Genomic DNA, 72089 nt, shown 5'->3' on the forward strand with positions numbered 1-72089 from the left:
AAAAAAAAAAAATAAAGACTTTGTTTCCATACAGCATTAAGTAGCAAATTCCTTTGCTGCCGAACCCTGCCCTTGGTTACTTTGGGGAAGGAAGGAGAGAAAGAAAAGGAACTGACCCATCTCGGTTTATACCTCAGTTTATTCCTCATCAAGACCTGAGTTCAAATCTTGCCGCTAGTATTTACTAGTTGAGTGAACTTGGACAAACAAGGAAATAAGTCTATTATGTGACAAGCCCTATGTGAAGCATTTATATTTATCTCATTTGATCCTAGGAAGTAGGTGCTATTATTATCTTCCTCATTTTACAGTTGAGAAAATTGAAGTTGACAGTTACTTGCTCAGAATCATCTTGTTGGTAGTCCTCAGTCAATAAACATTTATTAAGCACCTATTATTTACCAAATACTGTGCTTAAAGGACAGGGATACAAAAAGTGGCAAAAAGATACCAAAAAAAGGCTCTATCATTCAGAAGCTCATTTTCAGGGGGGAGATACCAAGCAAACCGATTGGTACAAGAAAGCAATTTTCAAGATAAAAAGGAAATAATTGAAAGAGAGAAGGCACTAGAATTAGGGATGGGGTGGTGAAGGACTTCCTGTACAGTCTTCCTTCTACTATATTAGAAGAGAGATTTCAGTTGAGACTTAAGGAAACTAGAGATGAGGAGGGAGAGAATTCCCAGACAAATATCTGGAACTAATTAGAATTCAGGTTTTCCTGACTCCAGGAAAAGGCTCTATCCACTATACCACATACCTGTCTTTGTCACTTAGACTTTTTAAATCTCAGATTTTTTTTTTTTTAAATGGGGATAATAATAGCACCTATGTCTTAGAGTAGAGAGTTGTGAGGATTAGAGGATAAAAGGTAAATCATCATGAGCTATAATTATTACTCCCTACCTGGGAGTTGTGAGACAAATCCCTTAGTTTCACTGGGTCTCAGTTTCCTTATATGTAAAATGACAGGTCAGATTAAATGATCTTTGAGTTTTCTTTCATATCTAAATTCTGTGACCTAAATTTGTTTCCTTCTACATTTTAAGGCAATAGACTCATAGATAAGATCTTTATATATGAAGGCACTTCCTTATAAGCCCAATTAGTGCCTGGAACACAGCAGACACCCTGGTGACTCTAGTTGACTATAAGTGGCAAATAAATGGATATCATTTACTCCCATCCTTTCACACCAGCCAGAGACACTAAGGCTAAGCTGCTATTAGCAGCTTCTCACCCGTTCAGGTTATAAACGTCAGGATCCTAGAAGGGGGTGGGAACACTAAGCCCCAGGCATGTGCTGCTGGGATCTCCGTCCCACCAGGATGAGCTCAATAAATACTATGGCCTGATTATGAGTAAACAGCTGGAAGGAAACGCCTATGGTTCATGCCGGCCTCTCTCTAAGGATGACTGAGAGAGCAGGGACCCATATAATTTTATTAGTTTTACAAAACCTCATAAAAAAGAAAATAAGAGTTAATATACTCATTTCAGACACACATATAATCATAGAATCACAGATGGAAATGCTCCCATTTTAGCATTTGCAAAACAGATCCCTAATATCAGTAGTAGAGTTAAGAGGAATACAAACCAGAGGCTCTTGGCTGCATAACACTGGACAAGGAATAGCAGTGATGGAAAATCAATTTGAGCATCACAGTTCTTTCTATCAGATATATCTGGGTTCTTGAATAAATGCTTTTAAAATGAAATGACTGTCTCCTGAAGTGTACTTTAAAACATATCATTGTTTACTTGACTGAAGAGGACTGTGCTGAATAGGGGGCAATTATTATAAATTGTTCAGAACCACTTAATCTGTTCTCTTTCTAGGGAAAAAAAAAATCTGAGCCAGATGCAATTAGTGACAGTGTCTACTAAAAACTCAGATGTGGAGAATGCTGGCGCTTCCCCTTATTATCATCACCTCAAGTTCTTACCCAAACCACTGAGGCTGAACTTCCCCAGGATCGAGATGCTGTGATAGATTTACTCAGCCCAGAAGTAGCAATAGCTAAACCATAATCTCTGCAGTATTTGATAATCTCATAAGCAAGCAAGGCCAAGAGATTAAAACCTCCAGGCTTCTCTAAACCTCCCTTGTCATTTCTGTAGGCCAGAAGTGGTCAGCTGCAACAATAAATCTCATTAAGCTGGAGATTTGCCCAGCTTTAAAAAGATGCTGGTAGGACAGCTTAGGGGGCACAATGAATAGAGCTCTGGGCCTGGAGTCAGGGAGACTCATCTTGCTGAGTTCAAATCTGGCCTCAGACACTTATTAGTAGGCAAGTCACTTAACCCTATTTGCCTCAGTTCCTCATCTGTAAAATGAGCTGGAGATGGAAATGGCAAACTATTCTAGTATCTCTGCCAAGAAAACTCCAAATGGGGTCAAGAAGAGTCAGAAGGGACTAAAAAGACTGAAAGAAATGCTGCTAGAGGAATTCTCTCACAGAGCAAGCACTGCATTTTAGCGAAGGTTAACTTCCCTGCACAGAAAAGAGATCTTAGGGGAGTTTCTGTGAAGTTCAGTGGGTGCTCAGTGGGTCCAAAATGAACTAGTGTTATTCCCCCCTCCTAAAATTTCTCCTAGAAAATATATTTTCTCATGAATTAGATTTTTTTCCCCTTCCTTTCCTATCCCTTCAAGAAGGAAATTGAAATCCATTTTGTAAATCAAGAGAGGCACAAATGATGGCTTACCCCATGGTGGCTTAGTTCATATCCTTCCATGTACATAATTATTTCCTGAAATTGAAAAATCTTTGTACTTCTTGGGAAAAGGCACCAACCACATAAATGCACAGCTCTATTAATATGAAAAAAATCTCTTAAGAAAATTCATTTACTTTTGACTGACTGATAAGGTGATGAGAACAGAGTCTTGGTGATTGTATACTCTTTTTAACTCAGGTTTCTTTATGAGACAGCATTTCCATGGAGCAATTAATTGCTTTTAGGTACTCTATCTTCAAGAAAGAAACAACAGCATCAAAAAAAAAAAAAGTTGCTGAAAAAAGAGCCATGTCTGTATTCCTATTTTCCTCTTTGTGGTGCATTAGCATTCAATAACCGTACTGCACTAAACTCTGGGGTTGTTGCTGAAATGCTGCCATTAAATCCTGATGTTCCACATCTGGCATACTGCCTAAATGTGGCTCAGTTGTATGAAAGTGCAGGCTATAGTCCTGGAAATCAATACTTCAAACTTGTATGTTTTTGTAACCATATAATTATACTCAATGGATAATCATTTTCTTTGCCCACTTGATGAAAATTAGAGAAGAGGGTTTTTTAAAAGTGGCTTTTCTTTTGTATCAGCAGTGAAAAAAGAGTAAAATCAATTTAAAATATTAGTGGTCTTGTGCAGTAAGTAACTCAAGCCTTCTGTATGGGATACAATTCTTATCTATGTAAAACAACATAGTGTGGCAATCACTATGTACTGGCAGTCAAAGAATCAGGATTGAAAACCTAGTTCTGTTACTAGCTGTGTGATGCTAGATAAGTCAATTCCATTTGAGCTTCAGGTTTGTTTTTTGTTTTTTTTTTTTTCATCTATAAAATGGAGATAATAATGTACTATCTAGCTCACAGCATTTGTATGAGGAACATATTTTGCAAAAATTAAAACTAGTTTTGGAAGTTCCATTATTAATGACTCATTAAAAAAAAAAAAAGCATTTGCTGCTGATCCATGACCATTTATCGGATTATTCCTTATTCTCATTAATAAGCTTGTGAACATTACTGCTTCCTTCTGATCTGGGGAGGCAAGCCTTTGCAAAAACACCCAGAAGCATTTGTGCCCCACAAATCCTTTACTTGACATGGTTTAGATAGTTTATACCAGTGGTCCTCAAACTTTTTACATAGGGGGCCAGTTCTCTGTCCCTCAGACTGTTGGAGGGCTGGACTATAGTAAAAACAAAAGCTCACACTCTGTCTCCACCCCTCAGCCCATTTGCTATAACCCAGCGGGTCACATCTGGCCCTCAGGCTGTAGTTTGAGAACCCCTGGTTTATATCTTACAATCTTATACCAAGGGGACTGGGCAGGAAAGGTTACACAGCTGTTTACATCACTGAATTAGGGAGGAGTCACCAAGTACAAGCCTTCCAGTGAGAGGGAAAGTCACCCGGCCTTAGCCTAGTTCTCTAGGTCTAGCCTACCAATCTGCCCTTCACCCCTGGACACTGTCGTCTGACTACATGATCCATCCTAAAGGATTCGGGGGCTTTTTTTGTCTGCCCTGCAGTTAAACTCTTTGACATTTATTGCCTTTCCCAAGTAGAATATGAACTCCTTGAGAATAGAGATTGGCTCATTTTTTGTATTTTCTCTTTTTATACATACCAGGGATTAGTGTGGAGCTTGGCACAGAGCTTTATTGCTTTTACATTCATTTTCATTCATTCACTTATTCTATAGCAGAGACAAAACTTCTGGTTGGAGATGAAAATAATATTTTGCATAGTTTTATGGTTTTGTATGAGGTTCTCCAAACGTACATTTGGAGAGCTTAAATGAAAGCAAAGTGGGTAAGAATTTTAAGGATTGTAGAATAGAAATAAATTGCTAGGGATCAAGATCTTAGGAAAGGCTGACCTGACATCCAGAAGTTAGAAATAGGGCCCACTTGGGAGCAGAGCCTGTGAGTAAGAAAGTAGAGCTGCAAAATCAACATGTCCTATAAATAGCAATAGAATTCAGGGTAGGAAAGCTTTCAGGTCACTCATTCAAGTCATTACAGGAGTAATGACGTCAAGAGTAACAGCTGACTTCAAACCCAAAAAGAAAATACACATAATCACAGGCACAAGTGAAGATACAATTAAAGGTACTATTTTTTTTTTTGTTGTTGTTGTTTAAAAGAGTAACTGTGACTGTCATCTTGTCATTGAATATCATTGTAACATAAAATCAGTCTGGTCTGGTTTTTATCTTTCTGATCAGAGCAAAGCAAGTAGAACACTGTCTTTCCAGAAAATTATTTTTCATCACAACAAAATAGTCTCTTTGCTTCCTCTTAGGCCAGCTTACCAAGACGGTGCTGTTTGTAGCATACATTCCTGCCCCTTCTTTCCCTAGTGATTAAAAAAGGTTGGAAATAATTCCCCATCCAGGCAGTGGAATTTTTTCAGATTTTACCAGATTTTTCTCCATTACCTGTTGTAAGAATCATATAACAGTGGATTGTAATTAACATTGCAGTCTAGCAACTCAGCTATTAAGTGGGCTTTGTTTCTGTGATTGGAAACAGAGGAGGTGTTGGCTTAATTGTGGGAACTCCAACTAGGGTATAAATAGAATTATTTCCTTTATTACCTTGCAGATAATTTAATTTGATTCAAAAGAGAATTGGTGAGAGGCTCAAAATAGAAAATATCCTAAAGTTAAGGCTTAATTTAATTTACATTTCAAAAATTTTAAATGTAGTTTCATGTTCCTTTTCTGGAATTAATTTTAGGGAGTTTATTATACGAAGGGCTTTGGTCTAGGGTTGGAATGCCAATGGCATTAAAACCTGTAGTTGAAGGTACCAGTTTATGAAAAACTGCAGATAACATGGAAAAAATTCTCCTTTATTTGCTCCACCTACCTAGATGTCAAGTCAATGGACTCTTATTCTAACATCAAGATATATGCCTTTAAAACATTTTGTCAAGTATAAGATATTGTATAAGTGTGAACTATTATTATTTTCACAGAAAACCCAGCAAGTTTTCTAGTACTTTTTCTGAGGACCCAGTATATGGGAATAGTTCTTTTCTAGTTTCTATCTCTGTGAAGTTTTAAAATTGAAAACAAATACTTCAAATACCAATGATAGAGGAGACTGCTTGACTTGAGACTTACTTTCTCATAGATTGTAGCCTTTAGAGCTGGTCCAATTCTATCATTCTGTAAATTGGAAATTGAGTCCCTGGAAAGTTAAATAACTTTTCCAAGGTCCTACAAGTAGGCACTTACCATTTATTGTCTGAGGCATATCTGAACTTAGCTGTGCAAGAGCTTTGAGCAACTGGTAGTGCTGCTCTCCAGGGCAAGAACTTTCAGAGGTACATTTTACCACATGGGATGCACATCCCATTGAGTGACTCACAAAGCTATAGACAAAAGCCCTCTAGAATAGTACTTAGTTAATAGAATTAGACTCACTCATCCATTGTGGTTGGACATAGATGACTCTTCAGAGACACTATCTTAGCTGGGATCTAATGAAAGTTCAGATTTTTTTTTTTCAGAAATAAAGGTTTCAAAGAAAATTTACCAGACAATAAGCAACTAGAGGAAATATTTCATTCAAATAGGGCCTGCTGTCTTTCAAGTTTTGTGGTCAATGATCTAAATAAGTGCAGAGTGAGGTTGGGGCATTTCAAAATAAAGCATTCTCCTTTATCCTAAATAAAGAAGATATAGCTGCCCTATAACTGTGATTTTATTTGTAAAAACATGCCCAGTGAGAGCCCTCTGATACCTTTTCCTCCTTCCTTCTTCGTTGTCTGATCTGTATCCTTTTAATAGAGGCAAGTCTCCTCAGGGAAAGTTCTTGCTTTTTTTTTTTTTTTTTTTTTTTTTTTGCAACTCCATCCATTTTTTTCAGCTTCATTCAACAGCTCTCACTACAGGCTTGTGCAAACTGATCTGTGGCTATTAGACTCAGCAACCTTGCTTTTAAATCTCTATAGCCTGGAGTATGACAGTACTGAATAGCTTTGACATCCCACTGTGTAATACACATAATTTTGGCTTCAGTGATTAGATCCCAGTAGACTGGATGCTGTGGAGACAATTGTGCCTGCTTGTTGTAAAATGGACCTAGTTCCTTTATATTTTACATAATTTTTTTTTTTGCACTTGAGACAATTAAAGAGAGATGTTACATGCAGAAATGTCATTAGTGAGCATCAAAGGAACTGAGTTTTTAACATAATTCTAATTATAACCTAGCATTATTTTGGAGGTTAGTGACTATTCAGTGTCTCTTCTGTGTAATCTTCTAACATTCTCTTAGAAGTCATCAAGAGGAAGATCTCCTACTCACTCCGTCACTTGGGTTTCTACATATGAGGAAATAACCTATTATCATCTCTGACACCCAGAGAGCCCCTCTGCAACAAGATTATAAAATGCTTGAGTACAATCTGTGTCTTTGTTTGACTTTTGTATTTTCTTAGTTACTCTGTTCACAGTAACTAGCTACTTAACATTTTTTGAAGTGTATTTGTCTCACTTGGTGACCTCACCATCTTCCAAAAGTTCATTTACCACTTCTACACACACACACAGCTCTCTTCTTCTAGTCATGCATCCTAAATTGCCTATTAGATATTTCTAACTGCATGTCCTATAGGCATTTCTAACTTAATATGTCCCAAACAGAACTCATTATCTTTCTTTCTTCTCAAGCTTTTTCCTATCTAGGATACTACCCATGAAACCAGAAAGTTCACAGTTTTGTTATTATTCTTGACTTCTCATACTTACTCCATATGTCCAATCAGTTTTCACATTTCATTGCTATTTCTACAACCCAGACACACATATGTACATACATATGTTTAACACATGCACGGTATATATAATATGCCCAACATATACATACACACTTTTGTGTGTGTGTATATATATATATATATATATATATATATATATATATATATATGTGTGTGTGTGTGTGTGCCTTCTATTTATTCTTTATTCTGATTGTGTCTTGTTGATACATATATGTCCCCATTAGATGGTAAGCTCTCAGTGGAAATTGTTTTGCTTTTCTTTGTATCTTCAGTTTAGCACAATGCTTGTTGACTTGACTTGACATACTCCCCCTTCTCTGCACTGTACTTACAAAGCTACCCTGTAATTCAGGGCATCATTTAGACTGTCCTGAACTATTTCAATAATTTCTTTTTAAAGCTCTTCTCAAGCTGCTCTCTTCCTACCTTTCTTGTTCCATACGTATCATTCATCTCTATGCTCTATATGGTCAAACCATCCTGATCTACTTGGTCACACACATTTGCCCCATTTTTAATCTCTAGTCCTTTGCACTGGCTCTCCTCCATGCCTGAAATGTTCTTCTTTCTCACTTTTGCTTCCTAGAATTCTTGATTTCCTTTGAGATTCAGCCCAAGCATCATGTTCTGTGGGAAGCTTTTCCAGATCACTCCAATTGCTAATATCTTTCTTTCCAAGATTACTTTGTGCTTGATCTGTATGTCGTGTGAGTGTATGTACATGTAGTCTACTTAAATGATTATTTCTCTCATAGTAATAACCAATTATTAGTAATTTTTCCAGTTTCCTCATTCAGAAATAAACCCATTAGTCTTTGAAGGATATTACTGACCTTGCCTCAGATTTTGCTCCATCTAGACCGTCTATCTTATCTAGGTGAAATTGTTACCTCACTCCACTAGAAAATCTTACAAAGAGAATCTAATTTAGGTGAATTTTAGGCCATTGCGTTCTACTCAGAGAGGCTATAGATCCCTTTGTCTAGATTGCCCAAACTTAGGGGTGGTATGGGTAGAGAGGAGTAAGAGTAACATAATTAAAGTCAGTTCCTCAGCCTTTAGGTCTACCTTTCTTTATACTATTCATTTTTTCTCATTGTTAATCAAGCAGTTGATTGCTGCTTCAATGATTCAGGCTAGGTAAAAAATGCCCAATGGCATATAAGTGTAAGGGCCCTTTAAATGGGTGGACACAGCGCATCGGGAGATTGAGGCCTGGAAGTAATTTCTGTGGATATTGGGACTGCCTTGTAGGTGAGATCTTGGCCACATGAGATAGCTTCGTAATGGGTGACTCTCTTGCTGATTGGCTGTGTGTGTGACCTCACAGGCCCTTTATAAGCCCACTGCAGAAAGCAGTCGCTCTCTTTAACCTGGCTCCCTAGCCTGGGTGGCCAAGTCAAGATGGGTAGCCAAAAGAGGTAAAGAGTTTGGTAGTGAACACGTGGGTCTTCTGACCAGGTATTCACTCGGGAACCAACAAGTCTGGGCATTATGTGAGTAGATATAATAAAGGCTTTTAAGATTACACGTGGCTGTTCTTGAGTGTGCTACTGGTTATTAAACTATAGATTGAAGAGATTGTGGCCAGAGACCTTTGAAGGCCTCAGAGGAGGCGAGCCGGGTAGAGTTCACACTGCAAAGGTCAGTGGTCAAAGGTACTCTGTTGGGCCTAGGACAGACTAGTAATAGTAACTGCCAGGAGAGCACGTTACATATAAGCATTGAGAGGCCTCTAAGATTGGCCTTTGTTTTATGACAGAAAGTCAGATAACTGTCCTTTTGTTAATTATTGCTAGCCATAATTAATAAAATAATTAATCACCCAGAAATTATATCTCTTGAACTTTTCATTCATCACATACCTCATTAAAATGTAAGCTTCTTGAGGGCACAGATTATTTTTTAGTTTTGGCTTTGTACCCATAGCATTTAGTATAGTGCCTTGCACATAACAAATGCTTAATTTGTGAGAAAACCAAGAACTTTCTCTGAGGTATTTATATATTTCCATCTCCTAAAGATTTTATAAATCAGACAAACAAGGGGATTGTGTTGCTTCATGACAAACTTGCCAAAGGATCAAAAGTTAGTTTTCATTTATGCAGTGCCAGCATTAGACTAATCACTGTCACTTTGAAGGAACATTGAGGATTCTGCTATACCATCTGGATGAATCAGTCAGTTAAAATGTCTGTGTCAGGCACTGTGCTAGACCCTGGACATTCAGAGACAAAAAGGAAACTGTTCTCACTCTCTGTGAGCATCCCATTCAATTGGAGCAGACACATGCATTAATAAAATAAAAGTATTTTTGGATGGGAAAAAATGAATAGCTGAGATAGGAAAAAGGAAAATTACTAGGTAGCAGGTGTCCCTTGAGTTGAGCTTTAAAGGAAAGTAGGAGTTTTTAGTATCTGGGCTAAAGAAGACATAGGGATCATCCTGTTCAAAGACTGGGAGATGGGAGATCGAGTATCTTGTGAAGAACATCAAAGCCAGTCTGGCAGGATTGTACTGTGTGAAGGGCAACAGTATATAATAAGTCTGGAATGGTAGTCTGGAGCTGGTAGTGAAGAGCTTTAAATGTCACACAAGAGTTTGTATTTGGCATCCTGATTATTTAAAAAATATGCTAAAAAAAACCTATTCTAAGAGATACAGGGGAACAACATAATCTTGAACTTCTTAGTGGAATGGGCTTTAGTCTGGTCATCAGGATCATAGTGATTTAGGAGATTAAATTGTTTGAAGTGGCTGCAACCTAAATTAGGCTGAGCTGGATAAAGGAAAGCTTGGAATTCTGAAGGAGTTATTAATGGTGACATATAAAACAGATGGAAAAAATATTTCTCTAAGTGGATTCTTCCCCAATTTATAGAACAAGAATCTCAATAGCAACTTTTTACTTACAGTGCTATACAATTCAGATAGCATTGTGAAGTTAAGATAAAACACACTAGTATTAATTCTAAAGTAAGCTGTGCACTATTTATTTTCTGGAGCTTAAAATATATCACCAAAGCAAAAACTTTGCTTTTTCTTACCCATAAGAAATTCTTGTCTATTAAGAATTTATGACAGCTCTTTCATAAAATGAATTTAAGAGTACAAGATATTAAATCCACGAAGAGTTGAAAAGTACACGCATAAAAATTGTTAATGGCTGAATTACTTAAAAATCTCCAACTAATTTTAGCAAACCTTTGGATAGTATTTTTGTGGCTGTTGTTAGATTCCATTTTTCCCTCACAATGAAGGCACATTTTTTAGCACTTCAAGTAAACAGAGCAATATGACAGTGTTTTACAATGACAGCAGGATCTACTTTGATTTATATAATTTCTAGGATGGCATTTCTTCATTTTGTCTCAACAGATGACATGCTAGTAAAAAAAGGAAGCATCTTTCTCCTGAAACAATAGCAGAATCACAGAAAGGTTCAGACACAGACACTTACAAGAGTTTTTTTAATGCCTGACGATTATATGAAACATGACAAAGACACCCACAGAAGAGTTGTTAAACATTCAGTGTTAAAAGGGTTTTCATAATCTCCTGACATGCCGAATATAGAATCTCATCCAAGTTTTGGTAAACCTCTGAATTGATTTCCTCCCCCTACCCCACAAAAAGGAACATTATACATTTTTATATACATTAGAAGTTCTACTAAGTAAGACTTCTAGAATTTTGTAGGATCTGAGAACTGTGTTGATTTTGTTAATTGCATGAATGCAATGGTGGGGGATGGTGAAGACATTCAATAGCAAAATATAGCACTAAATGTTTTCCTGATAGTCTGATAAATTTGACCTCTGATTCTTTTGATATTTTAGTTTAAATGACTTCAGTTTCTGTAGGATATATTTAACCCTTGAGTGTATTTAAAGTGTAGGAAATGTAGGGTAGTGGGGTGGCAGAAATATTCTTTGTGGGTTGGATTAAATTAAACTGTGACTTCCACACCAGTACACCATCTTTATTTCCCTCTGATCTAAATTGCAAAAACATACTTCCATTTTCCATTTTAATTAAAGAGCAGAATATTGTTTATGGTGATCATGACATCATGAATAAAATGAGATTCTATACTTAGGCCAATTTAAGTCCATTTAAGACACCTGACATTTGAGATTGTCCTAATTGATGTGTTAATTATATCTAGATTGTTCAGATTCCATTCCTGGATTAAGTTTGACCATCAAAAAAAAATTACCTGGACTACATTATTTCAGTTCTTTGAAGAAATACCTTTAATCACTTACTGTGTCATGTTCTTTGACTTTAGCAGAGGGTCATAATGAATACAGTCTGGTTAGAAAATGTTTATATCTTTTATGAAATGTTTCATAAATATTTCTATACATTTTTTATAAAATCATGAAGAAACTGTCCTTTACATAAAGACCCATTCTTGATTCTAGCTTCATAAAAAAATCTCATATCTCTGCAAACAAATCTCTATGTTTTCTTTAATAAGGAAAAGAAAACTATGTAATCCAACCTCTTCCTGCCAGGAAACTCATAGCCAAGTGTCATTTTTTCACCCTAAGGACTTAAAAAGATCGAAGCCTTTTGCTTTCTTCAGAAGAACCTTGACTGGATGATTCTAAATGCTTTACTATACATTTATTTTAGCCTGTGAGCCTCAGTAGTCCTTTTCAAGGTGGGGGACAAATGTGAAACATATAAATATATGTAAATAAAGGGGGGTAAAATCAGCCTACATTTTTTGATTAAAGCCTAAAAAGTTTAATAATTCATTTAGTATTCTTAAAAATAACATTGAAATTCTCATACTTCTAAGATGCTAATTTTCTTTAAAGCGTCACTGAAGCATATTATTAGTTACTATTATTAGAATGAATACTCTATATGAAGCACTACATTGTTTGATTAGAATGTATGCTGTTTGAGAGCAGAGATAATTTTTATTTTCATGCCCAGTTCCCAGCTTGTTACATAAGGAGATATTTAATGAATGCATGTTCAATGACTGATTGATTCAAAGATCCATGGACCAGAATTCAGATATTGAATCCTAGCTCTACTGTTAATCATTGAACACTTAAGGTTAAGTACTTCTAAGTTTTATCTTTAAAAAAGGAATAATTTTATTGATTATTAACTTAGGTATCTGATTTGATTAGGAGTAATGGAACTTTGAGAAAAAGGATATATAATGAATAGCTTTGAGCATCTTCAACATTTGTACAGTTCTCATATTCAGCTTAAAAAATATAGTCTCTGGGAAAATGTCTATATAACATTTGATATAATGAACATGACTGAAATGTACTTTGAAGTTTTCTGGGATTTTTCACTTTCTCATTTCATCAAAAAATAAAAAAAATTAGAGAGCGAAATTTTTCTTCTTTTTAAAGGAAGTTACTGTTATGGCAAGCAATTATTTCCTGTATTACCTCAATTTAAGCTCTAAAACCTAATCAACAGCAAAATAACATGACTAGGGAATGATGTATTTTTAAATATAAAATATGTGTAGTGATTTAGAAAAGTAAATGTTACAAGAAGTTTTATCATAAACTAAGCAACAACAAAGGAACCCAAAACTAATAGATTCCCACATTCTTTACAATAAATTATAATAACACAGACTCAGAATGTCATATATTCAAGCTGCCAATGTGAGCACTGAAATAAAATGGCCACAAAAGTCTTTAATCTTGATTTAATAAAGTTTGTACAGTATCAAATTATATCAAAAGCCTAAAAAAACCACAATGAAAGTTTTTTAAATCATGTTTACAAATTATTTCATATACCATAAAAAACAACAAAATGCCAAAACTGAAGTTAAAAAGAAAATTGAAGCTTGTAATTCTTTATTAACTCTAGAAAAATGTGACTGTCTCAGATGAGAAGTCCTGTATTTATTAAATACTACAAGAGAAACCACAACATGAGGAAGCAAAGATATCTTAAAAACAAAACAAACAAACAAAAAAACAAAAATAAGAACTACAGATCTGGAGAATTAAAAACACTTATATGACTATAAATATTACAACAGTGAATTAAATAATTTCCCCTTCACCAACATGGCATGTGACTCAATATTGGGAATTTTGAAGACCTGCTTAATTTCAGAGTTTGTACACATAATTTGCAAAGGCTTATTATCTCAAGGATCTAAAATATTCTAATATGTTAACTAAGATAAAATACTCTTAAAAGTCAACAAACCATTTCACTTACTTCTCACAGAAAACACAGGCTAAGGGAACTAATAATTAAATGGCAGCAGTATAAAAATTAGTTCAGAAGAAACAGATGGATGCAACATAACTCTGGGGCATAATTGGCACTGAACTCTAGTTTTAATTTAACAAAGTCAATAGTAAATAAAAGCCCATATCAAAATATATATAGTGAAATAATCACTTTTATGCAACTAAAATGTTAAAATCATTGACTTGAAAATCATGGAAAGAAAAAGAGAAGGAAAGTGAAAATATGAAGGAAACTTTATTTTTAAATTTATTCAATGATTAAAACTTGTTGGTATATTTGTAGATTTTAAGTCTGTGTCATTGTTCCCATGCACACCTTCAGTTATGTTGGTAAAACTCAACAGGTATCTTATAAGTCTGTTCACAAGACATTAGAATAACCAGTTAAAAAGTGGATTCAGTTATTTAACTGATTATTTGTTTACATGACACCAAGCAATAGATGACAGTTTCCCCTACCCCCATTCAACTTTCTAAGTTTACCAACTAATTTCACATGGGTTAGGGAGCACAAAGGAATACAATCTCCAACATTATGATAATTAATGACAGTAAAGATGTTTCTCATTTGGGGGGGGGGGAAAGGTGTTGACTGCAGAAAAGCTTAAAAACATACATATGTGCAGTGTGTGTGCTGTGTATGCTGCATATATACATACTAATATATCATCTTCATCTCTAAATGATTAAAAGTCAATGGACATTGACCCTTGTGCAGAATCCTCTCGTCCTCTCACATAGATTTCACAAGGAATCTCCTCCATCACTCTGTCTTCTATGGCCTGTTCAGAACACTCATGTGATTGTTTGAAAGTGTAACTACTTTTTTTGAAGGTGCTATTGAATGTCTTCATTGGCTGAGGTTGTGCAAAATCATTACGGAAAGGAAGTTCCATGGAACTGAGGTTGGTCCTGCTTTGTTTTACATTGGTGGCTTGAGATCCACAATGATGATCATGGATGCAACGAGAAGCAGTGGAAGAACGTCGCATTTTCTGGTAGTTTTCCAGTTCTTCTGATAAGTCAGCCAAATCTGCAGAAATCTCTTTGTCCCTTAATGAAAATAGTTCATAATGAGGAGGATCAAAGACTTCTTGGAATCCAGTTTTGTTAAAAGTAGTTTTGCAAGCCATGACCTTCTTTCGAGGTTGCTTGACTTGAACTAAAATAGAAATAATGAGAAGAACTAAGACAATCCCTGATGTAATGCCAATGATTGTTCCATGTGTTTTGGTGATTTGTTCAAAGAGTCCAGCTTTTTTCTTCTCTGTAGAAAGAAAAAGGTTGAGTCTATTAAAATCAATGATTTTGCTATTTCACAAACTTGTTAATATATTTTTTAGTAAAATGTATGGAATACTTTGGTAAAATACACTGCAGATGGCACAATTTATTAGATTTAAAAACAAAGTAAGATAAGAAGCTCATAAATAATAATAACCATGAATATTTGTCAAGATAGCCAGAAATCATGTAGTATAAGGAAATGATGGTTTCTATACTTAGAGCCTGTACATGAATGCATGAATTCTGCAAATTTGAACGAATGTAATATTGCAAATTGTGCCAAATTCAATATTATTGCTTAATTCCATCCAATTTCTTCCTTTGCATTATTAATAGCTTTGGTTAAAAATATCACTGATTCTAAAATTTATTTACATTTCTATATTATTAGGCATATTGAAAATACTCAAATGACTGATTTGTTTCTAATGTTAGTTGAACTATAAATGACATACTAGGATATAAACCAGAATTAAATGTTATTTCAGTGATGAACTCATGGCACTTCATGTCAAATACACAAGATGGCAGTATCAGATTACAGTGCCTTATAATTATAAGGTATTTACTATACTTATAGAATAAAAAAAAAAAAAAGAAAAAAGAAAAAGAAAAAACTTGGCAAATCATTTTGGTAATAGGCATGCACACATCTGACCAATATCTGGTAGACATTATTTATCGAGATTACACATATGAGTAATTTAATAATGATTTTTAAATAATTCTAACACATGTTAATGATTTCATGATGATTTTAAAAGAATTCTAAAACAAATAATAGGTTTGTTTTATTCTGCAGAATTTTCACAATTTTATTATGTTTGTGAATTTAAAATTCTTATTCTCAGAAATTCAAATTTGATAGAAAACAGTGGCTACTTTTAAAATAATTTTGAGAACAAAATTAAGTGGCCTTTAAAGAAAAGAAAATACCGAACTCAATATTAAAGAAACATTTATTGATATAACTTATAAAGAATGTTTGTTAACATTCTTTCAAAGGTAACAATGCTTTAATTTCAAAGCAAAAATATTATTTATTCTTTTGCCTCTACTCCAGTGCAGCCCAGAGAAGGTCAATAATTCATTAAAAGGAAACATTTAGAGCATATTTCTTCATTTTTGCCAAAAAACCTATGCTAAACACATTCATAGTAAGGCAAGTGACACTCTTCTCTCAGAGGTTAGACTTTGCACTGTATTCACCTTTACAATGATTTTCATCCCAAGGGTATGCACAGTTTTGAACACCATTGCAGACCAGAGAATTATTGATGCACATATTACTATGGCAAAAGAAAGTGCTGCCTGTGCAGGGAGCTGTAGGGAAAAAGAAAGGTAGCTGAGTTGTCAAGAAAATACAGAAAATGTCTAGATCATTAACTTCTCTCTTCTAAAAGCAGTTCCTGATTTCAAACACCAAAGGAAAAACTACCATAATGCATGCAAATATCATGTTAGCAAAAGTGATGATAATTGTTTCTGTGGATCTTAAATTATAAGCCATGGAAATGGTCTGTGTTACTGGAAAACACTATCAAATGAACAGCATCTTTATTATTTGATTTCTAGGAATACAAATATTTACAGTCAATTTTTTTTTCATTTGTCTACTCGAACTGTTAACATACTTTGGAGCACCCAAATAATTAAGTAAAAACCAATTCTTTGTTTTTGAATCACTCTAAATGTAAGAGTGTGAATTTTTTCTATGGTTTTAATGTTAATACATAGCATAATAAAGTTTTTCAATATATTAAAAGACACTGGCATAAGATCCACTTTCTAACTTATTAAATATAGTCAAAGCAAATATAGACATATATGAATTTTCCATAAAAAACCTTGAAAAATGTTGTTTGCTATATCCTAGATAAAAATATGGCACTGAAAATCACAAATAGAGAGATTAAGAGAAATTGTTTTCAGAAATTTAATTAGGGCTATTTCCAAAATTTGTTAAGGGGCCTGTTGAGCTTTTTGTTTTGAATAGTTTAAATCTGACCTAACCACATTAAGTTTTCAAGACTGTGGGAGACATTTACTTCATGTGAGGATATCTGGTGTTTTCTTTTTTTTTCTTTTTTTTTTTTTAAACCTCAAACCACAACTGGATCCTTAAGGTCTCACACATTTTAAAGATAACAGTGATTCAATTTTGTGTTGCAAATGTACACAGAATTCTTTTGGGGAAGATAAGCCCAAGATCTGAGCTGAGAGTTACTGATTTATTAAATTTGGGGCCCTGCTCAGCTTCAGAGACAAAAGAATATGAAAATCAAGAAGTGAGAAAGCTTAAATGTTTTCCAATTGAGATAAAGGCTAAAAATATCAGAAAGGAGTCTAATAGAAGCAACGTCATTTTGGTACCTTTTATGAAAATTATTAGGTGAAATGTATTTTCTGGGAGGCCAAAAAGGTAGAATTGTTTCTAGAAAGAAAAAAATCCAGCTATATTAAGTAAAAGGAATTGGATATAGTATTGGATCAGAACTTGATGTAACCTGAAATGTTTTCTCCATCACATCTGATTGAAACAAAAAAGAAACTATTGATTAGTGTCACCAATATTTCTAAATAAGGACTTTAGGGCTCTCATTTTTTTTTACTTCATTTCCTTTGATAAGCACATAATAATTGTATACTAGAACCTCATTAAAAACAATCTGACAGATAACATAATTTGGCATCAGGTATGGTCCATATTGAAGATAAAGTTTGATAATTTGTAAAAATGGCCTTGTTACCAAGCAGTCTCATCTATAATTTTTTCTTAAGGCACTAACCTTAAAAATACACCAGAAATTTAGCAAAAACAAACTAAATATTTGTAGTTAAGTTTCCACCAAGTTATATTAAGTTCTTTTCTTGGTGGAAACAAAGGAGAACTCTTTCCTGACTTTTGTTACTTGTTAAGAATCCTCTCTTCAATTGATGAACATCCCCTTCAGTTTCCAATTCTTTGCTACTATGAAAAGAGCTGTTGTAAATATTTTACTATACACATGGATCCTTTTTCTCTCTGATTTCTTTGGGGGAGGGGGAAAAAGAACATTTGAAACTGAAAATAAAGGGGAAAAGGCAGCACATATTCTATCAAAATTTTTTTTTTCAAATTACCTAACTTCTCTATGTAAATATCCACTTCAAGTAAGGTTTTTGAGGGTTCCTAATTCTTTAAATTCCTAATTTCCCACTAGTTGGTAGTAGTAGCTTAATAAATGTTCCTTGAATTGAGTGTTTGTTTTTAATTTTGCCACACTTAAAAAGTATTTTGTTGGTCTGGTACAGTTTAACTCGTTCTTTGTTGAGCACTGTACTAGAATTATAAAATGGCTTTGAATTCTAGAGCCCGGTAAGACAAGCTCAGATGCATACATTGTGGCTCAATCACAAGTACTGGGGCATCAGGAGAAACCATACCTTGAACCTCTCATTCCCTCTAGTCACTTAACTTGGCCAAGTCAATTCACCTTTTTGGGCTTCAGTATCTTCATTTGTAAAATGAGGGTGTGGAATACATGGCCTCCTCTTCCAGTTCTGAAATTCTTACAATTCTTATCATTATGTGTCTGTCTTAACATTTTTTTTTCTTAACTTAATATTTTATTTAACTAGTGTATTGTTTTTAGTAGGAGTTTTGAGAGTATCAAAATGTTGCTTGTTTAATCTAATAAAGTGATAAAAATATTGTGTTTCAATTGTTAAAATTCTTTAATAAGAATTGCACTAGCTATTCCTTACTTAAAGTCCATTAAGTTGGTTTTAAAAAATATCTTAACACGAAATTGTTTAAAATCTCTGCTCTAGATATATACAGTACCATTAATTTTAACACACAGTTTCAGCATAAATGTAATCTGTTACTTTTCTCATTGGTGGGCTTTAGATATTTGGTTGATTATCCTATTTAGGTGTGACATAAATATTGTAAATATTTGTAAATGTTGGAAAACTAAGTCACATAATATATGGAGATAAAAATTGACCTATACAAAAAATGTATTACTTTTCCATGAGTTTCGTTGAGAATATTTCATGGTTATACTTTTAAAAACTTAAAAAAAATTCAGACTATGAAGCCTGAATAATAGATCTGTTACTAATTATACATAATTTTATATTTACTATGTAAAATTAATTTTTTCCATGGAGACAAAAATCTGTTTTCCAAGATGTACTGACTGGGAATGTAACACAACCAGACATCTTTTTGGTGTTTTGAATTTTTATGTTAATTTAATTAATATAAAATTAGTGCCTAGTATTGGATAAAGTCCTGATGATACAACCATCATTAGCATCCAGTTTCCATATGTAAAAATTTTACATAAACTTAATCTGAGTTATTCTTTCTTTTTTGGGTTATTCTTTTTTTTTGTCCCTTAAGTGTAGTTCTTTGCTTAATTATCCCCCCACTATATTTAACATATTGGAAGAATGGCATTATATAAAGGGGATTCATTATGCAGTTGGAATTGGGATCAGGTAATTCTCTTTAATTACTTTGGGAATTACAAAATGATTTTTAAAAACACTACATATTTATTTCCAAATTTTGTTGTAATCTGGGGGTTTTAGAACCAAAGATGCATTAATTTTTCTAAGAGCAACAACATTATTGAGGCTATAATGTTTCACTTCAAACCATATATTGTGGCTAACTTATAAATCCAGAGTTAAATATAAATAAATACTACAAGCTAACACTAATGACAGTGATATATTAGTTTTCCCTTATAATCTCCAGACTCCCTATTTTTCCTTTCCATTGATTTCTGGGTCAGAAGATCAGGGAGCAAAGAGAGCTCAGGTTTCTGTTTTAGTTTCCCTAAAACAAAATGAGGCAACAATGTTGACAGATAGTTATGCCCTTCAATTGGCCCTTCAGGAGGGGCCTTAGGCAATATGCTACTAAAAATCACATTTATGGATTTTATTTTAATGAAAATATCTTCTGCTGCTTTCACAATTCTAGTCCTAGAAATTATTTTCCTAATATCATATTCTTTCTTAGAGTGGGGTATATATTAGTATTCTGTGCCTGGGAAGAAGCCAAACATCGATTGCTCTTCTGCATTGTCCCCTTAGTTGAATTATGCTATTTCAGTCACATCTGCAATCTGCAATGGGGAGGCGTGAAGTGAATCTGTCATGCAGAATTACTCCATTTATATAAACCTCTTCAGAAATATTGATTGTTTTCATGGATGGATTTGTAACAATTATAAATCATTAACAGTTTAAAGAAATCTAAAAAGAGCCCAATGACTTGAAAATAATGATAAGCATATAAACTTCCAACTGGAAGCATTGTTTTATAAAAAATCCATGAAATTCCCTATTGATCTGCAGCATGCTCTCTTTACCTCTTCCCTGCTACTATTTTCCCTACCAGATTCATTTTCTGGTACTCTGATTATTCTGTTAGAGGCCTAAGAGCTTTAAGCTAAGAGGTAAACAAACCGCTCAATCAGTAGTAGTCTGACGAATTTAAATGCTACTTTCTCCTTTAAATACTGATTAAGTCCACTTTAAATAGTTCTTTGTGTAATACAAAAATTCACGAAGGTCTTTAAATTCTCTGACAATAACCAGCAGCATTTATGGAACAAATAGCTTGATTCCCAATTCCAACTGCATAAAGAATCCCCTTTATATAATATACATATACACACATAAAATAATATATAATCTATTAACATATCCACTAACACTTCCCACTTATCATTTTCTCCTCCCTCTCAACATATTTCTTTCCTTGATCTTCCTGACCATTCCACAGGTACCACTATTCTCCTTGATTAGAAGCCTTAGAGTTAACTTCACATTCTACCCTTCTATTTTCCCTACATATACTGTCATCAAATACTGTCAATTCTAGCTCTGTAATGTCTCTTGTTCTCTGATGCTACTATTCTAGTTTAGACCTCGTTGTGTTTTAGTTAGCTTATTCCCAAAGTCTCAAATTTGTCCAACTTCTTTCTCTTTCAATTTGTCTTACATATCATTGCTGGATATACAACTTTAATGACATCATTCATATATTAAAAAACCACCAGTGACTATTTCCTACAGAATAAAATCTGTATAGTCTGACATTCAAGATCTACCACAAACTTATTTCAACTTCCCTTTTAAGCATTATTTTCTACTAGTTTAGAGAGTTTCTGATTTGGAAAGGAATCAGTGGCTATTTAGAACAATCCCTCAAAAAGTCATTCCTTTAGAACATACCCAACAAATGGTCATCCAACCTTTGGGAGAGGTAGAAAACCTCTTAAGAGTGATGTGAGAATTACTTGAAACAATTATATTTATGTACAGTTTCATTTTGTGATGGGATTGGTCATTTATGTATGTTTCTGTTGACAACACACCTCCTCAGAATTTGATTTGACCTGGACCAAATTCAGCTAACTTGAGCTATTTTTCCTATCTTTAGTTAGTTTTTTATCACTTGCATATTGGATACAAGCGTGGCATATAGAAATTTTATTGCTTTATTTTGTGGTCTTTTAAATTGTATTTTTAAAAAATGGATATTATTCTAAGGAAATGTGAGGAAAGTATAACTTTAAACAGCACACTTCAATGACTATTAGAAGTTAGAAAGTTGCAATAGTTTGTATGAGGAAGTCCTCTTTCAAGAATCACTGAAGCCTACAATGAAACATTATCAAATGCATTGAAATACAAGAAAAAATGTAATCAAAAACAAAAAGCAATGCCAAGAATTTCAAAAATCTGATCTTTCAGAAAACTAAAAACGTTTTCAGAATCTGGAAAATGAAATAGTTGCCATTTTTGTTGTTGTTGTGATGTGAACTCCTTAAAATTGTAACAACAGGAAGACAAGTAAAAAAAATCTTACTAAGATTTTCTTAGAAGAAAGAATGCTTGTTATATTACAAAAAAATGGAGTGCTGAAAGGTAATTTTGCTGAGGAAGTCTTTCTCAAAGCTGTTGCAAGAAGTAGTAAGGTAATTCTGTAAAATCTGAACATTTTTATTAGACTAAAATATTTACCAATACAATGTTTTCCATCTTATTCCCCACTCCTCTCATTGAAACTATAAGAAAAACAAAACCTATTATGACTATATAGTCAATAAGAACAAATTTCTACATGACCATGTCCAAAAGAATTTGTCTCATTCCGCATTCTGATTCCTTCACTTCTCTATGAGGGGGTGGGATAGCATGTTTTATTATTCCTTTGGAATTCTTGTTGGTAAGTATTATGCTCAGCACAGCATTATTTCATTATATTTATATACCATAAATTTCCATAACATTCCCCCCTCAGCTGGGCATCTCTCAGATTCCCATTCTTCGCTACCTCATAAAGAGCCTTAAATATTTTTGTATATTATTAAGATTTGGTTTTGCTTAGAACTACTACTACATCTCTTAATCCAGTCCTCCCCTTCTTCCTCTCCCCTGCCTCCCCCACATTTCAGGAAGTATTTATCCCACCTTCTCCCCTTTTCTCTCCTATTTCCCTATTGAAATATATTTTTGTATTCAACTCTCTTTCTCCCTCCTTCCTTCACTTTTTCCCTTCTTCCCCCCCTTTTCTTTCTCTCCTTTCTTATTTTGACCAGTTTAGATGAAAATAAGGTTCAAGCATTACTACTTCCTACTTGTATATTTCATTGAGACAATTTCCCCTAACCTTTCCACCTCCCCTCCCAAAGTATTCCTCTTCCTTTCTCTTTCCATTCTATTTTTTTTATTCTATTTTTTTTGCTAAGGCAATTGGAGTTAACTGACTTGCCCAGGGTCACACAGCTAGGAAGTGGAAGTGTCTGAGGTCACATTTGAACTCAGGCCCTCCTGACTTCAAGGCTGGTGCTCTATCCACTGCGCCACTTAGCTGCCCTTCTCTTTCCATTCTTAAGATTTAGTAGAACCACAGCCAGGCCTTGACTATTTGAATTCTAAGAGGGGACACATTTATCATCTTCCCATATTTAAATGTAAACAGTTTATCCTTGTAAACTCTTTTATCATTCTGAATTTACGTTTACCTTTTTTTTTTTTTTCTCTTTACTCCTGTGTTTGAATTTCAAAGTTTTTCCAAAGCCCTGGTCTTTGCATCAGAGATGTTTGGAAATCCTCTATTTCATTAAAGTTTTTTTTCCCTTTTATGATTATATTCAGTTTTGGTAGATAAATTTTTCTTGGTGGAAAGCTGATATTCTTTGTCTTCTGAAATATCATATTCTAAGTTCTCCATTTCTTTATAGTAGTGATTGCTAAGTCATGTGCAATCTTGACTATGGCTCCTTAATATTTGAATTCTTTGTAACTACTTGCCATATATGTATTTGGACCTGGAAGCTCTGAATTTAGATGATCATATTCCTGGGAGTTTTCAGAGGTTTCTTTTAGAAGATGAATGACAGATTAGTTTCTATTTCTACTTTGTTCTCTGATATTGAGACCTGCACATTTTTAAGATTCCTTGAAATATCTAGGTTTGGCTTTTTTGGTCATAGCATTCATATAATTCAATAATGTTTTAAAAATCTTTTTTTTCCTTAATGTTTTCAGTTAGTTATTTTTGCTGTGAAATAGGTCAGTGACTTCTATTTGTCCAATTCTAATTTTCAGGGAGGTTCTTGCTTGTGCCAAGCTGTTAAGTCCTTTTATAATTTTTTTCTTCCATAGTTCTCATTTCTTTTTCAAAATTTTATTCAAATGCTTTCAATACATTTATAAAAATTTGTTTCATCTAGCTATTCTTAAGCATTACTTGTGTATGTTTTAGAGTTATTCTCTTCTGTGTTTGTGTTGCAGATTTTTTATTTTCATTACCTAGATGTCTTGACCCCATTGAAGAAATGATTCACTCTAATACATATATTGATAAACTGAGAAAAAGAATTGTTCTGGAATGATAGAAATTTCCAAATGGAGGCTGAATTCTTCAACTTGAGTTTGTACCATGCCACAGATGAAGGTTAAGCAATACATCTGAGAAATGGAGATAAATGTGCTTCAGTAGACTGGGAACTTGTCTGACTTAAAGCTCAATAAAAATCTAAGGGCAACATTTGGAAAACTGGGATTTGTAGAGGTATTGTTCAATATTCAATGTAATTAAAGCATGTAAGAAAGTTATTGCAGCAAAAGGCCATGTTTTTTAAGCTGCAAAAAGTTGTAAGGCTTATTGTATAGTTTATTATTTATATAAATATACTTATAATACACTTAATAAAATACTTAAGTATTTTACTTTTGTCCCAAGTAATTTACATACCACTATACTTCCTGGGACAGCATATTTCCCATTTTTTCATAGTTCTAATTAATAGAATCTAATTATATCAAATCTAGATTTGTCTCTATGGTCCTTTCTCCCAATATTTATAATTTTGTCCTGTGAATCCAAGTAGGACAAACCAAATTTCTCCCTTCTTCTATATGACAGCTCTACAAATATTACCATATTCTATCTAAATCTTCTCTTTTCTAGGCCAAAAATCTTCCTTTGCTTCAAGAAGTCATTATGAGATATGATCTCAAGGTCTTTTTCTATCATGGATGTCCTCTGAATCTTCTCTGTCCATAAATGTCCATAAAGTGTGGTACTTAGAGCTGGGCACAGTACTACAGTTGTAGCCTGACAAGGGCAGAGCAAAGCAAAACTATCTGGCACCTCCCTAATCAGGGACATCATGCTTCTCTTAATTAACCCTGAGAGCATATTAGTTTTTGTCTGCCATAACATACTGTTGACTCATATTGAGTTTGCAGTTCAGTTAAACTTTGCAGGCCTTTTATCTCTTTTTTTTAATATTAATAGTTTTTATTTACCAGATATATGCATGGGTAATTTTACAACATTGACAATTGCCAAACCTTTTGTTCTAATTTTTCCCCTCCTTCCCCTCCCCCATGGCAGGTTGACCAATATATGTTAACTATGTTAAAGTATAAATTAAATACAATATATATATATATATATATATATATATATATATATATATATATATATATATATATATATATATATATATATATATATATATATATATATATATATGTCCAAATAGTTGTTTTGCTGTACAAAAAGAATCGGACTTTGAAATAGTATACAATTAGCCTGTGAAGGAAATCCAAAATTTACAGGTCTTTTAGAAGAACTTCTGCTTAGTTGTATCTCCTTTATCTTGTACTTGTGAATTTGTTTCTTAAAGTCAAACATAAGACTTTCACATTTATGAATTTCTATTAAATTCCGCCCAATTTAGCCCACTGAGATCTTTTCATATCCTGACTTTGTCATCTAGTTCTCCCACATGTCACCTGAAAATTTGATAAGAATGCCATTATATCTTTATCTAAATTAGTGATAAAAATCTTCATTATAATAGGGCAAGCACAGATTCCACTGGCAATCTCTTTCTAGTTGACATTAAATTTTTTTAATGACTACTCCTTCAGTCTAATCATTTAACTATTCAGAACCCTAACTGTAACCTATATTGTAACTATAACTTAGCTCATCTAGATTTTTTGATATTTCCCACAAGAATAGCCTTAGTTATCAAAAGACTTTGCTAAAATCAAGGCAAACTGTATAGCATTTTCCTAATTCATTGTTTTAGAGATCTTGTCCAACAAGAAAAAAAAGTTGTTTTAGTATGACTTCTTCATGATGAAACCATACTCTATGATCACTTCCTTTTCTGTATGCTAATTAGCATTCTCTTAAATAATATCTTTTAAATTTTTTCCAGGACTTGAAGTCAAGCTTACTATTTATAATCTACACACTCAATTTTCACTTCTTAAAAAATCAAGATATTTGTTCTCCAATGCTGCAGTGCCTTACACTTACGTGATATTTATTTTTTAAAATTATTTTTTCCCCCTGAGGCTGAGGTTAAGTGACTTGCCCAGGGTCACACAGCTAGGAAGTGTTAAGTGTCTGAGACCATATTTGAATTCAGCTCTTCCTGACTCCAGGGCTAGTGCTCTATCCACTTCGCCACCTAGCTGCCCACTTACATGATATTTTAAAGATCACTGATAAATAGTTCAACAATCAAAATCTACCATTTTTTAAATACCAAAGGAAATAGTTCATACATGTTGGGTGATCTGAATTTAACAATGGCAATTAGTTACTATTTGTTTAATTAAACCAAAGAGACTTGACTAATTGATTTTCAAATGTCCTCAAGTGTCACATCCCTTTGTGAGAGCCACACATTTTGAGAACTTTCCTGTATTTGTGTGAGGTGGTTTCCAATTAACCTAATTCCTAATTTTGGGACCCCTGCCTATTTCTTGGGTTCATCAATATTTATTTTATTTTTGAACAGATTCCAACTGCTTGCCTTATTGTGGCATGAATACAAATAATATTTCCAGTATTCTTGTGGAGTCTATGTCCATAGTATGCCTTTTGCCTAGTGGTCTAGAAACCTGAGGTATTTTCTTTCTTTTTTTTTTTCCCGGGGAAAATCTTGATTAGTTGATATTTTTTTCTGTAGAGTAAGGGGTTGGTCTCCCATCAATTCCAACTCCATCCCAGATCTCCATTTTGGAATGCTTTAAGTTCTGTAGTGACTTATTGGGAAATTGGCTTTTCACAGGGGGATAAGGAATTGGTTTTAGAAAATCCCAAGTTCCAGATTTATGTTAGGAGAGCCCTACATATCTTAAGAGATCACTCCCCCCCCCTCTCCCTACCCCCTGCTCTTTTTCCTTTTAAAATTGTTTTTGATTGGGCTAGTTCTTTACAAGTACCGACCTAAGTATGAACTACAGAGGCATTTTTGGGATGAATATAAGCTCTAGGAGGGTAGGCAGCTTTGAGAAATATAGGCCCTTATACAGACACAAATTTGTGAGCATCTAAGAACTATGTATCTGAACATTGTTAAACTCAGTGCATAGCACTATGGAGACATGATAAATTGTGCCTAATGAATTTAACGAATTGAGCCTCATTCAGTCATAAGAAAGCAATCCAGGAACAGGTTCATGGAGCAATGTGCCTCTGAGTCCACCAAATCAGTTAGGAAACAATGGCCCACTTGTCTGAAATCTTAGAAAATTGAAAAAGGAATTCTTCAATTTAATTCAGGACTCCCTTGATCCATCTCTTTGCATCTATATTACAGTTGTTTTTATACAGGGCATATATCCTCCTGTAGATTAAAAGTTCTTTAAAGGCAGAATCTGTGCCATATGAATTTTTAAATTTTTTTGTCATATGTAAATCCCTTACAGTTGTGAACACCGTGCCTTAAATATAATAGTTTCTTAATAAATGTTTGTTGAATGAAGATGTGTATAAACAGCAGAACTTGTTAGTTTAGTTTGTCATATTCTGTCTTTGCCATTTATTCAGAAACATCACAGCCTAAATCACCATGTGACAATTCAAAAGGATTATTTAAACTTCCAGATTGAATAATTCAATCATATTTTAGTATGTTTTACTATATAAATATGAAATCATAAAGCAGCAACATGAAATTACTAAACCCAAGGTCACAGAAGAAGTATCACATGAAGGCAAAAACTACCAATCAAAATGGTTTATTGTCTAAAATTTCATAAACGAGACTTTTTATACAACTTTATTTTTTCTAAGGGCTCAAATAGCTTTACAGAATCTATGTAGTTCATCTTCACACCATCTTCATGAAACAGGCAGAAGACAGAGGTTAATATTTATTTCTCTGATTTATTATATGCCACTTCATCCCAGCATTCCTTGATGAGAATGTAATATAAGAGATAGAACCTCATTACACATTCTTTGATATAGAAGATAATATGGCATAGGATAAGTTAATTTTTGACCCTACTTTTAGCTAATAATCTACAGAAAATGATCATCCTTAAATAGATTTATCAGCCTAATTTTGAAGAGCTGGCAACAACATTAAATGTTAAGGTTAATTGAAATGCCATTACTTTCAAAGATCTATTTACAATGTTAGTTAAGCTTTGTGAGGTATTCATGAGGCATTCAGACTTTAAAATTTTTTTTAAAGAGAACAGACAGAATTAGTAGGTTAATTTAGATAAATCAAATCAATCTGAAATCAGAATCAATCACCCTAATAATTTTGATTGACCTTATGATTTATCACTTTTAGATATAGACAGATTTCTATAGGGACTGCATAAATAGCAAGAAAAAAATAACAAAACCTGGTGGAATCATACCAAGTTAAAACTAATTTTTAGTAGATTGATAATCTAAATTTCATCAATTAATGAATATATCTGCTTATAAATGAGACAAATGATTGTGAAAAATCTCTCACATAGCTTTTGCTTTTGGGAATGTATTCTTTACTTACGATCCACAAATGATGTAAAGAGCATTCTGAACCTGCTAAGCCGGCTACCTTCATCAGCCCACATTCGAATCACTCCAATTCCTGTTTGAAGCATTACATCATTGGCTACAGTACTGCAAAACTTGGCCTTCAGGTTTTCAATAGAACTGCTTCCATCATAAACTGCAACAAAGTTTCTCTTGCATTCATTTGAATGTTCCATTTGGTAGTCTAGGAACCTCAGGTAAATCTGTTAATGAAATAAATGAAATTTGCTTTTGACTGTGTTGCTCATGTATATATTTCTAACTTTGACCTGGTGTGACAGTGTTCTACTGAACTGATACTAACCAAAGCCAACTAATTTTTCTTATTACACAGTAATAGTTGAAGGCAATGAATGGTTCTTATTATTGAATGGCTAATCAATTGCTAAAATAATTGAAATGTTATTTTGGTTTTCTTAATTAAAAGTCTGAGCAATGAATTAAACTTAGTGCTTTTAACTTAGAATGAGTTAGTTGATTAACTGCAGAAACACAATATTTGAACCTGAGGAACTGAATAAAACAACTGATTTCTGATCCCACCAATTTTATTCAAGATAAGAAAGAGATTAGCAGTCTTTTAATACTAAGGTCCTTCTTATTTCTAATTTTGTTAACTTTTTTCTTGTTATCTGACACTTTGTTGCATTGTTGCTCAATACTGTTTGTGTGTATGGCATAAGGTTTTCTTATTGATGTGCAAATGACATAGGCAATTTTTGCCACTTCAGACATTCTTAATGGTTATATTACAAGAAAAGGAATATGAAGGTCTAGATTCTGTTACTATTTATGCTGAATATAAATTTTTGTACTTTGGTAACTCACAAGCACTAACGAATTTCATTGTCATAGGCATTAAAATATAATTTATAACAAATTATATGGAACGATCTGATTAAAAAAATCTATGAATGGACCATCTCCATGGCTTGGCTTAGATTATGATTTGCTTACAAATGTTTTAATTTAGAAAATGCTTTAATTTAAAAAAAAACTTTAAAATTTTATTTTATTTAATGGAGTAGATAAATGTTTTACTTCCTGCTTGATTAACTGGAATAAAATTTTGTTGTCTTTCAATAGCATACTAATGCCACTTCAAACCCACAGATTCCAAATGAATCTACAAATATAAATATTACAAAACTGTAGGTATTTCATTCCCCAAGTATAGTTTAATGGGATGGAAAAATTATTTTTACAAATTAAAAGAATATAGTTTATTTTGAAGGGTTTACTTTGATAAGGTATGTTGTGTTTTTTTATTTAAAGTAATTTTCGCACTGTAACATATGGTTATTGCCTAATAAGTGATTCATGATTAGCATGATGTTTATTAATTCATATCTTAAAAGTTGTGGGGTAGCTAGTTGGTGTAGTAGATATAGCCTTAACTCTGGAGTCCGGAGGAACTGAGTTCAAATATGGTCTCAGACACTAGTTGTGTGATCCTGGGCAAATCATTTAAACCCAATTTCCTCCCACCCCCCCCCAAAAAAAAAAAAAAAAAAAACTAACAAGTTGGATATTTGCAAATTTAAAATTTTCAGTTGATTTATATTAGCCCTTAACATTCAAATGTTACATTTTGGACAATTTTATGATAACAATGATAGGTTGTTATCTGTTATAATATGTGTTGAATGGACCTTAAAAAAATTGTCACATACAGTAATAGATATATTAGCCCAAATAGCTTATTCAAACAAAAGTAACAAATAATATAAATATAATTAATATATTTCACTTAACATGACTGATTTCATACAAATACCTTGGCTTTTGGAGTAGCTTTAATTGTCCATATGCAGTCAACTGCTTGTCCAGGCTTTGTTTTGTCTTCCTGTTCTACTTGACTAGAGCGTACTATTCCATCAGCTCCTGAGAGTTCAAATTGACAGTCTAGAGAGGACATGTAAATGATGTCAATGGAAAATAAGCCTCATTGTAAATGTCATAAAATGAAAAAAGTGACAACATAATACTAGACCTGGGATGGGATTTAAAATACCTCCTAGGTAAGTAAAGTCTGGATCTGCAACAGAAAAGAAGACAATTAGAGTTGGTTCAAGGCTTAGTAAGTTTAATGACATTGCTTCTTGATATATTTACATGATTCACGCTTTTCTGCATATCTTGGCTTTGTTTACATTGTTCTTTATAAAAATATGGAATACTTTTCTTTTCCTTCTTCTCAACATTAAATTGTATCTGACTTTTAAGGCCCACTGCCAAGAAGCATTTTCCAATCCCTATTCCTGCAGTTAATAATGATTTTCTTCCTTCCCCCTTAGACTTTACATAGTAGTTTGTTTGTACCTTTCTTATACATTGTTCTCGTGTTATTATACTTTTTATTATTTGTATATATGTCCCATTCTCATAAGTACATTTTATATTTCTAAGCATCCTTTACATTTATTGTAGGCTGGCACTTTGGTTATTGAATGGTACATTGTTATTTAGTATGTATTTAATATTTTTGATTATAGTATTAATTAACAGTTAATATGTAGTAGAACATGGTGTCTTATTGGCATCTCAGCAAAAGCAGCACCAAGCTTTTTTTTCTGGTGAAGTGTATGTTTGTTTTACTGTGGTAAACAGAAGTTGGCAGGATAGATTCATAGGGTATTTTGCCTTGCTGACATAGCTATGCTACAAAGACATCTAAGAGCCATTGTTCTCCATGACACAGCATATCTGTTCAATTTAATCCAACCAGTTGCTTTTGGTATATTATGGATAAAATATCCAAATGAATGATTAAGCTTTAAATAAATTATTTGAACTAGCAGATTATTTGGCTTCATGTTGACATGATTTGGTTATTTATGCATAGACCAAATATTTGTAAATGAATATTTTAACTACATTGTGAAGGCATCTAAACAAAGCTGCCAATTTAACAAATCATACTATTTGAAACCTCAATCAATTAACTTCATTTTAATAAATGAGCATGGCATGAAATAGGAATAGGGAGTAAACTTTTAACTTCCAAATAAGGAAACTCCTACCAATACAGGTGTCAGCTTCTGGGCAACTTATGATTTTAGACAGTTTCCAAAAAGCATTGAAGGTTCAAATCACTTGCCTCAGGTCACACAAATAATATGAATATGTGGATGTAACAGGAGAAAAACTCAGAACTTTCAAATCTAAGACTAGTTCTCTGTCTGCTGGACAACACTACAACTTACTTCTGAAAATATGAAAACATAAATTACTTAGAAAACAACTTGCTTTTTGTTGTGATTGCTGGGAAAACTGGAAAGAAATCTTGCAGAAAATGGGTTTAGACTAATAGTTCGCTGAATATGCCACAATAAAATCATAGTGAATATGACCAGACTATCAAATATCATATCATAAAAAATTTACTAAAGAACTAGAGAATAGTTCCTCCTGACTCTGTTGTTTTTCATATCATAAAAATAATTTTATATGGGTTAAAATTCTCACAAAATAAGTTAGATGACAAACACAACATTTCTGGAATAATAAAAAACAATTTTTTAGAATAAGAATCAGAATTATTATATCTAAGTCTGCTTAGAGAATATTTAATCTAAATCTCACTTGCAAATAAGGAAACTGAGTCCTACTGAAGTGAAATAACTTCCCCAAAGTTGGACAGGTAATTATCAGACTCTAGGTCATTAAAATAGTTTTTTGGGAGTCTGATTGGTATAGCGCTAAATAAATAGATGTTTAGGTAGTATTGTCATCTTTATTATGTTTGCTCACCTTATCCAAGAGCATTTAATATTTTTTCCAATAGGTTAGATCAGACTTAATTTGTGTGGAAAGTGTTTTGTAGTTTTGCTCATATTAATTATCAGACTCTAAAAGAAAAATAGGAGTCAAACTCAAGTCAACTGGCATCAATTGTGCCCCAGGTAGAATTTAGGTACAACTATATTTTTAAAAAGACATTATAAAATAAACAGTTCTAGAAGAAGACACATTTGACATTAGCTTGGGTTATTTTATTAAATACTTCAAAGCTAAAGGGATATCTGAATTTACATAGTAAAATAGTCATGAAGTTTATGACCCAGATTCTCCCAATAGATTTTTATTTATAAGGAATGGCTAGGATACTTTTTTGGGTAAAGAGGCAAACTTGCCAGAGAGAATTTTATTAAATAAATTATTATAATTTTAATCATTTCAGCTTGAGAGAAAATCCAAAGTTATAGAAACATATTGTACATTTGAAAACTTCCCATAAGCCATTTTCAAATTATAATTTGTAGTATGCACAAAGAAAAAAAATTCTGCAGTAAGATAAACAGAGTTCTGATGCAAGTTTGAGTTTTAATTAATTAAGCAGAAGTAGTCAATTAAAATGTGGTACATGAAATACTTACAGAAACTTCAATCCACTAAATTTACCCCATTGATCTGCAGCTCTTCCTTCTAATGCTATCTTTCTGAAATGTGGAGAAATTTTGGCTCATCCTTTGTTTTGTAAGATGTATACTAACATAGTATAATCTTCTAACATAGAAGATTATTATCTTTTCAGAGAAGTATTTAATTTAGAAATTTCTTATATATATATTTTTTCTTATGTTTTTAAAAGAGTGATTGTATCTAATCATTTCTTTATTGTCTTGTTGTAGAGGGCCACAGACAGTGGGGAAACTCTCAGTGAGGTATTTGAGTCTTCAGCCCAGAGGGAACCTGCTGACAATGTCTGGTTCAGCTCTCATCTTCCCTTGTGGGCATCTCAGCCTTCTTGAGAAATCAGGGTATTGAGACAACCTGTGTTCTACTTGAAGTAGAGATACTTGCAGTAAAGAGGCATTTACATAATAATAGCAGGGTGCTTATAGTTAACACATGCACTGGATTCTGTGATGATATAAGGGTACTAAAGTATTTAAGGCTGAGAAAACTTGAAATAAATGAACTCCATATTTGATCATCTATGTGGGTTCCTGCCTCATTACTCCTTTAAGACCAAGGACTCGGGCTGGTCCTAAGATCCTTTGGAGAGCTAATTTGGACAGTATATTTTGGCATCCCAATATGGGGCTCTAGAAAGCACACTACATTTTGCTCAAATTTTCTCACTTCTGTAAAAAAGAATTTTATGTCATAGGGCAAAAAATTAAGAGCCTGTAGAATACACCAAAAGATTAAAGTTTTGGGAAAAATATTATTATTTTAAGAGTATTTGCCTGGGAGTCAGAAAAACCAGGATTCTAATTCCAGTTTTAAGTAATTGTTGCTTCACATTTCTGTGCCTCAGTTTTCTCACCTGTAAAAAGAGCAACTGGTCAAGAAGATTGCTAAGATTTATCTCAAGTATAATATATCAATGATTTAAAATTTCTTAATATCTCAAAAATAATTCTTTAAATGATATTATAAATCCTTTGATTTCAGGGTTCTCATTTGCTTTTACATTTCTATCATGCTTAATAGAGTGCTTTTTTTATACAGTAAATGATCCATAGTTATTGTTGAATGATCAATCCTAAAGATAGTAGCCACTTTATATAATAATAATAATAAAGAATTAATGTAGTTATTTGGAATCAAGGAGATAAAGGAACTGATTGGGTGAATTTTTCTGTTTCATCTGATTATTTTGCCATTGTGAAAAGAGCCAAGGGAAGCTTTTGTAATATTTTCTGATGACAAAGAATATTAAAAAAATGTTAGCATCATAGAATCAATACTATTTTTTCTTAAAATTCTGTTTACAGAGTAACTTTCTTTAGGTTCTGCCTAATTAATTTAAAGCCCTGCATCTGTGCTAATGGATATACCTTGACTAGTAGACCTCCTTAATATTCTGTTTTTGAGTTAGCACATCTTGAAAAAAATAATCCTTTACCTGAAAGAATCCTTACCTGGAATAAAAGAGTATTTTGCTCGAAATCCCAATCCTTCTAGTTCTTCATCAGAACTAAATTTAATCCACATAAATCTGCCTGTTGATCGAATTAATGAAGGACTTTTTACACCACAGTAACGATCTATAAGTGGAGAAAAACCAAATGGTCCATCTCGAATTTCCAAGTGATCAAATCGACATTCAAATGAAGGCTCTATATAATAATGTTCATCAAAGGTCAGTTCTATTCTTTGACGTGGAGCAGCTGTAACATAGAGAATCAATTGGGATAGTTTTTAAAGAAGGAATGTAGAAACACTAAAAAAGTCTAAAAAGAAAAAAAAAATGGAAATAACTGCTGAGCCAATACTTTATAACTAAGGACATCAATATGAATGGAATAACATACTTGGAGACAATGCAAATAAATCAAATGGAATTGGTAGCAACACAGTTGCTTTTATTAATAACTTAAACTTAAATGCAGAATATAGGTCAGGCTAGATAGTTTGTATTAACCATAGCACAATTATTTGTAGAACAAAAATAACGTTCTCTTCCAGCATGTATTATTTATTATATTGGTTAAACATATGTTTTATTGGAATCAAGATTTCAAGAAGCAAATATTCAATTCATGAAATATAATGGATCAATAAAAAAGAAAATACTAACAAGAAAAATAATGCTATAATAATGAAAATTGTGACCAAAAATTTACATAGGGCCCAGTAAATTATTACAGTAATACTTAAAAGAAGTTTCTCAGAAATATTTCTCATTAATATTGATACTTGAAGACATGAAAGTTGAAACAAATAGTTTTACTAGTTTGAAGATTCTTTTAAGGAATTAAAAAAATCTAGGAACTATTTTTGTTGTTGTTTCAGTTGTGTACAACTCTTTGTGACCCCTATTTGGGGTTTTCTTAGCACAAATCTGGAATGGTTTCACCATTTTCTTCTCCATCTTATTTTACAGATTAGGAATTGAGGCAAATAAGGTTAAGTGACTTGTTAGAATTACATAGGTAACAAGAGTCTGAGGCCAAATTTGAAGTAAAGAAGAGGAGTCTTCCTGAGTCCTGGTCCAGAACTCTATCCTCTGTGTCACCTAGTTGCCTCCCTGCACCACACAGCCAACCATTGTATTTTTATGAATATCTAAAATTCAGAGGCATTTGTTACTTGTTTGATCATTTAAAAATTAATTTGATTTGAAATGATTAAAATTATATTATGTTCATAATCAATCTTTTAAATTTTAAAACCAATTTTAACATTCAAGAGGGGAAAAAACATTAAAAAATACCTTCCAAAATATAAATACACTCCTTATTTGGTGGGTATGACTCAGGATAATTTGGAGAAGCAAAGTGACCCCCATTGCTGGTTCGAACCCAAATTCCACACTGGGTAGCTGGAACATGCTTAATTCCAATATTCTGCCCATCTTGAAAAAAAAAATTACATTAAAATCTATGAATTAAAACAAATCAAACAATCCCAACAACAAATACATGCACACACACGTACATACATGCACACCTCTTCTACCATTGTACATCCAGAGATTTATGCATGTATTTGATATAATCCATGGCAAATTTGACATAATTTAGCAAGAATGAAGGAGATACAGGTTTCTGTGTTCTATTTTAGGAAAACTGAAATGTATGATAGTCACAGGAGAAAGCAAAACAAGATATTTGGAGTCTTAGCTATTGCTCTAACTTACCTGATGGTGTTCTGTCTTTAGGACGTATTAAAAATATTGATTTTTTTTTTCTCAGTCCCAATGGGAAAAAACCAAACTGCTGAGTCACCACTTTACAAATAAGAATATTATTATGATGCCTGTGAGGGGCAACTCATATATAAAAACAGTTCAATGTTCGGAAATTTAAGTTTTCTGCAGTTATTTTCTTACATATATATATATATATATATATATGCATGTATATTCCTATGCATATTTAAATAGTAAATTAAGATTAAGACTTCTTATTGGAAAGGGCATGCCCTCTGTCATGAAAATCTGGCCTAAAGTAATTCACCTGGTTTACTTTCATATACAAAAAGATTTGGACAGGTTTATAGGCCTTCAAGTATTGTGGGGTTCTTTTGTACTCATAGGAATGAGAATTGGAATGGATCTTAGAGATAGTTTAATTCAATCCCCTCATTTCACTGATGAAGAAATGAGGGCCAGAGTGGTTAAATGATTTGATCAAGGTGATACAGAGTAAATAACATATTTATTTGGAATTTTAAAAAGAGTATCCTAACTTCAAACCAGGAATCTTTTCTAGAATACCATGCTGTCTTTCTGTCTGCTCATATTGCAAAAATGGATTTCTCCTCCTGCTTTATTTAAGCATGAATTTTACTCAATTTTGCCCATAATTCCCATTGTAAATCAGAAGTCAATAGTAATAGCAGACTACTGAATTAACCAGGGAAAGAATAGTTATTGACAATTTACTTTGCTTAACTGCAGTTGAACTCGGTTAACTGAAGCATATTTGTTGACAGAATGCCTTAGGTCACTAGAACAACCCAGAGGGATTATGGAAATAGCATTCAGTAGCTAGACTACTTTCTGTGAACCCATCCTACTATCTTGTATAGGTTATAAACTGTCTCTATAAATACCATACCTTGGGTCTTCTGGGCCACAGCAATGCCTTCTACTACAAGTACTGTTATTAACAACACTAGTAAAAGAACAGAAAACACATATTAAAATGAAACCATAGTTAAATAATATTAACTTATATATAATAGATTATATTCCCAAGGAAAAATTGATGGCAAAACACGGAGTAATAAAAAACATTCTTAATTATATGCCTTTAAACTCAAGATTTTAAAAAAAAATCCTACTTTGGTTTCTTAATGTTGGAAAAATCACTAAAATCTGATTTGTACTTACATATGTAAATGAACTATATGAATTTATAGTGATTATTCCTTAGCTATGGATGGAAAAAGCACAAGTTTTAAATCTTTAAAACAAAGACTGCTACTAACTGAAACTCTTGAATCTAAGTACTATATTTTAAACAGGTTTTAATCTGAATGTACTAGATTTAAACTTATTTTTTTATCTTTGGATTACAATACTGTCTTTCCATGTACAGTGGGTAACTCATGAATGTATGTCAATGAAAGTTCAATTGGATTCTCTGACATCCAAGCTTCTACATGATAAAAACAGAAAGGGGGCAGCAGCCTCAAAGAAATCAATTAAAGAAATTTCACACTGTGCAGAATCCTATAATACAAAATAATATATATTTAAAAAATGAAACCTAACAAAAATTTCGTTATAGTACAAGTGAAAATTTTAGAGGTCAAAAAGATGCTATATAACCTTGAGATGATTTTTGTTATGTGTCCTATCTTTATTTTCTATTTATCAGTATTGATGCTACTTTTTATGATAATTTCTCCCTGAATGGAAAATTCCTGTAACCTAACATTCATATATTCATGTGAGTTTTGATATTATTTATCAATTAATTATCATCCATCCAATGAGGTTTCAAAAATCAAATGTATATGTATAGATTTGGGGAGATTTGACTTATTACTAGTGTACAAAAAGATCTGGAGGTTTTGATGGCTTATAGGTTCAAAACCTAATGCTAAATATTTTTTGATTTGCATTAAAATAAATATCTAGTGCTCCTATTTATTATTTAGTCAGATTCCATCCAAAATACTATTCAGCTTTAGACATTATACTATAAACATACTTAAAATGAACTTAAGGAGCTGAGGATATTTAGCTTTGAGGGAAGATTTAGGGAGATATGGTATGGAGATATATCTTAAAACAGTCTGAAGGTGCCATTGGATAAAGGATTAGATATATCTGATGTAGCTTCAAGGGCTTAACTAAGATCAGTGGAGAGTTATTACAAGGAGGTAGGTTTTAATTTAATGTAAGGTGGCCTAATGGTTAAAGTTGTTAATGAAATGAATTTCCTCAAGAAGAAAGTTCTCTGCCACTGAATCTGTTTAAGAAGAGGCTGAACATTAAAGAAAAGGTCCAAGTGCTAGGGAACCGTAATGGGGATTCCTGAAAGGACTAAAGATTGGAATATATTCTCTCTAAGGTCCATTCCAATAAGAAACACTAAGTATATACTTTTGTGGAAAGATACTGTTAAGTTTGAAGGATAATGTTTAAGAAAGAATCTCTGACTTTATTAAGAAAATTGTGATCTAGTTGTTACAATATTTTCAATTCTTAAGTCTTTGTATTTTTGGTTTTTTTTTTTAAGTAAATTTATTTTAAATACACATTGTTTTATGAATCATGTTGGGAGATAAAAATCAGAGCAAAAGGGAAAAACATGGGAGAAGTTAAAAAAAAAAACAGAAAAAATAAGTGAACATAGCATGTGCTGATTTACATTCAGTCTCCTTAATTCTTTTTTTGGATGCAGACTTTGTATTTTTGTTGACCTACTCCAGCTCATTTCTCAGTTGTTGGGTTTTGTTTTGTTTTGTTTTGTTTTGTTTTGTTTTTTACTTTCTCCTTTCTTTTTATTCTTTTTTTTTTTTTGGTAGAAGGGTTGGAGTGGGTGTGTGTGTAATGATCAGTACTAATGTTGAAGATATAATATGCCACAAAGGAATTAATCTTTCAGTGAACTTCCCAAATACCTAAATTGCATTTGAGTTAGAGGGATTGACCCTTGGAATAGAGATATCACTATATTTCTTAGGACAAATTTATTCACAGTGAAAATATGATAATAATTACAGAATTCTGGTGATTCTTTAAATAGCATTTTCTTTCTATCTATCTATCTATCTATCTATCTCTCTCTCTCTCTCTCTCTCTCTCTCTCTCTATCTATCTATCTCTCTCTCTATATATCAATATGAAATCAATGCATTATGCTACAAGAAATTGCTGCAGAGGCACCACCTTTAAGACAAGTAAAATATTTAGCAGTTGCATTCTTTTCATCTTAGCTAATGAATGACACTGGCAAATGAGCATGTTTATGAATAAACAATTTTCTTATGCACAACACATGGCAAATATATAAGTATGAGGAAGAAAGAATAAAGCAATCAATCACTAAAGTGAAACTAGGAGATCACCAGTAAAATTGACAGAAAAATGAACTAAAGAAAATTAATTCAGTAATTATAGACAACGCCTATAAAAAATCTGGCTGCACACAAATTTGGTTTACTAGTGATATCAATCATATTATTCACAAGTGGGGCAAAATGTTTTAACTAAAGCTTCAAAGATATAAAATGATCATTTTATTTTATGCAAGATTTCTAGAATTGCACACAAATTAGTTTTCTGAAACTGTGCCATTTGAAACAAGATACTATAAAAATACAGAAAGGAGGGACTCTGTAGTACACCTAGAAACATCTGCTTCTTTTTCTCCTAGTGGTAAAGCAATGACTATTAATCATCCTAGTAATATGTCATAACAAACATATGAGTTTGGCTGAGAATTTAATAGATTCTTTGTAATGAACTGAGTTATAATCAGGTTGAATTATTAAAACAAATGCCATGAATGTCCAACATCATAGAATACTGATGAATAATTAGGTTAGGATATATCTCCCTGCTGCAATTTAACATTATGACAAGATAATAGCACTTAAGTTGTTTATAATACTAGTACTGAACAAATATAATTTGAATGTAATTAATTAGTACACATGGCACTTCTGTATTTTTTTCTGCCCTCTGTCTCATCAAAACTTCTATTGCTCTTCCCTTCTGACTTAATGGTTCATAATTTTTCTTCATGTTTCTTTCACATTCAATTAATTGCCAAGTTTTTTTTAGTTCTGTTGACATAACATTTTTCACATTTTCCTTTTCTTTCTGTTCATTCTGCCAAACTACCTTATTTCATGCCAATATTAGTACTTTTGCTTGTACTACTGTAATAGTCTTCTAAATGACCTCATTGTCTTTTACTAAATGTGGGGATGATTGAGTGCTGAGTGTTCTTTTGAGTGTATGTGACAAGGAAGATAGTTCTTCCTTGGGATACTTTAATAACATCAGGACATTGTTCTAGTACTGGAAAGGTATGACCACGGAAGCTTAGAGGTGAGGGAATCTGGTAAATGCTGATTGGAGAGTATTATTGAGTTGCTGAAACTTTCTAGCTATATGCTTGCTAGAAAGTTTTAGATTTTCATTTAAAGTCTTGGTTTGAGAGAGACCAATAAGGATAACAGGTAACTTCGACCCAACTGCCTTTCCTATACAGAGTAGCTACCAGTAAAGGCTGCCAAAACAGCTTTTGTCTCAAATTGAACTGTTTGGGTTTCTAAGTTCCTTTTACTTTAGTTCTAGAAGATACCATTGAGGGTGGAGGGGGGAGGATGTGGACATAAAGTGATTTAAAGCTGAGTTCATGGGAGTGAGTGGCACTTGCTGTCTCTTCCCCTCTCCAAACCCTTTCATACAGATGCTAAAATAATCTTCCTCAGCACAGGTCTAATTATGACACTTATCTGCTCAAAAACCTTTAGTTATTCTCTATTACTTTTAGGATAAAATAAAGATTCTTAACTTGGCATTTAAAATCTTCCAAAATTTGGCTTCATTCTAGTTTTATTGCACATAACTTCCCTTCACCCACTCTTATGTATCCTTCATATACTCACATTATGGCTTATTGGGCTACTAGTTCTTTCCTAAACTTGATATATCTTTCCCCATATTCTGAGCATCTGAATAGTTTTGCTCATGCCTGAACTGTATACAATCCTCTTCTTTGACTTTCAGAATGTGTCTCATGGTAATTTGGTTGCCATCTCCTTAGGGAAGCCTTCACTGATCATTTCAGACAAGGATGTTTCCTCCTTTCTTGAACTTCCTGGATCTCTACCTTATTCTCTGTAGTTATCCCCATTATCAGTGAAATATAGGCTCTGGAGGATATAGATTGTGCCATTTAAAAAAAATCATTGTATCCCTGATACCTAACATAATACCTTATCTTTCTGCAAATATTTAGATATGTGTTGACTGAAATGAATTCTCAAATCCAGATATCACCTGAGGCAATCCATGCTTTGAAAGAGCAAGCAAAACATCAAGTCATCACCATGACATAATGGACAAAGAAAGGGACTTGGAATCTGTAAAACATCTCATCTCTGCTATCTCTATCACTTTGGGTTAGCCATAAAACTTCTCTTGCCTTCAATTTGCTCATTTAAAAAATTAGAATAATGCTTTTCATAACAATTTCAAGAATTGTTGAAACTCAAATGGGATGATGTGTGTAAAGTGCTTTGCAAATTTCAAAGCACTATATCGGTTTCAATTGTTATTATATTGAGATTGAAGATCAAGTCTAGATCATGTTTCTCAAACTTTGTAACTTAAGAGGTAAAATGCAGGTCTATTCCAGTTATTCGGCTGAAAGGGAAGAACTCAGTTTTAAACAACCATCTCAGTGAAAAGCAATGTTTTTAGCCATTTTGATTCTGGAATTCAGGTGAAGGATAACGATATTCTTAGTTATGGCTCATTTCTTTCTTATAAAGAAGGATGTTAGGGTGTGAACTTATATTATGCTACTGTAGGTATTAGGTATACTTCCAACTCATCCCATCAAAATGACCAAAATTAGCTTTTAACCCTACCTTCTTCTTGTCTTTATTTTGGCTTTCCAGTTAAAGGTTCTTCTTTCCAATTTTACTAAATGAAAAAAGTAAAATTTATTTTCTTCAGGTAAAACTCCAAATCTTAGTCTTTAAGTCCCTATCAACTTCAATCTACCTCCTTTAGTCAATTGCCTTTATTTTTCACAACATTCATGCTATCTTAAAACAGTCAATATCTATTGACTATCTACCACACAAAATTAAACCACTAGGAGCCATACTGAAGGCATACTTCTTTTTTATTTTGAGGACAAAGAAGAGAGCTACGAAAAAAGCAATTGAGATCTCACTCAATAATTGCCTAGTCACAAACTGGGGTCAATCCCACTTTCTGTGAGATGATTCTATAGTTGTTGTTTTTTAAGCTGTACTTAAGCTAGAAAATAATGAAGGATCTTCAATAAAAGACAGAAGAAATTCCATTTATAGCCCAGTCTCTATTTTTAAGTACTAGGAGTTGCAGATATTCAGTCATTGTAACAATTTTTTTTTTAAATAACAGGAGATATCGGGCCCCCAAAATGTTTTAATATGTACCTAATAACAAGAGGGTGTTTAACCTCAACAACATCCAGTCTTTTTTATGGTAGTTAAACATTTACTTATCAGGAAGTATTCCAGGCTTCAGTGTACTTTGTAAATCCCTGGATCCTAGCATATGCTTGTTAATTACACTGCCAATCACTTCTTCCAGAAAAAAAAAAAAAAAGTAGCTTGTAGATGTAGTGCCTTCTCTTCTGAAAAATATGACAGCCTCCTTGTCAAACCCAAACCACTGTAGGAAATTAAAAGTGCTCCTGAGAAGACAGTTGTGCATGTCTTCCTACCATAATTATTGCAGATTCCTCCTCAGACACAGTCAAGAGTGGACTACCTTCTTATAATTGTGATACCAAGTCATATTTACCTTTCTTCTAGTCCAACCTCCAGATTTATATTTTCTGTTACATCACCGAAATTATATGTAAATGAATTTGTTAGTTATTTTGAATGGGACGAAAAGTTCTTTTCTGTTCTTGTTACTTATAGCACAACAATGTTAATAGGTTACCTTTCAACCAAGGCAATTAAGATTGTATGCACCAGGGTCTAGTACAGTGCTTTACAAATTGCAAACACTTAGTAATTGAAGTTGTACCCTTACTATTTTATTTTAGGTATTGCTCTTATATAGGTGACTTATTCTTCCAAGTCCTTGTGACTGGTTTGTTTGTTTGTTTGTTTGTTTTTAAATAAACTTTAAGCATGTAGAATAAAAGTTTATTGCTTTATCACATTCCAAGGTAGGTGGGTTTTTAACAAAATAGTGCCAATGAAAAGTTGTTTTTCCTTTGTAATATCCTTATTACAAATGCAACTAAAAATCTTATAAATTGAAATCTAAGATTAGGGTTACTTGCTATATTTGGTGGAAATCTACTAGAGTAAACATGCATTGCCTTTGTGTTTCTATTCCTATTTTTATTTGCATGCAAATCTGATATTTAATTTGGACTTAGAAATTAGAAATCAAGTGAAAAGTTTTATGTCACCAGGAACAAAAGAAAGATACTTAATAATTCACTTCGCATAATAAATTTTCATAAAGTCTAATAAAATCTTCATTAAATCTGACCCTCAGTCCTACAATCTAAATAAACAGTGGCTCATTAAACTGCTAACATTTGCTCTCTACTTAAACTTTTAACTATCTATTATTATAGATGATTTTTAAGGAGAGATAGCCAATGAATCATTGAAGTTTTAGTTAATATTTATGATCACACAAATTTTCAATAACAACTTTTAGAAATATTATATTTCAATGTAGAAGCAATCTACTTTAAAGAATACTTATTTACAACTAGGACACCAAATGATATTACAGTAAGAAAATAACAGAGATAAGCTAGATAAGATAGATTTTTTTCCATATAGAATATATGCATGTATATATATTATACACACATATATGTGTACACAAATATATCTTTCCATTAATCTATATACATACATATATGTGTACCCATACACACATATAGAATATGACATGTCTAAAAATGAGCATATCAAATTGACTGCCATCCTATCAAATTCCATTTTATCCTATCCCATTCTTAATCTTCCAGGCCAATGATTTAACTCCTTATCAAATGTTTTATTGTTAATGTAAATCAATAACAATTATTAATCTTGCTTTAAGCTTTCAATGACTTGTCCCATGCTACCTTAAGACTACTATAGTGATTCTTAATTACTTTGAGATATTAAAGGTACTGTCAAAATTAATCTATTCCTAATCCCAAATTCTACTTTAAAAATATAAATGAAATTATAACATCTTGTTATGTATAGTTTAAGTTAAGAAATTAGGCATATTTTTAGTACTACAGAATCAAATTAAAAATGAATATTATAGTTTATTATAGCTAGAACACAAGAAGAAATAGTTTAAAATATAAGAAGTGGAAAGGAACATATAGTTTGCATGCTCTCAGAACTCTTAAAATCTGATCACGGAAGATAAGTAAATATTCACTATCCAAAAAGTCTTGTTTGTTAATTTATTGCAAATTACTTATGTAAGAAAAAATTAAGTAGAATTATTTAAAGTTGTTGAAGAGATTTCAAATGTTAATTTAGGAAACATTTAGATAGTCAAATTATTAACTATTTAAATTAAAACATGGAATTTGCTAATAATTCAACATCAATTTGCTAATTCAAAAGTCATTATTAATTGAAAATTTATCACATTTTCATTAGAAACTAACTTTTGTCTTAAAGTGACCTGACTTAGGAAAAAAAAAATCTCCCTAATTTGGCACAAGCTTCTGATGGAAACAGATACTGATGAAAGCATAGGTATAAAGCTCAAATTTTCCATGAAATGTAAAAAAAATTATAACAGTGTAAGACAAAATCCACCTTTTTACTTAAAGTAGGGGGAGGAGCCCTTTGTTTCCTTGTGCTGTTTTCCTTTGAGAAATAAAAAGAATTTCATAAGCAACTTTGAGGTATAACCTTAATTATTAAAACAACAACAACACATGACACAAACTCTTCATCTCTTAGAAAATATGAAATAACTGTTTTATCTGAATGGACTACTTTTGGCAAGGAGCCTCATCAGAAATGAGGACGACAACCAAACAGCAACAGCTTTGTATTTTAAGATCTCACTCAAAATATAAGGAGGCATATCACTTCGTCAAACTGAGATGGCATCTATGGAAAAGTCCAAAGCAAAGACTGAAAGAAGCCATACTCCTCAGAGACTTGTACATCATTAGAAAACGGGTCAGCATTGGCTGAGCTCCACTTCAGGAAAGCCTGCAGTGGTGTCGCAGCCTCCCAACTCTCCTCCTCTATCACTATTACTACCACCACCATCAAGGAGTAATATTGCGATTAGAGACATGAAAAAGAAGGACAAAAAAACAAACAAACAAACAAACAAAAAATACATAAAATAGTACTTTAGTACTTTAAAGTACAACCAGCTTCTCCAGTGTTATACTTTAAGCCACAAGTGACAATATGACTTTGGTTTTAAGTCAGTCTTTGAAAACGTTATTGTCTGTCAGTTGTGCATGGCTTTCATCAACATATGACACTCAGATTAGAAAAGGAGAAGACAGGAAATTAAGAGCTCTACAGGTTTGTCTTTACATATTTTGCTTCTGGCTGGAAGTAAAACACATGAGCACTTTACGCACAAATATAAGAAGGTGAGAATACTATGAATTTAGCACATCAATGCCACATTCTAGACCTCAACCACGAAGCTTACTTTTTTAAAAAATGACTTATCTATGTAGTACTGTGATAATGTTTTTCTTGAAAATAAATTGCCTAGAATTGTGTTTATTAGTTTGCTCTGGTTAAGAAGTGACCATAAATACAGCTTTGGTTCTATTTACCTATACATATTGCACTTGATTTTATAACAAATCAAGTACAGAATTATTTGATAGGATTAAACAAAGAAAAGTGATCTATAAGGCACATTAAAAAATCAGGATAAATGGAAGATTACTGAGATTACTAAGATTACTAAAACACGTATTCCTTGTATTTTTTATATTCAAAGAAGAAATCGTGAAAATCAAATATATTGAAGAGTTTCAAAAACCCACTTCTTAAGGGTAAATCATGAAATGACATGTCCACTCAATAATCTAGTTTTCCTCAAAATAACTGAATTAAAAATGATCGCTTTAAAATTACACTGGGACACTTTGGTACAAGTAGTTTTAAAGAGGCAAACGTTATTTAGGTTTGTGGAGGTGCCGCTGTAGCAGCTTAAGTGCATTTCACCCAGGGTAGCTTCAACGACATCGCTCTGGACAACGTTTCTGGCTGCACTGAGTGACAAAGGCGGCTTGCAGCAGCGGCAGCGGCGATGGCGGTAGCGGTGGCAGGGAGGGAGGAGAGCGAGGGGGAGCTTAGTCGAAAGTCTCGGTCCGCTGAGTCGGCCACCGCCGTCCCTCCCTTAGACAAACGACCCAGGACAAGGAGAGAGGCGGCGGCATCCAGTGCTCCCCGAGCCGGGGCAAGGGCGCGCTGAGGGGACGCGGAGATGGGCGCAGAGCTCAGCCGCTCCAGGGTCACGGAAAAGAGCCTGGATTCGGGGGTCTGGGAAAGGGCGGCGAGGACTCGGGGTCCGGGCAGGGACTGGGGCTGCCAGGAAGGGTGCAGGCAGGGGAAGCGGCGGTTCCTGTTCTGGGACGGGTCCAGCAGACCCTGGACAGCTCCGGTGGCTGGCGGCTGGGACCCCTGCCCGCAGAGGGCGCCGTTTCCCGCCCGGGTGAGGTGGGCGGGCTCTTACCTTTGAGAACCGGACAGAGCTTCTCCAGGGCCATATTCCCAGCCGTGCTCCAGCGCTGGGTCTCGCGCTAAAAAGGGTAAGAGGGAGGGCGTCGGGAGGAAGGCGCCTCACGGCCCGGTCCGGCAGCAGCCCCACGCTTTCTCCATCAGCCGGACGGAGCCGTCCCCCAGTCCTCAGGTTCGCGGACCAGCCATGCCTGGGCTCCCAGGCAAGCGCGGAGGCTGCGGGAGCCCTCCGACGGGAGTCACCTCCGGCTTCGCGGCGTTCAGTCCCATCGACCAGAGAAGGCGATTCCTAGAGTTCGGAGCGGCTACCAAGGGTTTGTCAGGGGGAGCTGAGAGTTCCCGTGGGCTCAGGGAGCGTCGGTTCTATGCAGGTCCGACTCCGGTATTAGGTTTCTCTGGAGCTTCTCCCCAGTCACAGCCGCTCGGGCTGGAACGAAGTGGCGGTCACCCCGAGCCCAGGCTCTTTTAAGAGGTGAGCGCGAGCGCCGCGTGCCGGCTGAGCCCACTCTGCGCATGTGTCCTTCCTCCGCTCTACTCTCCCCCCACTCCTCACCCCCTCCTCCGCCACTTCTTGTCTCCTCTTTTAACTCCCCCTCCCACCCACTGCCTTCGGAGCCCGCGCGCTCCTCGCCCTACAAATAAAGCCTTTTCTCGGCTCGCGCCTAGACAGCCGTTAGCTTATTATGTTCCCTCCCTCCTGCCCCCCCACTTCTCTCCACCCCCGCCTATCCCACAGAGTTGCGTGTGTGCGTGCCTGTGTGTGTGTGTGTGTGTGTGTGTGTGTGTGCGCGCGCGCGCGCGCGCCTGTGTGCCACACACGTTAGATGAGAAAGAGTAGCAGGGAGGTGGCAGTCGTCTTCTCTCATGCTTCTCCGAGCCTCGTGGCTGACCGTTAGGACCAGGAGGTGGCGGTGGGGGAGGGGATGATCTCCCGTCACGCGCCCTCCTCTTGCTCTGGGCCTCGAAGGGTTAAGGGCAGCTGCAAAGTCGCTGCTTCGGCAGTCGCGGCCCCGGGAGCTGTCCCCAGAGGCAGCTTTCCCGCGGGCTCCGAGCTCTCCTCTTCTCACGCCCCGGGTCGGGCAGCTCCTTCTAGAGGGACAGAGGCAGATCTGGGCTCGGACGGGGGCACTCAGAGGATTCTCGGGGGACCAAAGTCAAGCCCGCATCCTCCAACTCCTCCCGCCCCATCTTCTGTCTTTCCCCTCGCGGAGAAGCGGCTGCCAGTCTCGCATCCCGAGAAAAGAGCTGATTGGGGGCGAGCTGGCCCGGGGCTGCGTGCTCTGCCTCCTTCCCTGGCGTGGCCCGTTTGTCTGACCTCTGAGCCGGGCGCCCCTCGCCGCCTTGGCGGCTTCGAGCGCATTTCTGGGGGCTCCCGTTGGCCGAGCAGGACAAGGGACTTGGGTGTCTGTGTCTTAATCTAGCAAAACTTTCCTGATTCACCTCTAGTTTCATGAAAGTCCCCCAATGGCCAAGAATTCCCCGAGAGAGGAAGCAAAAGTGAGCAAACCCTGGAGCGTAGGTTATACACCAACCCAAGATCTCAATTTCCTTCCCGTAAGGCAGATTCTGGCTCCTGGGTCTTGTTGGTTCAGCCTCAGACAATACATTATATTAGAAGGATCTCTCAGAATTGGAACGTAGAATGTAAAGTTGAAATGGACCTTAAAGATCATTGCATCCCTGGTGCAACCCCTATGTTTTATTGAGGCTGAGAGGTTCAAGGTCACAAGAAAATCGGAGTTGAGAAGAACCTGGATCCTCCGACTCAAGTCCACTCTTACACCATCCACTTATTTTTCACTGTTAGCATAGGGATAGCACTGAACACTGATAGTTTCCAAATATGTACAACAGCTATTCAGTATTTATTAGTTATGTTCTTACAAACAAGCTTTTAAATTTTTTTTTAAATAAGGCATAAATAGCAAAGAGTTTCCAAGAGTGACAGACAAATTATATTCAGTTCACCTGAGAGGTTTTTCAGATAATTACAGATGACAGATATGTTAGAACATCAATGAGTCGGCTCCCTTCTGGAAGATTGCATGTTAAGTATTTATTGCTGCTGGTTGCTGTTGAATATAAAGAAAAAAAGGATAAGATTTCAGTTCACAGGGAAGCTTTGGGTCACTGAGGCACATACCAAGTAATTAGTGACTAATCAAGCATTATTCGAGACCATTTCTTATTAGACAATAGAATCAGGACCAAAGATCTAGAGAAGAAGGTGATCTTAGAAGTAATGTCCAAAGCTTTACTTTTACAAATGAGGAAATTGAAGCCCAATCAGTGTTTAGTCAATGCCCAAAGTCAAACATAGTAAAGTATGTATTTGGGTGTAGATTAACTTTTACAGATTAAATAAATTTAAAAGATAATCTTTAAAAGATTAAATAACTTAAAAGATAAATGTAAAAGTAAAAGAGAGAGCATCTGTGTAGGAGCCAAAAGCAGCACAATATGAAGACCAACCTGACCGGAATAAATGCAGTGGATTGGGATTCCAACAGGTTAATGTAAACTGAGATTACATTGCTGGCACAAGGATAGAATTGTGCAGACACTGAGGGTATGAAATGCCAAATATAGGGAATAGTAAATAGAACAGATTGCCTGGAATATATAGGCTACATGAAGGGGAGTGATGCTGAAAAAACTAGAAAGGTTAGGATGATATTACAACATAAAGAAGTTTAAATACTAAGCTTGAGGAATTTGTAATTGGGGAGCCAATGAATATTCTTGAGCTGGGCACCTACACTTTCAAATATAGTGTGCTGCAGGAAGATAATATTTTATCTGTCGTGGAGAATGGACTAGAAATGATTAGAAAAAATGAGCCTAGGAAAAATGAGCCTAGAAAAACTAGGCAGTTGTGTAGGTAAGAAGGTAATTAGGGGGTTGATGGCCATGTGAGAGAAGAGAAGGGAATGAATACAAGTTGTGTGATGCGAGTAGACTCAAGACTTGATAATTGATTTAGGAGTGAGGAAGCAGAGTTGATTACTGGAAGAAGGACGCTAGTATTCTCAATATAGTACTTCAATATAGATATTTGATGAGTTAAGGATAACAAGAGCAAAATACCTATATCAAAGAAAACCAGGAAAAGGTATCAACACTAAAACATAGGGAACAGATAATACTCAGGAGGAGGGTAGAAGTTTTATAAAAACCTATAAAAACTTATAAAACCTCACACTGCAGAGATTAAGAAAGGTGAATAAAAAGATATGTAAAATCAATAAATATAATGTTTGGGAGGCTCTGAAGGAAAGTGCGGGGAAAAGAGAGATATTCAGATTACCAAACTGAAGGTCTAAAGAGCCATTGTGTTATCTCATTGTTGTATGCCTCTAAAACCTGGACAGTATGCCAATACCAGTGCCATGGCAAGAAACTGGATCACTTCCATTTGAATCGTCTTAGAAAGATTCTGAAAATCACTTGACAGGGTAAAACAGCAGATGCTGAAGTCTTTTTTGGAACTAAACTGCTAAACATTCCAACTCTACAGCAAAGAGCACAACTTCATTAGACTGGCTACATTGCTTGAATATCAAATGTATACTTGCCAAAAAGATTATTTTATGGAGAACTTACATATGGGAAGTGCTCACAAGGTGGTCAGAAAAAGAGATATAAGGACATTCTCAAGGTCTCTTACTTATCATATAATATATATATATATATCATATATCATATTATATGATATGGAAGACACTGGCACAGGACCGCCCAGCATGGTGTGCCCTCATCAGAGAAGGTGTTATGATCTGTAAGCAGACTAGAATTTCAGAAGAAATGCAAAATGCACAAAGTTAGAGAATCTACCCCAAATGTTCATAGGGACTATTTGTATCTGATGTGTGGCAGAACATTCTGAGCTCATATTGGTCTGACCAGCCACAGTCATAAACACTAACTTGTCTCTAACATAGTAATGTTATTTTGGTCCTTTTCAAGAACAAAGGACAACCATCAACTAAACAACTACACTCTAGACACTGAACAGATTGAACTTTCCATCACCAGTGTTCTGTATCCATAATCTGAACCTGAAATTTCTCTCTGACCATGACCTTCTAAACCTTCCATTTCTCTCTTTGCCTTCTAAATACATTCTTGATCCCTACTATGACTGTTCCACCACTTCCTGTTCAAAATAAGTCCACTAACTTGCTCTCTTTTCCTTTTTTAGTGAACTTGACTCTATAGTTATCCAATTCATGCTCTCTCTCTCTCTCTCTCTCTCTCTCTCTCTCTCTCTCTCTCTCTCTCTCTCTCTCTCTCTCTCTCTGTATGTATATATACTCTCTGTTTGGTACTTGTTCTATCATTATGCATGTTCTCCCAAACCTCAACCAACCCTGGTTTACCCCACCATCTACCATTTCCACTCCTAACTGAATGCTTCTGAACATTATTTGAGAAAGTTATGCAACCATGCCAACTGGGCCCACTATAAATTGATTTTTATCTAATGTCAACTGAGTCCCTGGTGTTGCACAGAAAACCTTTTCTTTTTTCCTAATTAACCATATCTTGCTTCCTACACAGTGGGAATTAAAAAAAAATCTTCTCTCAAATGGTTCCATAACAGGTACTAATGTTTTATCAGTAGGAATAACATTAACATGAAACATATGTTTCAACACTACACACAATTGACATAGGGTCATTGCATTTAACTTGCATCTGAAATTTACTATGTGCTATTTCTCCCTGTGAATGTAAATTTCTTGAGAGCAGGAAATGTTTTTTTTTTTTAAACTGCATCACCAGTACTAAATATACATTTAATAAATACATTTCAATCACTCATTTCCAAATTTTCCTAAACCATACAATTCCTTTTTCAACTAACAGAGAACATAATCTATTTTTTTCAAGGAAATGAACCCATCAAGCATAAATTTCTTCTCCTTCTAGACTTTATAACCCTCTTCAATATCACTGTTTTTTACTCTCTTGTAGTCTGTGATGAAGAGGTGTCTTTGTTTTCCAAGACCAACCTATCTACTTTGAACTCAACTCCATCCTCTATTGTCCTCCACCAGATTTTCTCCTGGCACCAATTAGCTCTCCCTAATCTTTCCTCTCTTTAATTTTTTTCTCATGCTACTAGCTTCTTCCCTAAAATACACAAAAACCTTTGCTTGAATTCATGGAGAACTTTCCAGGTTTTTTTTTTCTAAGAGCATTCTGCTCATTTCCCATAGAACTATATATTCCATGACAATCATATACCATAATTTATCCAGCCATTTCCCAGTTGATGGGCATCTCCTCAATTTCCTATTTCTTTTGCCCTGAGAAGAGCTGCTACCTATATTTTTGTACATATAAGTCTTATTAGGTCCAAGAATATGCATGAATTTATAGCTCTTTGGACATAGATCATATCTTTTGAGCATTTATCAATTGGGGATATGCCTCCTAATTTTTATAAATTTGACTCAGTTCCCTTGACATTTGAGAAAAGAGGCCCTAGCAGAGAAACTTCCTTCAAAATTATTATTTTTTTTTCCTGATGCTGGGGTTAAGTGACTTGCCCCAGGGTCACACAGCTAGAAGTGTTAAGTGTCTGAGGCCAGATTTGAACTTGGGTCCTCCTGAATTCAAGGCTGGTGCTCTATCCATTGCACTGCCTAGTTGCCTCCCAAAATTCTTTTTACAATAACTATTGCTAATTGTATTCCTTCCCATTCTATTCTCCCTCTCCTTTCACCCTGAACATCCTCAAAAGTGTTTTGCTAACTGATCACTCCCTCCCCTAATATGTCTTCTATTTTATCACCCTCCCCTCTTCCTGTATGCTATTCCCCTTCTATTTTCTTGCAGGATAATATAGGCTTCTATATCCATATTGAGTGCATGTTACATATCTTTTTTTCTAATTAAAATTTTTTTAATGAAGTTGTTTATTTTCAAAACACATGCAAGGATAATTTTTCAACATTGACCTTTGTCAAACCTTGTATTCCAATTTTCCTCTCTTTTCCCCACCCCTCCCCTAGGTGGCAAGTAATCCAATATATTTTAAACATGGTAAAAATATAATTACATATTTTTAAAAAATCTAAGTTGCTTGAAGAGTTTCTTGTACATAAATAGATAGTTGTCTATTTAGACAGTTCTTTTCATTTTCTCCAGAACTGCTTCTCTATAGTTTCATTGAGAACTTCATTGTTTCTCCTAACATGAAAGCTTCATAATGGAATTTTGTACTTTGAACACTTTGATATTTGTTCTTCCAAAATCTTAGAGTCTGTGTCAGTCATGGTTGACCTTCCTTTATCACAAATTCTAAGTTTCACTGGTCACTTTCCCTCAAGATTCTCATTTCCATTTCAGCAACTATTTCCTTCTTGGTGAGAATAAGAAATTTCCTTTATTGATTACTCCATGTTTTAAAGGATGAAATTTCATTACATACTGTAATGTATTAAAGTAGAATGTGTTATTTTTCTTTAGCCAGAGACATCTTATGTGCTCCTGCATATTGTCCTAATAATCGAAGCCCTTCTTTATACTTTTATAACATAATTTCATTCCGAGAATGTGATTTGTATTCCTAAATTATTCATCTACTTCCTTTTTCTGTTTAGGTGGTCTCTGAAGAAAATATTGATTCTACTTTTGACCAATGGTCTTCAACAAAATATTTTATGTCATGTTCATACTTTCTGACTCCTGATTTTCCTCACATAATAGCTGATATTCATATGCTTTATGTTATCTCATTTGAGACAATGATTCAGTGAGGTAGGCATTACTATTCTCCCATCTCCTTTGTGGATAAGGAAATTGAGTCCCAGAGAATTTAAGATGTAGTCTAGAATTCCAAATCCTTTTTTTCAAGACACCAATTTCTTAACCAGTTGTTCACATTGCACACCTGCATTTCTTCTCTAAAGCTCTTGTTTTGATTGGCAGCAGTGATGAAAACACTTGTGCTCCTAAATTCTTCAGTTTCCTGCCTTAAACATCACATTTTTTGGGGAGGGTAATACTTTCTAGATTCCTTCTGACAGTATTTGTCTTCAGCACTTTGGAGTGAAATAATTAACATTAAATGGAAAAATGAGCTTACAAATTAAGAGTCAGAAATATGTTGAAAAAAAAAAAGAAATATGTTGGATTTTATTTTGTTGCCATTTCTACGTTTGCATCTTTTATTCCAGTAGGGTTTATTTTTAAAATTAGTGTTTTGATGCTATTATTCCATGAGCACTATCATAGCCTTCTAAAGCCAGAGAATAGCATAGAAAAAACCATAGATTTATATAAGAACTTTACAGCTCATCTAGTTCTGACTGGTAGCCATGGGAGAGAGACAGGAGGAAACATGCCAAAATTCTAACTTCTAGACATGCACAAGTTTTTAATCAGCATATTTGCCCTCTTCTTTGACCTCCAAAACAGATGTACACAAAATCTATTTATAGTGAAATAGAATGAGATTTTCAACATTTTTATTGTATTATACAAATTACAAATCCAATGATGATAACGGAACCAGAAAATATCATCTTTCTATATAAGAGTTTTATTGGTTACTACATGGGTATAGATTTTTTGTGTGTATGAGAGAAATACCAGTTCTTTTCATGTTACTAATCAGAATTTTTTTCCCCCTGAGGCTGGGGTTAAGTGATTTGCCCAGGGTCACACAGCTAGGAAGTGTTAAGTGTCTGAGAGCAGATTTGAACTTGGGTCCTCCTGAATTCAAGGCTGGTGCTCTATCCACTGTACCACCTAGCTCGCCCTACTAATCAGAATTATTGCTGCATCTGTAGCGTTTTAAATAATTCTTGTGGATTAACTTCTAAAGACTTAAGAATAATAAAAAGTCACTTACTGTCTGGTTTAGGTCTTATTCCATATTTAGTAACCTTGTTAATAACATTGTTTACCCTGAGCACTTTTTTGTTAAAACTACATGAATTCTCAGGAAACTTTCTAGTAATCTATTTTAATGATTGGGAGAACCAAAATTCTAATTAAAGCTATGTTGAGACTAAAATTAGTAATGGTTATCAATTATAGATTAATTGGATTGATAAGTACACAGCTCAATCTACAATTTGGTCATTATTTAAAATTTAGATACAAAATAGGAAAAGAAACAAAAAAGAAAAAGAAAAAGAAAAAAATAGCCATGTGCACAGTAGAACATTAGAGGATTCAAAAATATGAGACAATAAATTTACATTTCTAAAAAGTTTATATAATAAATATTACATGTTCAGAAATGTCCATCTTTGCTTTTTTGAACATTTTTTTGTTCTCTACAATGCATTTTTAAGGGTTTAATTTATTGTTTTGCTAATTCTTTTTTTAATTGAAGCTTTTTATTGTCAAAACATATGCAAATTCTGTTCATATCCTTTGACCATTTATCAATTGGAGAATGGCTTGAATTCTTATAAATCTGTCAGTTTTCTATATGTTTTAGAAATGAGGCCTTTATCAGAATCCTTGAATGTAAAAATGTTTTCCCAATTTATTGCTTCCCTTCCAATCTTGTCTGCATTAGTTTTGTTTGTACAAAAACTTTTTAACTTAATGTAATCAAAATTATCCATTTTGTGTTCGATAATGAGCTTCAGTTCTTTTGTCCCAAATTTCTTCCTCCTCCACAGGTCTCAGAGGTAGACTATCCTATATTCTAATTTGCTTATAATATCACTCTTTATGTATAAATCATGAACCCATTTTGACCTTATCTTGAAATATGGTGGTAGATGTGGATCAATGCCTAGTTTCTGCCATATTATTTTTCAATTTTTCCCAGCAGTTTTTGTCAAATAGTTCTTATCCGAAAAGCTGGGTTCTCTGGGTTTGTCAAACACTAGATTACAATAGTTATTGACTATTTTGTCCTGTGTACTTAACCTATTCCACTGGTCAATTAGTTTATTTCTTCGCCAGTACCAAACAGTTTGGATGGCTGCTGCTTTATAATATAGTTTTAGGTCTGCCACAGCTAGGCCAGCTTCATTGGCTTTTTTTTTTCATTAATTCCCTTGAAATTCTTGACCTTTTGTTCTTCCAGATGAACTTTGTTATTTTCTCTAGATCTGAAAAATAATGTCTTGGGAGTTTGATCATATGACACTAAAATAGATTAATTAATTAATAAAAATAATTAATTTAGTAATAATTATTAAAATGTCTGTTTCACACTTGAGTGTACAACTCTAGAAGGTTAATACTGAAATTTATTTAGTTCTTTGTCATCTTTTAATTCTTATTTTTTAAATATTGAAAAGCACACATGTATACACATATGTGTATATATTGCTTCTAGCTTGTTATCTCATTCTGTGAGATTCTCTTCCATGTCCTATAAATCTTCACAGTTAGGATCTTTTATTATCATAGATGGCATTTGGACTATCTACTTGTTATTAAATTTTTGTTATATATCCAGCCCACTTCTTTTCCATTCTTACATATCGTTAATGATGCCATTCTCAATATACTTTAAAAATTATTTTTCATAGTATGATACAACCTATTTAAAATACCATGAGTTTTTACATTTCTCCTTAATCATTTGTTTGTAAAGGTAATTTCTTAAATGCCAATATTTTCCTGGTGATGCCATATAGAGGGGAAGGGGATGTGCTGGTCTCTGGGAGGGGAGACACAGAAAGGTAAAAGTTGAAAGACAGTCCCTTCTCTAAAGGAGGTTGTAGGGCTAGACTAGGACTAGATGTGTAGATTGAGGAATCATCTGCATAAAGAAGATCATGGAGCTAAGTAGATCACCAAATGAAATATAAGAGAGAAGATTGAACTTTGAAGGAAGTCTATAATTAGGGCAAATAACAGGGGAAAATATCTAATAAAGGAGATCAAGAGAGGTCAGACAAGTACAATGAGAATTGAGAGCACTGTCACAAAAATCCAGAGGAGAGAATATTTAGGAGGTGATCAATAGTGTTATATGCTGCAGAGAGGCTAAGGTTGAGAAAAGAATATAGCAATTAAGAGATCATTGATACTTTGAGAGAGAGTAATTTCAGTTGAATTTTGAGATTGGATGCCAGATTGCCATGAGTTTAGAAGAGAGAGAAGGAAAAGCACAAGCACTGAATATAGATGATTTTTTCAAGAGATTGATAAGAGAAAGGAAGGAGAGCTATGGGATGTTAAATCAACAGTGAATGTAGGATTAAGTGAGGGGTTTTTTGAGTATGGAGAAAACATAGGCATGTTTATAATTAGGAAAGGAGACAATATAGAGGGAGATACAGAAGAGATAATGGTGGAAATGATATGTTAGGGAAGATGGTGTAGAGGGGAACAAGAGTTTATGTAAAGAGACTGGCATTTGCAAAGAAAAGTGAGATGTGGTGGGGGGGAGTTCTCACCAGATGGCCTCAAATTTTTTAGTTAAATATGAAATAAGAGTGCTGTGGTTGGCTTGAGATAAAAGGTTTGGAACATCTGCTATATTGAACGGGATAGAGATTCAATTAGAAGTAGAAGGATTGCCTTGCTGGTCCAGAAATCCAGCTGAGATTAGGTAACTTGAAATTTATAATGGACATGATTGGCATGGTTTTATGACTTTGTCTAATTCTCTTCAGTGGTATGAGAGGTTAAAGGAAGAAGATAGTGGGAAAAATCCAAGGTGGTCATTTGGCAATTAGTAATGGGAGGAGTGGTGAACCATGGATTTGAATTTAGAGTTGAATTGATTTACTATGGGGTTGAGATCTGAAAGGGAAGAGAATATAGCCAGTGTAGAGGTAAATAGCCTGGGAAATTACTGAGGATTTGAGGCATTGGAGGTCATAGTGAAGATGCAGAAAAGGGTTGGGAAGTCATAAGACAAAGGGAAAAATGGAATGATAAAAGATTATAATCAGTTAAATAAATTTTGAATTTCATGAATAGGGAAGTACAACATTTATAATGAAATCAAGATACAGAAATAATCATATCTGTATAGCTAAGGTAGAGTGAAGGGGTAGGTTATAGAAACTGAGTGGATTGAGGAACTGGGAAATTAGTGTATGGGACGGAACATCAATGTGTCTGTTGAAATTCATTAGTAATTTCATGACTTTGCAAACACATTATTCCAATTTGATATTTTTTATTAATTATTAAAAAGTATTAAATGAAATTCCTACTTCCCACATAAGGCTATGTCAGAATTAAAATAATTTAGATGAATTCCAGAATGGGGAAGGATAAATAGTTATGTTGTATTATACTATAGTTGGAGCATGTCTGGAATATTTGGTTCAATTCTTTGTAATGTTCTCTTTCTCTAAATTATAATCGTTCTTTAGGAGTAGGTTTCTTGGGGAGCTTCTGGAGGCTGCCTTAGTTTTTAGTTCAGTTCAATAATCCCAAAATGCAGCCAAGACTTAAAAGTCCTTTACTGTCTCTTTTCAAATCTTATCTCCAGATCCTTTATTTTCTCCTTCAAGTCTTGTCTCCTTCATTTGGAGCTTAGCTAGCTTTCTTAGAGGCCTCTCTTTCTCTTTGATTCCTGAGAGCTCTTGTCCGAGTGTCTCTAGCCAGCACAAAAGTTGGAATGAATCAGACTCCGCCTCCAAAAGTGTGGGATTTTGGGTTTCCCAGAAGTCAATCCTAGTTGTGAATCTCCCAAAGTCCTCTTTGGCCCTGAATCTCCCAAAGTCCTCTCCTCTGAAGTCCCCTGAAATTCTCCCGGGAAGTCCTCTCCTTGACTGAATCTAGACTCTCTCAATCTTCCCACTGAATCCTGGCTCCTTATATCCTCCCAGAGAGTGGGCTTGTGGATACTCCCTGGGCTTGTGGGAGATCATTAAAAGTGTGTTCTCTTAAAGGTGTGAATCTCATGGAATTCTAATAAATATATTACTGAACTAGAGAATTGTTAAGTACCATGTTAAATTAGATAATTATATCCATCCATTCCAGTGACTTAGCACCTTGTAAGAATCCTAACATCTCCCCCTTTCTTTTGATTTAGAACATAAGGTGGTCATGACCTTGAAACAGATATACATAAATCCATCAATATGGGAGGTATTACACATAATTACATAAATTACATAAACACATAGTAACATAACATAGGCTAAAAGTGATGTAACAAATAAGAAGAATCAACGTGAGGAATTTATACATGTCCATAAGTCGTAGAAATAGTCCAAAAGGAATCCATTGTCCATTAGTTCATGTGCCAGGAATCCAATAATTCCTGCAAGCTTTGAAGTTGCAATAGTCTCAACAATTTTTCATCTCAAGGACCAATGATCCCTGCTGGTTTTCAAGTCCTTTAACAGTCTTATCCTGCAGATTTTGTTCTTAGGTCTTCTCCTTTGTTTTGAAGTTTTTCTCTTTTTCTGTCTCTCTCTGATGGGCATGGCGAATATTACTAGTTGGCACCCATCTGATTCCTTCTCCATCTGAAGAAATACAAGCAAACCCTCTCCCCCAAGCAGTTAACCTATCTGGTCCCTTCCATTCATCACTTTCTGGATCTCTCCACATTACCTGGTGATTATCTAAAGATAGTGGAGCTGTTCGTACTGGATACTGCCCTTCTGGTGGGTTATAAAACCTGTCTGCTGGAGCCAGTGTATCTTTGTCAAAAATTTAAAAATTAATGGTATAGAGAACTAAATTTAGAAGTTCTCTAGGGTTACCCATGGCTCCCCCTTTCTTTTGTTTTTGGAGGAGTATCTTAGTGTCTCTGTTTCTTCTCTCTATGATTGCCTGACCTTGAGGATTAAAAGGTATGCCAGTGGTGTGTAAAATCTTATACTGTGCACAAAAGTGTGCAAAATGTTTAGAAGTATGTCTACAAAAGACCATGGAAACATTAAGGAACTACAAACTGCATATAACTACAAAAAAAATTCAAAGACAAGCTCTTTTTCAATATTAAGGATATGAAGTATATACTAAGGCATTCACAGTATAAAAACTTACTTTAAGAACAGAGAAGTTGGAATGAATCAGACTCCGCCTCCAAGAGTGTGGGATTGTGGATTTCCCAGAAGTCAATCCTAATTGTAAATCTCTCAAAGTCCTCTCCTCTGAAGTACCCTGAAATTCTCCCGGGAAGTCCTCTCCTTGACTGAATCTAGACTCTCTCAATCTTCCCACTGAATCCTAGCTCCTTATATCTTCCCAGAAAGTGGGTTTGTGGGTACTTCTTGCGGTTGTGGGAGCTCCTTAAAAGTATGCTCTCTTAAAGGTGTGAATCTAATGGAATTCTAGTAAATACATTACTGAACTAGAGAATTGTTAAGTACTATCCTAAATTAGATAATTATATCTATTCCAGTGACTTAGCACCTTGTAAGAATCCTAACATCTCCCTCTTTTGATTTAGAACATTGGGTTGTCATGACCTTGAAACAGATATACATAAATCCATCAATAATTCTTGATACATTTTAGAAAGGTTGAAGGAATATTTAATCAGGAGAAAGAACATGAGGGGATATGGCATCAGTCTTCAACTTTTTGAACTATTGGGATTTAGAATAGTGATTAGATTTCTTATGTGACATAAAGTTGAAGGCAGAGCTAAGACTAGTGGTTGGAAGATATTTTTGAAAAAATACATTTTTATTGATGGCTTTTTTACTTCATTAATGTTTGTTCCTCTATCCTTCTCAATCATTTCTCCCAGAGAGCCATCTCATATATTTTTTAAAGAAAAAAAGGGAAAAGAACTGATCAGTACATTGGAAAAATCCTGGAAATAGGTACAGTATGCCAATAATCAATAAACATTAAGCACTATGTGCTAAGCACTGTGCTAATTGCTGGGCATACAAATATAAAAAAAAAAAAAAAAAAAAGGTCTTGCTTTCAAGGAACTTACAATTTAGTGTACCAAGACAACACAGCACAAAAAACTAAAAAGTGGAGGAGATACACAGAAGGAGAGCAGGGTGAAAAAAGCCAAAGGTGTTCAAAATGAGTGCTGTGAAAAGCAAGAGAAGTTTATGGCTTCTTCAAAGGAGTAGAGCAGTACAGCCCGCGGGCCACATGTGGCCCACTGAGGACGTTTATGTAGCCTGGCGGGTTATGGCAAAATCAGACCGAAAGTGATGTGCAACCTAAACTTGTGTTATCAACGCACACTTCCTGCACTGGGCTGAGGAGGTGGAGACAGAGTGTGAGGCAATACCAAAGTGAGGTGAGTTCCCAGGCTGGGGTATATGGTGTGGGGAAGGGAGAAAGATGCAGAATACAGAGAACTGATGGCCCGCGGCCTTGTAAAGTAACAGAAACCACCACAACAGACAGGTGCAAGGGATGTACAGTGCATGCTGCGCAAGTCACAGCCACTACAGGGGGAATATATAGGCTGTGTCTGGTGCGCAGGTATAGTAACAGTTAGTACTACAAGTCCCAGCTTGACTCTATCATTGTCATTATGCTGTAATGACAACGTAATGGCTTCCTCTCTAGCGCATGTTGCTGTACTGACTGCTATTGTCACCCAGAGTGAGGCTCCTGGTACCAGGCCGTGGCCCTGTATCCATAGTGACCTCCTGTCTGGCTGTTGTGGTCATCAGTTTTATCATTGTGTGTATGTTCTGTAGTTTCATAAAGAGATGGAATATTGCTAATATATGTCATCACCTTATAATCACTGGGGGTTCTGACCTTAGTGCCTCCCCACTTATCCTTAGTATGAGGGGGTGCAGTGCTGGTGTCCCCTCCAGATTCTTAAGGTCCCCATACACTTGTGCAGCTTCAAGTCACATGATGACCTCCCCCAGAAGCCCCAATGTATGATTTGTCACTGGAGCTCATTCTGCACATATAACATATTGCACCGTTATATACAAATATGCACAGTCTTGCCTGTGATTATGATAAATTACAAGTGCAGCACGTATGATCGTGCAGCTCTGGATCATGAGACTTGATCCCAGGATTCAGAGGAAGCCAGGGCATTTGGGAGGGCCGCCTGAGTGGTGACTTATGTGCAGTGAAGGTCTGAAGTGGGAGAGAGAGTGCGGGAAACGAGGCATCTTGGAGGAAGTTGGGCATTGCAGTCTGCATGTCTCTGTGTGGGCAAAGTTATTGCTGGTGTATTGTTTTTGTAGCGTTGTATATATATATATATATATATATATATATATATATATATATATATATATATATATATATATTGCTATTGATATTTTACTAATAGCAATTTGGAATCCCTTAGAGATAATGATGTCAAGAAAAAGAAAAAAAATTTTTATTTAGAATTTTATTTAGCATTTTTTCCACAGTATATATGCATGAGTAATTTTTTTAATAATATTATCCCTTGTATTCATTTTTCCAAATTATCTCCCCCCTTCCCTCCACTCCCTCCCCCTGATGACAGGCAATCCCATACATTTTACATGTGTTACAATATAACCTAGATACAATATATGTGTGTAAATACCATTTTCTTGTTGTACATTAAGTATTAGATTCCGAAGGTATAAGTAACCTGGGTAGATAGACAGTAGTGCTAACAATTTACATTCACTTCCCAGTGTTCCTTCTCTGGGTGTAGTTATTTCTGTCCATCATTGATCAACTGGAAGTGAGTTGGATCTTCTTTATGTTGAAGATATCCACTTCCATCAGAATACATCTTCATACAGCATTGAAGTGTACAGCGATCTTCTGGTTCTAAAGAAAAAGAAAAATTGACTTGGAGTGTAGGATATTCAAAGAACAGTGGACTTATGATCACTTTTCATGCAGTACAAGGAAAGAGCTGTATGTCTGATATGCCAGAATATAGTGTCTGTATTCAAAGAATATAATTTGCATCAACACTATGAAACTCAACATAAAGATAAATATGATTGTTTGGTTGGAGAAGTGAGAAAAGATAAAATATTAAAACTGAAAAATACATTGACAACTCAGCAAAATATTTTTGTGAAGCAGAAGCAGCTAAATATTTCATCACTGCAAGCAAGTTTTCAAGTTGCCAAGCTAATAGTATGCACTGGCAGACCATTCGTGGAGGGAGAATTAGTTAAAGAATGCCTTCTTTCTGTTGCCAAAGAGATGTGTCCAAAGAAGACTGATTTATTTAGTACAGTGAGATTTTCAGGACCTACAATAACATGGGGGATTGAAGAAATGGGAGACAATCTGCATCAGCATTTGCAAAACTCCACAAAAAAAATTTCATATTTTTCCTTGGCACTCGACAAAAGCAATGATGTTCGTGAATCTGCACAACTTCTAATTTTTATTCGTGGGATGAATGATTATTTTGAAGTCATAGAGGAGCTTGCTGCCTTGCAAAGCATCAAAGGAACAACTACAGGAGAGGATATTTATGAAAAGGTTTGCCAAACTATGAAAGGTTTGGAGCTGGCCTGGGCTAAACTAGCCAGCGTGACAACTGATGATGCCCCTAGCATGGTGGAGTCTAAGAAAGGAGTAATTGCTCGCATTAACCAAGAGATGGACAAACATAACCATTCTCATCCAATAGCCATCCAATGCTTCATCCATCAACAAGTGTTGTGCAGTGAATCACTGAAGTGGGACTCTGTTATGAAAATTGTGGTATCTTGTGTTAACTTCATTAGAGCTAATGCAATAAATCACAGACAATTTCAGGAATTTCTATCTGAGCTAAATGTTGAGTATGAAGATGTTCTATATTACACAGAAGTCCATTGGCTGAGTTAAGAGAGAGTTTTGAAATGTTTCTATGACTTATTTCCTCAGATTACAACTTTTCTGCTTTCAAAAAAACAAAGAAGTACCAGAGCTCAATGATGCAGAATGGAAATGGCACCTTACCTTTCTGACAGATGTAACAGAGCTACTCAACAATATCAACATGCAACTTCAAGGAAAGGGGAAGCTCATCTGTGATATGTAATCACATGTCAAAGCATTTGAAGTAAAATTAGGCCTCCTTATCAAACAAGTGAAGGAGGAAAACTTCTGCCATCTCCCCACAACTCAAAATCTGTTAGCAGAAAAACCGCTGATTGCATTCCCAAACAAAACATGTGTGGATTCATTGGAAAAATTGCAAAAGGAGTTCCAATTTAGATTTAAAGAGCTTCATCTCCATGAGCAGGACATACAGCTTTTCTGTAACCTATTTTCTATTGACATTGAAAATGTGGGTACAATTTACCAAATGGAACTGGCTGAACTGCAGAATTGTGACTTTCTGAAAGACACATTCAAGTCAAGCAGCCTTCATAATTTCTATGCCTCTTTCCCCTCTGAGACATATCCTCATCTCAGGAACCATGCACTCAAAATGACAACCATCTTTGGCAGCACTTATGTCTATTAACAGACTTTTTCTAGAATGAAACATTTTAAATCTCCAAGCAGATCAAGACTAACAGATGCACACTTGCATCACTTGTTACGACTAGCAGTGACAAATGTGGAACCAGACGTTGACCATCTCATTAGTCAAAAGAAAGCCCATAGTTCCCATTGAAATATTGGTAAGTTTATTGATTTAACTTTACTTCATTTTAAATATTGTATTTGTTCCTGTTTTGTTTCTTCACTTCAAAATAAGATATATGCAGCGTGCATAGGAATTTGTTCATAATTTTTGTTTTTACTGTAGTGCGGCCCTCCAGCAGTCTGAGGGACAGTGAACTGGCCCCCTATTTAAAAAGTTTGAGGACCACTGGAGTAGGGGGTACTGATGAGATGTGAATAACAAGGTTGGGATCTTTCATGGTGATGAGACTTTGTTGTAAGTTTACTGGGGTGATGGTGAAGTAGCTAAACAACTCAAAATGAATGCAGATAGATGGGAAATATCATTTCTGAAAATATAACTATACTGTATCCACAGACTTTTTATCTCTGAAAAGAAATGGAATTGGAAATGTCTTCTTGTATCTATTTCCACTACTGACATGCTTGGTTTTAAATTCTAACTGAAATCCTGTCTTTTACAAGGAGTTTTTCCCCTCCCCTTTTAATTCTAATTTTTCCTTTATACAACTTATTTGGATATATTTGCTTACATGTTGTCTCTCCTGTTAGATTATGAGTTCCTTGAAGGCAAAGATTTTTTTTTCCTCTTTCTTCATCCCCTTGCACTTAGCACCGTACCTGGAACATAGTAGTAGGAGCTTAATGTTTATTAAAATTAATATTATATTAGTAATATAGCTCTGTATTCATATTTTTTCTTATAGCACAGCAATATTACATTACATTCTATACTACAACAAAAAGCTATACTCAAATTGATGGCCATCTGCTGTGTTCTAATTCTATGCCATCATAAAAAAATGCTATGAGTATTTTGGTGTTTATTTACTTATTTTTTATCAATGGGACTATGAAGCATAAGCTTGATAGCAGAATTTCTTGGTCAATGGATAGCATGGTTTAAAGTGATGTAAATTTATATTTGATTATGAAAAAAATCTTCCTAATGATTATGGCTCTCCATTATTGAATTTGGTGAGTGAGGTCTCTCACTGTAATTTTTTTTTTGGTTTTGTTGTTTTATTTTATTAAATTTATTTTATGTGAAAAAAAAGTAAGAAAAAAAGAAAAACAGAAAAGAAATACAAAATAAAATAAAAGTGAAACAAAAAGAGAACATTGTCATGTGCCCAGAAGAACATCAGGGAGGATTCAAAATATATAACAAATTAACAGATCAATAAAGTATATATGTTAATAGAAGAAATTATATTCACGAATGTCTATTCTTTTCTTTACTTCTTTGTGAATTGTTTTTTGGTTCTCTGCTGTGCACCTTATTTACTTTATTATTTTTTTTCCATTTCATCGCCCCCACCCCACCCCAAAGCAAGCTGCAGTTAAAGAAAAGACATATTTTGTATACATATATAGATATATACATACATACTCTCTCTGTGTCTCTGTCTGTCTGTCTGTCTCTGTCTGTCTGTCTGTCTGTCTGTCTGTCTGTCTCTCTCTCTCTCTCACACACACACACACACTCACACATACACACACACACATACCTTTTCTATTCCTTTAGGGGACTCTTTAATTATTATTTTTTTATTTTTTAATTAAATTCTGTTCCATAACTTGCCTTAACTTTCTTCTACTCAAAGATCCTTTCTTTGTCTTTTTCCTTCACCCTGGTATATATGTAGTGTTGCCTATTGGACCCATTCCCAATATGAGTATGCTTTCAGAACTATAAACTCTCCTCCTTCCTTTGTATCCATTCTTCTTCTGCACCTAATTTGTATAATGTGATTATTATTTTTACCTTAATTCTGCCAACTTTTCTTTTGAGCTGTCTTATTGTTGATATGAATCTTAAACATATAATATACAATATAACATATAATATGCAATTTCCACATTAAAAAAAACAATTTGTCCATGTTTAAACAGTTTGTCCATGTTGAATTCCTTAAAATTGATCTTTTGTATTGGCTTTTGTTTATTAAATTTTCTGTTAAGTTCAGGTTTGGTTGATAGAAAGTCCTGAAAATCTGCAAGTTCATTGAAGGTCCATTTTTTCTCATTCAAAATTATACATAATTTTGCTTGATGTGATATTTTTGGCTGCAAGTCTAGTTCTTTTGATTTTCAGTAGATATGTTTCTAGGACCTGCAGTCTTTTATTGTAGCTGCTGCTAAGTTTTGTACAATTTTAATTGTAGCTCCAGCATATTTTAATTTTTTTCTTGTTCTTTGCAAAATTTTCTCTTTGATCTGGGGGTTTCAAAATTTGGCAATAAATTCCTGCATATTTTCCATAAAGGATCTCTTTGAGGTGGTGAGCAGTGGATTTCTTCTTTTTCTGCTTTTCTCTCATGTTCTGTCATCCAGAACAATTTTATTGGATTATTTCCTGCATTATTATGTCAAGGTTTTCTTTATGGTCACAATTTCTGGCATCCAGTTCTTATATTTTCTTTTCTCAATATGTTCCAATGGTGGAGTTATTTCTTCTTTGATGGTTCATTTTTTTTTTAAATGAGCAGTATTAGTGTAAGCACCTCAAATCATGGGATGAGGAGATGGTGCCTCAAGCTTCCCTTTAGCTCTTCCCTTTAACCAGGAACCCCAAACTAAGAGGTCCAGTGTCCAGCAAGTGCCCACAGCCAGCAGTATCCCTGCCCCACTGCTTCTGCACTCTCCAACTGCTAGTTCCTTTTTGCTCAGGGCCACATCTCAGCAACACAGCTGAGCCTGGTATTCCCAATCAGAAGAGATTCACTTTGTCTTCCCAGACTCAAACCTCAACTCAACAAGCTGTTTAAGAGATGAAAGTCTCTATGGTTCCTGTAAAGGTCCAGCCACACCTCATTAGCCCAAAGGGGTCCCCACTTGAAGTTGAGCTAGTCCAGAGGTGTTTGCACTTCAGACAAGTTAATTTCCAGCCTGGAATCTTTCTTCAGATCTTCTCAGGTTATATCAGGGTATTGTGCTGCCCCAAGCTTTTTTGATTTTTCACAAGTCTATGTTCATCCTGAGGTATAAATTTGTTCTATTTGTTGGGTAGAGTGGGAGAACTTGAAATTTATTCTATTCTGCCATATTCCCAGAATCCTCCCTCTCTTTGGAAAGCACATTTTGAGGGATATTTAGAGGGTATTCTTATTAAGGGATGCTGATCTTGACTTATGAGAATCAGTATTTTGGGTGAATGGAATTGAAGGGGAGAAAGGGCATAATTGTTCAATTCTTTTTCTTCTGTTTTTTTCACCAAGGAGATAAGAAAGGACAGAATAAAATGTAAGATAATTTATATTCAATTAAATAAGGAGATTTGAAAATACATTGTTGTTAATAAGTTCAGATGAACTATATCTTAGAATACTAAATGAACTGATAGTGTGATTGCTGAATCATTATTAGTGATATCTCAATTCAATCTAACAAACATTTCTTGGTACTTAATTGATTCTTGAATGATAACTTGAATGATAACTCAGCAATCACATCTGCTAATTCTCTAGAATAAAATATAAGGTCTTCTGTTTAGTTTTTAAAACTAAAGTAGTTTTACTGTACAGGAGCAGCTAGGTGGTGCAGTGAATAGGGCACCAGCCCTGAAGTCAGGAGAACCTGAGTTCAAATCTGATCTCAGACACTTACCACTTCCTAACTGTGACCCTGGGCAAGTCATTTAATCTCAATTGCCTCAGGGAAAAAAAAACAAACAACAACAACCTGTACAACTGGAACTACTTTTTCAGATTCACTGAACATTTTCCCCCTGCTACATACAACAGTTCATTAAAATTGGTCTTTGTTCCTTATTGTTTTGTTTTAGGGGACTCAGGTCTTGCTATGATGAGGGAAAAATTCCTTACCACTAGTCCTATCCTGGCCCTGGTCAGTGACTTATAAATCTAAGGAAGTAGAATAGAAAGGGAATTCTTTGTTCCTGAGGTATGTAGTTCACACTCTCACCCTTTGTTTAGAAAGGGAAGGCAATCTTTCCTGCAAAGTGAGGTTATCAAGAGCCTCTGGTCATGGCCCTGATCAGCACTTATAGTTCTTAGAGACACATGAAGTTCTTCAGTCAAACCCTTGTGTTAAAGTTCTGAATCATGGCACCACCCTTATCAGGGTATCAGAGTAGCTGTATGACTGCATAATCCCGGATTTGAGCTATGGTTTATGAGGTAAGTGGAGATACTGGCCCTTGTTTTCTCCAGAGAAGATTGGAAGAAGTAGGCTAGGAACCAAAGCAGAGTTGCTGCTACAAGAACTTTTGTTAGTATCTCATGAACTAAAGAGAGATACTTGTGACTCAGTTTTGGCTTGTTACCCAGCCAATTGGTCTGGTTGAATTTTGTCAGAAAGAGATGATTACAAGAGTCATTATAGGAAATGACATTGACATTTACATTATCAGTGAGTAGTGTCCAATGGTCCAAAGAAAAATAGCTCAGTGCCTGAGGAACCTAAATAGGGACAGGAAAATGAGAAAGAGACAGAGACTGAGGGAATCCTGTATAGGCAAATAGATAATTCCTGTGATGTGGGAAAACTGATCCCTGAGTATCAGAAAAGGGAGGGAGATCATCTTGCAGTTAAGAGACTGTCAGTGATTGCTCTACTGGCTAGGTATTTGAATGGAATTTTTATAGGGTTATTCTCTTTGACCACCTGGAAAAGGAAGAATAGAACCACTTTCTAGGAGAGGATGAAATCTCTACTTGAGCATCTGAGTGGTATTAAGTCTTATCTTTATATGCAGACTAGCTGGAGATCACTCAGTGATCTAACTTTGGACCATCTTGACAGTAATGGCCTTATGCCAAGGAACAGGGTAAAGGATGATAGCTTATCAGAATACATAGTCAAAGGAAGTCAAGGCATGGGGGGGATTTTTCTAGCCAACTAGTAAATTTCTACAGTTGCATTATAAATCAGTTTCAAAATGGGTCTTAAATGACAAAATTAAGTTTAAAAAACATCAAAGTGTTAGGATTCTTACAAGGTAATGTACTTGGTTCACACCTTTAAAGGAGTTTACACCTTTAAAGGAGCTCACTCAATGGTCCTTTAAGGAGCTCCGACAAGCCCAGGGAGTACCTACAAGCCCATTCTCTGGGAGGATATAAAAGCCCACTCTCAGAGAGTCTAGAGGGAGTCAAGGGGAGAAGGGAGAACTTCAGGGAAGCTTGAGGAGATTCAGAGCCAGGATTCAGTGGTTTCACAAGTCCAGGAGATTCACAAGTCTAAAGGAAAAGCCTGCTCATGGACTTCCAAGAGATTCACAACTAGGATTGAATTCTGGGAAACCCACAATCCCACACTCTTGGAGGCAGAGTCTGATTCATTCCCATGTCTACCTTCATGCTGGCTGGAGGCTTTGGATTCAGAGGGAGCTAGAAACTGAAGATTTAGGATTTTGAAAGTTACAATAAAAGACCTGGACTTTAACTCCTGGCTGGATTTGGGATTATTGGAACTGAACAGAAACCAAGGTTGCCTCCAGAAGCTCCCCAAGAAACCTGCCCCAAGAGAACAATCACGATTTAGAGACAACAGAACATCACATTTTTGCGCCCATCGTGGGGCTGAGACAATTACATCAAAGGATCATAAATAAACTGTCATTTCAAAATATGCTATATTTATACATGACATTTCATCTCCTGGATATTCTTTGCTCTGGTTGTTTGCTATGTCTGGAATGCTTTCCCTTTTTTGCCTCCAACTTAAAGATTTTTCTTCCTTTAAAATGTTCCTTAAGCATTAACTTCTGCATATCCTTTGCTGATTCCCCCCAATTTCTACTATTGTCTCTTTCAGGTTTCCTTGTATTTTACTATTATATGTATAAGTACATGTATTTATTTTATATTTTATTATTTCTCTACTTAAATTAACTTTATATGCTTCATACACACACATATATACATATATAATACACACACCCATATACATGTATATATATATATATATATATATATATACATATGTACTATTTCTTGTCTTCCCAAGCTCATTGTAGGTAAAGATTGTTTTATTTTGCATAATTAAAATCCCTAGCATCCCAAAATAATTTCTGGCACATATAAGTGTTTAATAAATAGTTGATTGATTAATTCAATACTCTCGTACTCTAGTAGTGTCAAAATTAAAAAGTGCATATTGACTATAAATTAACATTATGTTGTATTTTTATTTATTTGGCTAGATATTTGCAAATTACAATTTAATTTGGTTCTGGCAGTTCTCTTGAGTGTGAGCTTGACACCTGCTCTAGGGTATATAGTTCATAAAATTATTTTATTTCCCTCCTTTTCTTGAGTGTCAAATTCTTGTTAGGCTTTTTTTTTAATCAGTTCTTTTTGTAGAAGTGGATAGCATCTTCACGTTTTTCTTTTCATGTTTTCCTTTTTCTTTTTTTTTTTTCCTGAGGCTGGGGTAAAGTGACTTGCCCAGGGTCACACAGCTAGGAAGTGTTAAGTATCTGAGACCAAATTTGAACTCGGGTCCTCCTGAATTCAGGCCTGGTGCTCTATCCCCTGTACCAACTAGCTGCCCCTTTTCATGTTTTTCTAAAATCAGTTCATTTCTCATAGAACTATCACCTCAAAAATACCATAATTTGTTTAGCCATTCTTTAATCAAATGGCATCTATCATTTTAGCCAATCTGATGGGTATAAGATATCTCAAAGTTGTTTTAATTTAAATTTCTCAAATCAATATCTTAGAGCATTTTGCCACATGACTAAATATAGCTTTGATTTCTTCATTCTCTGTTCTTCTAGGTACATGGAAAAACTAACTAGTCATATCCCTTGACCATTTATTAAATGGGAAATGACTTATATTATACATTTTCCTTTCTTCTCCAAAGATCTCATAGGTAGACTATCCCTTGTTCTCCTAATTTGCTTGTAGTATCATTCTTTATTTCTAAATCATGAATCTATTTCAACATTATCTTGATATAGAATGTGAGATGTGGGTCTATGCCTAGTTCCTGCCATACTATTTTCTAATTTCTCCAGCAATTTTTGTCAAATAGTGAGTTCTTACTCCAGAAACTGGAATCTTTGGGCTTATAAAACTATAGATTACTATCGTTATCAACTACTGTGTCTTCTTTACCTAACATATTCCATTGATCCCCTAACTCTGACTTAGCCAGAAAGCTGGGAAACAATTTTTACAACCAGTGTTTCTGATAAAGGCCTCATTTCTAATATATATGGATAATTAAGACAAATTCATAAGAATACAAATCATTCCCCAAGTGATAAATTGTCAAAGGATATGAACAATTTTCAGATGAAGAAATTAAAGCCATTTATAGTCACATAATCATATAAAAGTGCTCTAACCTACTATGGATTAGAGAAATGCAAATTAAGACAATTCTGAGGCACCACTTCACACCTATCAGATTGGCTAAGATGACAGGAAAAGATCATGAGAAGTGTTGGAGGGAATGTGGGAAAACTAATGCATTGCTGGTGGAGTTGTGAAATGATCCAAGCTTGATATTCTTGACCTTTTGTTCTTCTAGATGAATTTTGCTATTTTTTCTAGCTCCATAAAGTAACTTTTTTGGCAGTTTGATGGATATGGAATTGAAAAAGAAGACTTACTTTAGCTAGAATTGTCATTTTTTTATTGTGAGGTCTGCTTATCCATGAGCAATTGATATTTTTCCAAGTGAGGCTTGGGCTGCGACCTATTGTTGACCAATCAGTGAGAACCACTGTCTATAGTTATTTTAAATGATCTAAAACAATATTGAATAATATTAGTGACTCAAATAGTTTCCCTTTTTATCTCATTTAATTAAATTTATTTTAGCTTTAAGTTTGTCAAAAATCATG

At 34.6% G+C, this 72089-nt stretch overlaps 1 protein-coding gene across 1 annotated transcript; it reads right to left on the reverse strand.

The window, feature by feature from the left end:
• Positions 1-14006: 14006 nt before the first annotated feature.
• Positions 14007-47222, reverse strand: NETO2 (neuropilin and tolloid like 2). The gene is made up of 9 exons (XM_074293307.1): positions 46791-47222; positions 36958-37014; positions 35610-35750; positions 34315-34563; positions 30435-30479; positions 30219-30346; positions 28416-28644; positions 16285-16398; positions 14007-15055 (listed from the first exon to the last, which is right to left on the reverse strand). The coding sequence occupies exons 1-9, from the start codon at positions 46822-46824 to the stop codon at positions 14475-14477; spliced, it is 1578 nt and encodes a 525-aa protein (XP_074149408.1). The 5' UTR covers positions 46825-47222; the 3' UTR covers positions 14007-14474.
• Positions 47223-72089: the final 24867 nt, after the last annotated feature.

This window comes from Sminthopsis crassicaudata, chromosome 2, assembly GCF_048593235.1.
Source record: "Sminthopsis crassicaudata isolate SCR6 chromosome 2, ASM4859323v1, whole genome shotgun sequence".
NCBI classification, from domain to species: Eukaryota; Metazoa; Chordata; class Mammalia; order Dasyuromorphia; family Dasyuridae; genus Sminthopsis; species Sminthopsis crassicaudata.

Coding starts and splice junctions, on each gene's coding strand:
- NETO2 (XM_074293307.1), bottom strand. CDS start 46,824: ATGGCCCTGGAGAAGCTCTGTCCGGTTCTCAAAG. Junction 34,564..35,609: donor GTGTATTTATATTTTGGAAG/GTATTTTTTAAT, acceptor TCTATGTTACAG/CTGCTCCACGTCAAAGAATA. Junction 30,347..30,434: donor TATTTTAAATCCCATCCCAG/GTCTAGTATTAT, acceptor TGTCCTCTCTAG/ACTGTCAATTTGAACTCTCA.